This window comes from Culex pipiens, chromosome 2 (assembly GCF_016801865.2).
Source record: "Culex pipiens pallens isolate TS chromosome 2, TS_CPP_V2, whole genome shotgun sequence".
Lineage (NCBI taxonomy): Eukaryota > Metazoa > Arthropoda > Insecta > Diptera > Culicidae > Culex > Culex pipiens.
The window spans coordinates 22,877,881-22,929,997 of NC_068938.1; the positions used below are offsets into that span (position 1 = coordinate 22,877,881).

General features: G+C 39.6%; 8 protein-coding genes and 1 pseudogene across 9 annotated transcripts; 6 read left to right on the forward strand and 3 right to left on the reverse strand.

Moving 5' to 3' along the window:
* The first annotated feature begins 5,320 nt into the window (after nt 1-5,320).
* Nucleotides 5,321-7,265, forward strand: LOC120422427 (biotin--protein ligase). Of its 2 annotated transcripts, none has more exons than XM_039585844.2 (2): nt 5,321-5,462; nt 5,521-7,265. In XM_039585844.2, exon 2 carries the CDS (start codon nt 5,637-5,639, stop codon nt 7,200-7,202), a length of 1,566 nt encoding a protein of 521 aa, XP_039441778.1. In that variant the 5' UTR covers nt 5,321-5,462; nt 5,521-5,636; the 3' UTR covers nt 7,203-7,265. The 2 variants fall into 2 exon arrangements, with proteins under 2 accessions (XP_039441778.1, XP_039441777.1); XM_039585843.2 differs by having other exon boundaries at nt 5,324-5,457.
* A 4,251-nt stretch (nt 7,266-11,516) lies between these two features.
* On the reverse strand, nt 11,517-13,346 carry LOC120422414 (60S ribosomal protein L34). Its single transcript, XM_039585828.2, has 3 exons — nt 13,264-13,346; nt 12,842-12,919; nt 11,517-11,951 (listed from the first exon to the last, which is right to left on the reverse strand). The coding sequence occupies exons 2-3, from the start codon at nt 12,904-12,906 to the stop codon at nt 11,612-11,614; spliced, it is 405 nt and encodes a 134-aa protein (XP_039441762.1). The 5' UTR covers nt 12,907-12,919; nt 13,264-13,346; the 3' UTR covers nt 11,517-11,611.
* A 2,286-nt stretch (nt 13,347-15,632) lies between these two features.
* LOC120422402 (protein l(2)37Cc) lies at nt 15,633-17,297 on the reverse strand. The gene is made up of 3 exons (XM_039585819.2): nt 17,138-17,297; nt 16,861-16,968; nt 15,633-16,798 (listed from the first exon to the last, which is right to left on the reverse strand). Exons 2-3 carry the CDS (start codon nt 16,946-16,948, stop codon nt 16,068-16,070), a joined length of 819 nt encoding a protein of 272 aa, XP_039441753.1. The 5' UTR covers nt 16,949-16,968; nt 17,138-17,297; the 3' UTR covers nt 15,633-16,067.
* Nucleotide 17,298: 1 nt separating this feature from the next.
* Nucleotides 17,299-22,630, forward strand: LOC120422398 (nuclear pore complex protein Nup50-like; annotated as a pseudogene).
* A 1,660-nt stretch (nt 22,631-24,290) lies between these two features.
* LOC120422403 (leucine--tRNA ligase, cytoplasmic) lies at nt 24,291-28,216 on the forward strand. Its single transcript, XM_039585820.1, has 3 exons — nt 24,291-24,449; nt 24,517-27,850; nt 27,908-28,216. Exons 1-3 carry the CDS (start codon nt 24,447-24,449, stop codon nt 28,114-28,116), a joined length of 3,546 nt encoding a protein of 1,181 aa, XP_039441754.1. The 5' UTR covers nt 24,291-24,446; the 3' UTR covers nt 28,117-28,216.
* Nucleotides 28,217-34,087: 5,871 nt separating this feature from the next.
* Nucleotides 34,088-35,072, forward strand: LOC120422406 (trypsin-7-like). Its single transcript, XM_039585824.2, has one exon. It carries the CDS (start codon nt 34,395-34,397, stop codon nt 35,070-35,072), a length of 678 nt encoding a protein of 225 aa, XP_039441758.1. The 5' UTR covers nt 34,088-34,394.
* An 18-nt stretch (nt 35,073-35,090) lies between these two features.
* Nucleotides 35,091-49,409, reverse strand: LOC120422399 (transmembrane protease serine 9-like). The gene is made up of 4 exons (XM_052709007.1): nt 48,844-49,409; nt 48,491-48,781; nt 36,379-36,557; nt 35,091-35,963 (listed from the first exon to the last, which is right to left on the reverse strand). Exons 1-4 carry the CDS (start codon nt 49,369-49,371, stop codon nt 35,120-35,122), a joined length of 1,842 nt encoding a protein of 613 aa, XP_052564967.1. The 5' UTR covers nt 49,372-49,409; the 3' UTR covers nt 35,091-35,119.
* LOC120422405 (trypsin-1-like) lies at nt 36,181-37,099 on the forward strand. Its single transcript, XM_039585823.2, has 2 exons — nt 36,181-36,693; nt 36,753-37,099. The coding sequence occupies exons 1-2, from the start codon at nt 36,196-36,198 to the stop codon at nt 37,047-37,049; spliced, it is 795 nt and encodes a 264-aa protein (XP_039441757.1). The 5' UTR covers nt 36,181-36,195; the 3' UTR covers nt 37,050-37,099.
* LOC120422404 (trypsin-1-like) lies at nt 37,404-38,301 on the forward strand. The gene has a single exon (XM_039585821.2). It carries the CDS (start codon nt 37,452-37,454, stop codon nt 38,259-38,261), a length of 810 nt encoding a protein of 269 aa, XP_039441755.1. The 5' UTR covers nt 37,404-37,451; the 3' UTR covers nt 38,262-38,301.
* Nucleotides 49,410-52,117: the final 2,708 nt, after the last annotated feature.

Sequence of the window (52,117 nt, forward strand, 5' to 3'; positions counted from 1 at the left end):
AAATGGCCATTATTATGTTCAGTATCAAAAACCATGAATTTTGATACCCATATTGCCACAACTCGTATGTTTCTGTAAATGTCCCCCCAGGCCCCGGAGGAACCTTCTTTGAGGGCACCGGCCACTCCAGGTTGTGGCCACTACTGTCGAAATGGCCATTATTATGTTCAGTATCAAAAACCATGAATTTTGATACCAATATTGCCACAACTCGTATGGTTCTGTAAAAAGTCCTCCGGGCCCCGGGGGAACCTGCTTAAAGGGTACTGGCCACTCCAGGTTGTGGCCACTACTGTCGAAATGGCCATTATTATGTTCAGTATCAAAAACCATGAATTTTGATACCCATATTGCCACAACTCGTATGTTTCTGTAAATGTCCCCCCAGGCCCCGGAGGAACCTTCTTTGAGGGCACCGGCCACTCCAGGTTGTGGCCACTACTGTCGAAATGGCCATTATCATGTTCAGTATCAAAAACCATGAATTTTGATACCCATATTGCCACTACTCGTATGGTTCTGTAAATGTCCCCCAGGCACCTGCTTCGAGGGCACCGGCCACTCCTGGTTTTGGCCACCACTGTCGAATTGGCCATTTTTCATGAGAACCGCCGCATCATAGCGACTTCCACGCCGTCCGCTTCGCTCGAATTTCCTCCTTCTGCTGCCGGTGTTCTTCCTTCTGGTTGCTGGTCCTCTTCTTCTATTGGCCGCTGCTGCTGCTGCTGCTCCGCGCCGGCCCGACGTGCACAGTTCGAGTGCTCGTTCCAAAGTGACTTGCTTTTGCGAAATTTTCTGCTTAAATAGCGGCACAGCCGGAGAACGGCACAAAAGGGGCGCGGTCTCGAATGCATACGCTCGCTCTGATTGGTCATCTGTCCGATTTGTACTGAAAAATTACTCATTTTGATTGCATGTTTTAAGTGCTTTAACTATGTTTAGTCAGACTATCTATGTAGTTAAACAATAGCTGAAGTCTTCCTCTTTCGATTGGTGGTCCAACCATCTGGATTGATTCACAGGGAAAAAAGATATAAGCGTTCAAAATGTCCCCTTTTTTAACGCTTAAAAGTGACGCTTTGGATCGAATTTCTGAACTGGCCCCCCAATATAGTAAGTAGAGACATAGTCCTATGTCAAAATGAAAATAAATGAGAAAATATGTATCTACTTAGTTTTTGTTTATTTGCAAAGAGGTCTTTCGATGTTTCATCCAACGATGGGTCGCATTGTGCATCCGAAAATTATTTTCATCTTATTACTCATAACTTTTGATAGGGTTATCAGATTTTTGATGTTTTAAGCTCATTTGAAAGGCCTTTCAGTTATCTAACTAATGATGGACCCGGACACTTTTTATCGTAATATCTGAGATCCGGCTAATTATCTAACTAATGATGGGTCTCATGCCAGACCCGGACACCGTTATGATAGAAATATCAGGGATCCGGTCTCCGAAAAGTGCATAAATTACACTTAAGTGCTAATAACTTTAGATAGGGTTATCAGATCTTCAATGTTTTGGGCTCATTAGAAAGATCTTTCAATTGTCCAACTAACGACGGGTCGCATGATGAACCTGGCCATTATTTTCATCGAAATATTTGAGATCCGGCCTCTAAAATGTGTACAAATGACACTTAAGTGCTCATAACTTTTGATAGGGTTATCAGATCTTCAATCTGGTGGGCTTGTTGGAAAGGTCTTTTGATTACCTATTTAACGGTGGGTCGCATGATAGATCCGGACAATTTTTTCATCAAAATATTTGAGATCCGGCCCCTGAAATGTGTAAAAATGACACTTAAGTGCGTATAACTTTTGATAGGGTTATCAGATCTTCAATGTTTTGGGCTCATTAGAAAGGTCTTTCAAATACCTTTCTAAAAATGTATGATCAGACGGGTTTTCTTACAAAAACCACCCTTTTTACAATCTTTCAAACTTTAGCCAGAATCGTTTTTTTAGCATAACTTTTGAAATACTTAACAAAACTTTATAATATTAACTAGGGTCTTGTGGGACCCCAAGACGGATCGAATGAGACCAGAACGGTCCAAATCGGTTCAGCCAGTCCGGAGATAATCGAGTGCATATTTTTCGGTGCACGGACTCACATCCAGACACACGCACAGACATTTGTTCAGAATTTGATTCTGAGTCGATAGGTATACATGAAGGTGGGTCTACGAGGTCGAATTAAGAAGTTCATTTTCCGAGTGATTTTAAAGCCTTTCCTCAGTAAGGTGAGGAAGGCAAAAATTATAAAAGATAAATTTTCTTTTAAAATGTTCAAATCTTTAATAAAAAATAAAACTTTTGCACTATTTTTTATTTCTTCAAAAAACATACAAAAATTAAATTATTTTAAATGTCAAATTATATTTCAGAAATAAATCTTTTTTTTGTATTTTTGAGCTGTTCCTTTTTTTTAAATATTAAATTATTATCTTTTTAAATTAAATTTAAAATTTCTAAATTATTGAAATTTCAAATTCATAAATGTTTAGTGGTAATTCGTCGATAGTCTATAGTTAATTTTTTGAATTTTAAAAAGATCTTGCAGACTTTAGAATTTTCAACTTTTTGATGTTTTTTAATTTTTGAATTTCAAATCTCAAATTTTTGAAATTCATTGAAATTTTAAAAGAAATTTAGAACTTTTGGTAATTTTTGGAGTTTTTTAAATTATTCAAAAAATAATAAAAAAAAACTTTAACCTTTCAAATCCTTAATTTAAAAAAATAAAACCTTTGGGTTTTTTTTATTTTTATTTTTTCAAAAAGATATAAAAATTAAATTACGTGAAATGTAAAATTATTGCAATTATTGTTCCTTTTTTTAAATATATCTTTTTATTTTTTGTATTGTTAGGCCGTTGCAAATATTTTTCAAAGTTTATGTCGCCCCCCCCCCCCCACTCCCCTTCAAATATCAGGGGGCAAAAAAAATATTTTTCCAAAAAACTTCAAAATTTTCATGAAAATAGAAGTCTAATCAACTGAAAACAAACTAAAATGCATTTTTCTGCATTGATAATCATATTTAGCATGTTTGGGCTTGTTTAAAAATGTTTTGAATTATTATGAAATTCCAATGTACAGCACCGCAAAAAAATTATTTTTCGCAAAAAATATTTTTTTCGTGAATACTTAGAAATATTGGAAACTAATGATGGCAAAACAACTGGACAGGTGTATAATGCATTTTAAAATACTTTTTTCATTAAAATGTTGAAACCATGGCTCGTAATTTCAATTTTTATCCTTTTTTTATTTTTTTGCCCCCCCCCCTCGACTTTGGTCAGAGTCGAGGGACATAAACTTCAAAAAATATTTGCAACGGCCTACTAAATTATAAATTTCAAAATTATAGAAATTTTGAATTTATAAATGTTTAGTAATTCGATAGTGTATAGTTAATTTTTTGAATTTTAAAAAGATCTTGAAAATTAAAAAAAAATCAAATTTTTGATTGTTTTATTTTTCAATTTCAAATTTTAGATTTTTTTAAATTCTTTAAAATTTGTTATTTTTTAAAGAAATTTTTAACTTTTTAAAGAAATTTAGAACTTTTGTAAATTTTCAGAGTTTTTAAAATTATTTTTTTTAAATATAGAAATTTAATATTTTTAAAAAAATTCAAATCCTTAATTCAAAAAAATATAACTTTTGGGTTCTTTTATTTTTATTAATTCCTTGAAGAAATATAAAAATTAAAATATTTGAAGGGTTAAATTATTGCAGGAAAAAAAATATTTTTTGTATTTTTGAGTTGTTCCTTTTTTAAATATTTGATCTTTTTATTTGTTGTACTGTCATCACATTTTCATTAAATTTCTAAATTATTGAATTTATAATTGTTCAGTCGAAATTCGTCGATAGTCTATAGCTACCCGCATAGCTTCAGTCAGTATGGTAGACTGCTTTTTTAATGTGTTAAGATGTCTTTGGTCTTCTTAGGACTCCCTGGAGTTAAGATATTTGGGTCACTGTAACAAGAAAAAGGTCGACGATTTTTAACCGCGCATCATAACCGCAAAGATTCAGTGAGTATGGCAGACTGTATTGCTGTTATGTTGGGATGTTCTGGACCATTCCAGGGAGTCCTTGTAACAGCCGTAGACCTACAGATCATAACTCCAGGGAGTCCTAGGATGACCAAAGACATCTTAACACATTAAAAAAGCAGTCTACCATACTGACTGAAGCTATGCGGGTATGTTCCGGGGTCAAAAACCGTCGACCTCTTGCTTGTTACGGCGGTAGACTCACCGGTCTTAACTCCAAGGAGTTCTCGGATGACTCAGACCATCCCAATAAGTTGTTACAACATTGCACTGAAGCCTTCCATACTCACTGAAGCAGTTTGGGTCGGATCCGGTTTCAAAACCTTGAAGTTTCGACTTGTTTCTATGGGATGCCTCTTGCACAAACGGTTCAAACGGATAAAAACAAGAGAAATCATGTTTCAATCATGCTAAGATATATCAGAATTCATAGTTTTTGCTGATACGCGTCGAATGAAGTCAAGAAAATCGAAATCCATAATGAAACAGAGATTTTATAAATGATTTTAGAAATAGCAAAAATACGATTTTTTGTATATTTTTACTCAAAATGCTCAAACTTCAACAGCATGTAACTTTTGAACCCCGGGGTTTAGAAAGTTGGTCCAGAAGACTTTTTTTCATGTCTCGGCGAGATCTTTCGAAAAAAGTTGGTCCCGTTCGTGTACATCCTTGGACCAAATTTGCCCATTCTCCTTTAAATAGAACTTAGTAAAATTTTGGATTTTTAACGTTTTTTTTAATTTTAAACGTTAGATTTTTTTGGAAATCTTTGCAATTTATATTTTTTAAAGAGATATTGAACCTGTGATTTTAAACTTGTGATGTTTTTAAAATTCTTATAAAAAAATTATAAAAAATAAAATTTCTGATTTTTTTCTTTTAATTTAAATTTTTGGATTTTTTTGCAAATAAATTTGATTTTTCATATTTTTGCATTATCAATATTTTTTTTTTCTAAATTATTAAATTTCTTGACTCACAATCGAGATTATTGCGATCGTACTTGTGTCGTAATTTGTCGAAAGTCGATAGTAAAATTTCTGATTTTTTGTAGTTTAAAACTTTAAATAAAATTTGCCTTATCCAAAGTGAAATTTGTCTGAGGCCTTCGGATAATCGAGTCTGCATTGTACCTACTTCGCAAACACCGCAACTCTCTCACACTTTGCTCTCTTTCATACATTTATGTTGACTGTCGTCGTTGTCGTTTTTCTGCTGATTTCTGTCCCTTTCTACCTAACACAAAGTCTTGGTCAGACACGTGTAATGTTTATGTCTGGCTGATTGACCCATTCCGTAGTCATTAGTGAACGCTCTATTTTGTTTGGTGCGACACAAGTCAACAAGCAAAAGTGCTCAAATTGATGGCCAAAACATGTTCAACTGTATGGTAATGTACGAGTTATGTAACTTGACCTCAAACTAAGTCTACATTCTCCCAACTAAAGCCGCCAGAAGCCTAGTGTCGGCAAACCTCCACCGGAAGCAGCTGTTCCAGTACCAACTCAACACGTTCCGATGCCAGCTGGGTCGCCGGATTGACCACAACAACTCCACAACCACCATGTCCAGCAAACCTCCCAACATTCTCGTCTACTCCGAGGTGGAGCCCGTACGCCTCGAACTGATAGCAACTCTTCAGCGCTCTCTGGAACCGGATCGCTACACGGTGTACCCGTTGAGTGCGGAGCAGGTCCGCGGTCGAGCCTGGCCCGATAGTACGGCGGCGCTGATTGTCCACGGCAGGTTGGAGACGTCGCTGGCGGAGGTGTTTGCGGATTACTTTTTGAACGGGGGCAAGTTGCTGGGCGTTTGTTCGGATGTTGTGGGGATGTTTGATTGTGGTGAGGTTGGGGGCGTAACACGGGTCACGAAGCATTTAAGAGATCTGAGGGGTGAGGATCATGAAGTTCAGGTTGAGGTGATTGCTCGTGAAGACACGAGTCGGACTGTGAGTATAATTGCGGTAGATGAACTGAAGACCTGCGGAAGAGCGATCTCAACACAGATCGAGTTTGTCCCATTCGAAGACAACAAGCAGAACCTGGAGATCCTTAAGCACGTCTTATGTACGGAACTTGGAATAAACTTCAGGACATCACACAATGAAGAAGCTCTCTGCTATCAAAGTGCCTTCCTAATTGGTTCAAAAGAGGTTAATCGTAAATTCCTAAGTGGACTCAGCATTCCCAACAAGCTCAAAGTCAGCGATCTCTCTTTGCATTTCTGCTCCAAGTCCGACCTCATCCCAGCAGCGTCCGAATCTCAACTTCCAGTCCTCACAGACCAACCCCCGGAAGACTTCTCCACCCAACTTTTCCACGATTACCTCAAAACCACCAAAATCGGCCGTCTAACCCTGTACCTCCCCCTCGTCACCAGCTCCATGATCATCGTATCGAACGCGACCCTGCCGCACGGCTTCGTCGCGATCCCACGCCGTCAAACGCGCGGAACCGGCCGAAACCGCAACCAGTGGCTCAGCCCGGACGGTTGTGCCATGTTCTCCCTCCAACTGCACGTCCCGCTGGACAGTTCCCTTGGTCAACGACTTCCAATGGTTCAGCACCTGATCGCACTGGGCATCGTGCTGGGGATTCGGAACCAACCCGGGTACGGCGAGCTGGACGTGCGGCTCAAGTGGCCTAACGATGTGTACGCCAACGGGAGGAGCAAGCTGGGCGGGATCATCGTCAACTCGCAGTTGGAGGGAACGCGGGCCGTCGTGAACGTTGGTTGCGGGGTAAATTTGAGTAACTCGACGCCGACGACTTGCGTGAACGATGTGATTGAGGAGTTTAATCGGGAGAGAGGGGAGCGATTGGAAGCGTTGGGGTACGAGCAGCTGTTGGCGCAGATATTCAACGAGATTGAGCGGATATTTGAAGAGGTTCAGCGGGGGAAGGTTGAGGTGCTGTACGATTTGTACAGGAGGTATTGGTTGCACGAAGGACAGAGTGTAACGATTCGGGATAGAGATGGGCTGGACGTTACCGGAACGGTTGCCGGTATCGACGAGTACGGATATTTGCTGGTGAAGGTGGATGGAGCTGGGGAGCCGATTTGTGTCCATCCGGACGGGAATAGTTTCGACATGATGAAGGGATTGATCATTCCAAAGTACTGCTAGGTTAAGTGTTGACTATTTTTATGATGTTTTGTTTGACATTTTCTAATAAAGACATATATTTCATAACTTCTCTTATACTTTTAAAAAAAGAACTTAGCTCATAAGCCGATATTGTTGGTCACAGCAAATATATGAAAAAAAAAAACAGGAATTTAAAATTTTATGGTTTTTTTAATTGTCGAAATTTGTTATTGGATTGTTTATTTGTAAGTCTGTAACTTTGGCAAAATTAAATTTCAAAACTCTAAATGCATCTGAAAGAGCTGAAAATGCAACAAAATGAGAGGTGAAGCATCCCAATATTGGTTAAATCTAAATCATTTTATGAGTTAAACTGCCTTACCCAATGCGGAATTAGGTTTAACGCCGTGATGTCATTTGATAGATCGTGTGCACTGTTTACATGGTCCATGTCCATGTCCATGTTAACAGTGCACTCCTTTCTAACCTCTAAATCGAGTCGGCGTAAAACCTAATGGAACTCCTTTATTTTTATTTTTTTTACTAAAATGCAAATAATTTCTTTTCGATTTAACCAATTGGGAAGCTTTACCCTTCATTTTGTTGCATTTTTTAAGCACGTTCAGATGCATTTTGAATTTTGAAATTTGATTGAATTTTGCGTCATTTTTAAACCTGATTTTCCCCACTTTCCGTTGACCTAGAATGCTCTTAATGGCCCAGATGTTAATTTTATTATTTTGTTAAATATTTTTGATTTCTATGTATTTAATTGGAATTTATAACCTTTTTTTGGTATTTTTTGAGATTTTTTTTTGTGTCCATGTGTAAAAATGGAAGCTTCAGCAATATACCTACTGAAAACTTCGATTTTAATTCCACACCGGATCAAATCATACTCCTTGACAAAACAAGCATCAAACCTATGATATTATGACGAAGCCTATTTTCTGTTTGATTTATTTACTTTTAAATTTGTAGAATTCTTTGAAATTTTTATTTCTTTTTTAATTTTTTGAGACGATTGTTTATTTTTGGATTTTTTTTTTGTTGTCTGTTAGATTTTTCTTTTATTTTAGATTTTTTTTTATTTACTTTTCTTTTTGTTACTTTGATTTTTGTAATATTTTAAAATTATTGCTTTCTTTTAGAGCTGTTTTTGAAATTTCCTTTTTTTTATTTTCTCTTAATTTTTATGATTTTTTTTTTACGTTTATTTTTTGTATTTGTATCATAATTTTGTTTTGCCTTCCTCAATGAGATAAGGCTATAATCCTGCTCTAAAATTGAACTATTTATTTAAAGCTCGAAAACCCACCTTGATGTATACATATCGACTCAGAATCGAAAACTGAACAAATGTCTGTGTGTATGTGTGTGTGTATGTGGGTGTGTATGTGTGTGGGTATTTGTGTGTGTATGTGACCAATAATGTCACTCAGTTTTCTCAGCACTGGCAGAACCGATTTTGACCAAACCAGTCGCTTTCGACTTGGTTTAGGGTCCCATACGGTGCTATTGAATTGTTTGAAGTTTTGATAAGTAGTTCAAAAGTTATGTATAAAAATGTGTTTTCGCATATTTTAGGAAGTTGAATAAATAGCAGTTAACTGAACCAAACATCATCATGTTATACATCGTTAGTTAGGTAATTGAAAGACCTTTCCAACGAGTCCAAAACATTGGTAATCTGGTAACCCTGTCTCGAGTTCTGACCACTTAAGTAATATTTATGTACTTTTTTGTAGCTGGATCTCACTTAAATGTATGTAAACAATGTCCGGATCCATCATCCGACCCACCGATGGTTAGGTTATCTAAAGACCTTTCCAACGAATCTAAAACATTGAGGATCTGGCAACCCTGTCTCGAGTTCTGACCACTGAAGTGATGGGATTGCCTCAAAAGGCCGAAACTCAAAAGGCAGAATCTCGGAAGGCCGAAATTCAAAAGGCCGAATGTCTGGAAAGGCAGAATGAAATTCAGAATTTTGTTCATATTTTCACGATTTTCATTGATTATGATGTTCGAAAATACAGTAAGCTAAAGAACTGTGTTCTTTTTTTGTAATTTTAAGCAAAATAAGTACATAATGAGTTCATTCTGTTTATCTTTACCGATCATATTGGTACCATGCATACAAGTGAGTAGAGTAGAAGGATTAAAGCATTTCAAAAGTGTTTCAATCTTGTTGTTTATTGAATTACCGGAATTTGACCATTCGTCACCAAGTACTTAAATAAATTCAAATAATTACAATCATTTTTTTGCGCAAAATAAATAGAAACTTTAAAAATTTAGCTAGCAGCAATGCTAGAAAGTTATGCCTTCTTTATTTCGAAACCAATTTTTGTTACATAACTAAGTTTTATAAAAATAATAATCGCAAACCGCGCCCGAAAAGGCGGAAACGCATTACAAACGAAGTAAAAAAGTATAAAAATTGAAATTACGAGCCATGTTTTCAACATTTCAATGAAAAAAGTGTTTTAAATTGCATTATACACCTGTCCAGTTGTTTTGCCATCATTAGTTTCCAAAATATCACCTATTCACGAAAATTTTATTTTTTGCGAAAATTTTTTTTTTTGCGGTGCTGTACATTGGAATTTCATATAAAATCAAAACATGTTTAAACAAACCCCAACATGCTTAATATGATTATCAATGCAGAAAAATGCATTTTAGATTGTTTTCAGTTTGACTTCTATTTTCATGGAAATTTTGAAGTTTTTTGGAAAAAATTTTTTTTTGCCCCCTGATCTTCAGACCAATTTTGAAGGGGGGAGGGCGACATAAACTTTGAAAAATATTTGCAACGGCCTTACTGAGATAAGGCTATAAAATCATTCAATAAATGAACTTTTTATTTAGACCTCCTAGCCCTACCTTTATTTGTACATATCGACTCAGAATCACCATCTGAGCAAATGTCTGTGTGTTTGGCTGTATGTAGACATGTGTACAATGTGAATCAATGTCACTGGAATATCTCGTCACTGGCTGAGCCGATTTTGACCGTATCATTCGTTTCGTCTTGGGGTCCCATAAGTCCCTAATGAAATTTATAAGATTTAGTAAAGCACATCAAAAGTTATGCTTAAAAAACTGCTGCATATAAATTTCACAATTTGCAAAAAAGGGTGGTTTTTAAATGAAAATTTGCCATATTATATATTTTCAGAAAGGTTCTGAAATGACCTTTCTTGTGGATTAAGAATTTTTCAGATCTGACTTACCTATCTAAAATTACAAGCAGTTTAAAAAATTGGTCTGAATTGACATAACCTCAATCTATTTCCCAACAGGTTTTTTCAATTTTTTTTGTTTAATAAAATTCGATTGTGGTTCAGTTCAATATATGAAAAATGACAGTCGATGATCGACCAACAGGGTGAGGAAGGCATCAACCACCTGAAGGTGGATTAAGCAACTTTTTTTTCTAATGTTATTTTTTTTCTTTTTTACACAGAGTATGTTTTTTTTTTAATTTGACATAAAATTTGCAATGGCCTTGATGTTTTGAATTGTTTTAATTTTTGTTTTCTTTTATTTTTCGTTTCTTCAAATACTTTGGATTTAAAATTTGTGATGTATTTATTTTATTATTTATTTATTAATTTTAAACTTTCTGAATTGTTCAATTTGTAATTTTTAAATTTGTTGGTGTTTTTCAACTTTTTTATTTAATTGTTTTTTTTTAGTTTCTAAATTCATGAACTCTCGGATAATTTGCAATGCAGTCCAGGCTCGTTTTTCCGCAGGTTTGTTTTGGACTTCCGATAATCGAATCATGAAGAAAACAAATGTTTTGTTTTTTTTTCTTACTCTTAACATAAAATCCTAATTCTGCGACCCATTTTGACCGCTATCTTGAATTTAAAAATTCTAAACCACTTTAGAGTAGGACCAGTCAACTCAATCGGAATTCTGTAACGGAATTCAATTTAAATCGTTTACGAATTTCGTTTCAAACGCAACAACCGATTCCTTGTGCGTTCTACTATTAAAAATAAGAAAAAAAAATCGTTATTCGATTATCCGAAGTGAAATTTTGCCGAGGCCTTCGGATAATCGAGCCTGGACTGTACGTAACAGTCATCGGGAATTTGGCACTCTTTTGATTTTTTCTCTGAAACAAATAAAATTTTCAATGTTTTTCAATAAAAAGCAGGACAAGCAGATTGATCGAAAAACGGCTTTGTTTACAACTGACGCTAAGAATCTTTTGAAAACTAACAAATCAGAGAAATAAATCAAGATAAACTGGAATTGCTACGGCGTCAATCCAGATTTTGATCTCTGCAGGATTTCGGACAATCGAAAACAGCGCGCCGACTTACCATCGATAGATCCAGCTTTTAAACTTCCAGTTTATTGATTTTGTTTTGTAGCAGTTTGGAGTGTTCTTATAAATTAAACATCAGCTTCCCCCAATCCCGGCGCGTTTACTTGCTCTTGGCGGCGGCGGCCTCGGCCTTGGCCGGTGCCTTCGGGATCTTCGGCGGCTTGCTGACGGGCTTGCCGAGCTGCTGGGCCTTCAGCACCTTGACGACCTTCTGCTCGTCGATCAGGAAGGCGCGGATGATGCGCTCGCGCAGACAGCGGTGGCACAGGACTCCGCCGAAGGTGCGCGTCACCGTCTTGAGGCGGCGGCACATGCGCGGACGCTCGCTCGGGCGGGACGGCTTAATGCCGCTCAGCTTCTCCTTGCACTGGCCACATTTCGGCACGGTGCGCTGCTTCTTCACGTACAGGTAGACCAGCCGGCCGCCGGGCGTGCGGACACTGGAAGAGGAGGGAGGGGAGGGGCGAATTACAATGTGAATTTTTTGGAAGGGATTCCTTAAGTAGGTTTGAAAATTGAAAGCAAGTGTGACACTCGATGGAAGTATCGAATCTTTACGGGGTACGAAAGAATCAATAGGCAAAAGAATGTCCTGATTTGCTCTAGCACAATTTGTAGCACTGTAAATCGAGGGATTCGTTGAACAATGGTAGCAAAAATTGTGCAGCTTCAAGAAGTTAACAAGTGGTTTCAAAGAGAATTCGGCTGTAACACTCGATGGAAGTATCGAATCTTCACGGTTCAACGAAGAATCAATAGGCAAAAGAGTGCTCTTGGCGAGTTGTTCTAGCGCAATTTGTAGCATTGTAAAACTAGCGAGAATCGTTGAACAATGGTAGCAAAAATTGCGCGTAAATTAGATTCGAAGATCAATCGTAGGCAAGTCACAGATTTTGTTCTTCTTTTAATGTTTAAATACTTTTTCATGAATATTTATCATTATCTAAATCAAGATTATTAAGCTAGTTTCCAAGAAATTTTACTTTTTTCTGTTTTATTATAGTAATAGTAGCTTGTTTACGATTAACTTTCAAATCTTTCTAAATTTCCACTTAATTCTCATAAGATTCAGTAAAACAGCTATAATCTACAAGGTAATCTAAACCAGCCACGACAAATCTGCTTCACAATTTTTCTGTAATATCCGATGGAAGTGCTGGCACCCGATGGCCACTGCGTGTGGCCCAGGTCCAACAGGCAAAGGGATATCACTGGCGGGTTTTCTCTTGCACAAATAGTAGCATCACAAAGTCACTTTTGCGAACTTTCCAATGGTAGCAAACATTGTGCGTAATTCGTGGAAATGTTCCGGAACCAGTAAGATACTTACACACGTCGCTTGTTGGACTTGGTGTTGTACGACAGGCGTCGTCGCAGGGTCAATCGCTGGACCATCTTGGTGAATTAGCTAAAACGAAAAGTTAGAGTCATTAACTATTTCAAGCAATCATTCCTGCTGGTGAAATTTCGCGCAATCGTATCGCTGGGCCCCGCGGGAAACCTAAACCGATTCCCTCCCTCCAAACCGGAAACACAAACATCAACGATCAAAACATTGTTGACCGCGGTCGGAACGCGAGGTTAGGCGGAACGTCAACAAAATCTTCCAACCGCTCAAAAAGCACTAATTTCTTAGTTTCTCGTCGAAATTCCTTCTGCAAGCGATTCCCCGGGACGTCAGCGATACATTTGCGAGATATTCCGCCACTTTCAGGCACAAAAACACCGGTTTTTACGCGAAATTTTGCGCACCTTTGACAAAATGTGTCTACTTTATCGAAACTAAAGTGACGGAAAGAACTTCTTGTTTTTCTTCGCCGTATGCTTTTTCTTTTTTGCCCGGAAACACAAACTGTCAAAATGGTTTTGGCGTCGCCTGGTGGTCAAACCGAAAAGCTCCCGTCGAAAAACTGCCCGCATGTAGGCAACCCGGCACTGCAAGGTGGTATCTTTTGAAGAAGTTTATTCGGCTATTTTGCCGTGCAGTGCAGGTTGTCTACATGCGGGCTTTTTGGGGAGCAGCTTCCCACGGAGTTGACTTGCAGAGACCCATGTGGTGTATTGAGAAATCTCTGTAAACAAACCAAATAAATATCTGTATACAGACTTTTCATAATTTTATGTGAAAACCCCGTTTTGACGTAGAATAACGTGCCACCACCCAGTCAAATCAATCCGAATTCTGAAACGGAATCTATTAGAATCGTAAACAAATTCCGCTTCAAACGCAACAACCGGTTCGAACACGGAATCGGTTGTTGCGTTTGAAACGGAATTTGTATACGATTCTAATTAGATTCCGTTTCAGAATTCGGATTGAGTTAACTGGGCAGGAACGAATTTCTCGAGCATTTACTGCCGTTCTACGCATAATTGTCCCATGTTCAAAAAAGAGCAACTCTCGATTAAATTTTCAAAAGGCCCTATCTGCATAGGAAACCCATGAGGGATAGGTTGTTTTGAAAATTTAATCTAGAACTGAGAAAAACGCGATTGAAATTTTTCGACCGTTTTTTATGTTTCTACGCATAATTGTCCCGTGGGTTCCTATCCGCCCAATATGTCCCTATTTGGCCCAGTTAGTAGTTTATCACTTCTACTTTTGATCCTCTTGCTATACAATAGGTTAACAGGACATAATGCTTCGATAAACCAATGATTCTATAGATACAGTAGTTGTTCGGTAACTGGGCTGAACGAAAAATAACGAGGGGACTAGCGATGCATAATATTTATTTGATGAAATATAAAAATGAAAGTTACTCAAATTTGTTTACAATGATTACTTTTCATATTTCTTTAATTGTGTCTTGAAATTACATAAAAGTTTGAAAACAGTTTTTTTTTTGTTGACCATGATTTTTGCATCCATTAACCCCTCGGTGATTTCGGTTTGTTTTGGTTTTTTGACGTTTGTCTGCTTTTTAACTGGGCTACAGCCCAGTTATCGAGCGCCCAGTTAAAAAGCAGCCCAGTTAAACAACGCCCAGTTACCGAACAACTACTGTATATGAAAGAAAATACTTGGTGGGATAATTATGCGTAGAAGTTTAACAATGGAACAAACAGACTTGGTGTTGTTTTTAATGAGTTTCCGAACAAAGTACCAGATTTTATGTGTTTTTCTTAAAGTACCCATCAGACTAAACTTAAAAATGTCATAAAGTCAAAATCGAGGTCAAAATCGTCCATAACTGACATGGGACAATTATGCGTAGAACGGCAGTTTATGACGGCATTATTTATTTTTTATTTTTGAGTGAATTTTAATATTCGAAGTTAAAACTCATTTAAAGTGGCGACTGGGACGACTGCCATCATTACTGCCATCAACTATAAATAAAATTTGTACAAGCGTTAAGAAAAATATTTTAAAAATCTAAAATTAAAAAATCAAGTGTTCAAAAATTTTAAAGTTTAAATAGGTATTTTGAAAATTTCGAAGGAATTTCAACTGAAAAAAATATAAAATTATTTAAATTTAGATATTTTATAACTAAAAAAATAAAGCTCAATAATAATAAATTTCAAAATCAGAAATCTAAGAATTTGAATTTTTTTAAAACAGTTCGTCAAAATTTCTATTTCATATGAGAATTTCTAGAGTTTTTTTAGGTCCTATAAATATAAAAAAATGGTAGCTTATAGGACCTTTAAAAAAACTTGATTTAATACTTTTAATTTAAATTTGAGTTTCTAACCAAAAATATAACTCCAAAAATATCTATCTTTTGTAATTTGAGGTGGCGCCGAAAAGGTGGCATTTAATTTTTTTTCAAATTAAGAATTAAAAAATGTAAGTATTAAAGAATTTAAGAGTTTGAGGATTTCATGATTTAATTCCAGAATTGTTGTATTTAAGAATTTTTTGTTCTTGTTTTGAATTTATGAATCTAAACATTTATGAGTTTAAAAATTGGAGATTTTTTGAAAATTGGAATTTAGAGATCTGAGAATTTAGAAAAAAAAATATTTAATAAATAATACGCAGCTCAAAAGGAAAGAGGTCAAGAAACAGCATTACGAACAGCATCCTTCACCATCTCTTGCATTTAAAAATTTCTTTTATATGTTTTAAGTTGTTAAGAACCGTGATATTATTTTCTAAAATTTTACAACACTTCTTTACGATTTTCATCCTTTTCGTTTATTTTCTCCACCCAAACTCGCATTGTACAACAATGCAAGTTGAGTGATGATAACTCTAACTTAGAAAAACAGAATGCCTGGTATAAAATAAATGGTTTCACTCCGGTCCCTTTTGTTAACCGTCTCCATATCGTGCCAAATTGTTGGTTAATGCTTCCGGAAAATGCAATTTTTGTTCAACTGTTTTTAGTGAGAGGGGATATTATTGTAACAAAACTGCGCGTCAAATAATAACAACAGTCGCGTGTGTGTGTTTTTGGGTTTTTCCTCAAAACGCTTCCAGATAATGGACCAAATGGAATCGTCCGCTTTTCTTTTCCCCCAAACTGACTAAAACAAATTCAAACTCTCTGCTGTCTACGATCTACTTAAAGAAATGCTTTTGTCCACCGACACGAATCCCGAATCTACTGTGGCAGGCTGAGCAGCGTCGTCTGGCCGGCCGGCAGGTACGACACGCCCCGGGATCGGCTCATCTGGTACGCGATATCTTCAGCGGCCTCAATTCTTCGCAGCTCAACCAGACCGTCTCCGCTGTCGCCGAACGACTTGGCCAACAGCGCGGCAGCTTCGGCGTCACCCTCGGCCGAAACGATCGCGGCCTGCTTCATCTGTTCCGCCTTCTCGACCATGAAGCGAGCCTTTTCCGCCTCCTGCTGCGCGACCTGCTTCATTTCGACGGCCTGCGTGAACTCCTTGCCGAAGGTCAGATGCGTGATCGAGATATCGTCCAGGATGACGCCGAACTGGGCCGCACGTTCGGTCAGATCGTCCGACACCTTCTGCGAAACCATCTCACGCTGCGTGATCAACTCACCGGCGTCGAACTGGGCCACCACGGCCTTCAACACCTCCGTCGTAATCGACGGCAGCACACGCTCGTCGTAATCCTGACCCAGGATGGTGTAAATCTTCGGCAGCTGGTCCGGCACCGGTCGGAACAGAATACGCAGCGTGATGTTCACGTTCTGCAAATCCTTACTGCCGGTCACCACCGGAACGTTTCTCGGCTGCGACCGGATGTCGAAGATGACTGGCCGCTGAACCCACGGCACGAAGAAGTGCGTGCCCTCGCCGGAGACCGTCTGCTTGACGCCGGTAAAGCGATCGAAGATGACCGCCCGGTGGCCACCGTCGACTAAAACAAGAACATTCATTTTAGTAATTTATACAAGCACCCGGAACATGGCAACAACAAACCATTATATAACGCCGAGTTGACGACTCCGCCGACGATTGCGACGCCCAGACCGAGCTGGCCGATTCGGTTCAGGAACTGGGTGGCCATTGCTGCTGATGTGGTTTAGTCTGCGGGAAAAAAAATCGACCGATTTCACCGTATTTACATCGGTTTACAACAATATTTCGTCAGAATTTGCAAGAGTGAGGTTAGGTTTAAAAAATTACAACAAGATTCGTCGAACCTCGATAAAAACACGACAACTCGCCTGTTTTATCCAATTAAACCGATACTCACCTTGCAAGGATTGAAGTAAACGTGTTTTAATGCAATAAATGCAACGAAATTGTGCCGGCTTCTTGTAAATCTTTGCGTAACACCGAAAAGGTGTGTAAACCGTGCTTGTGGCTGATCTTTTCTGATTAAAACTTTGACGTTTTGTGGGGCAATTTTGACACATGCGAGATTTTTCGGTGAGTTCCCAATATTTACATGATTGAGTTCTCAAATTGCAGGGTTGTTTTGGGGAGGTACTAGAATGGAAAGTTTTGTTGAAAATCGAAAAGCTGAGTACGAAGCTAGGTCGCGGCCAAGAAAATTCTAAAATTCTAAAATTCTAAAATTCTAAAATTCTAAAATACTCAAATACATTCCATTACTAAAATACTAAAATACGAAAATACTAAAATACTAAAATACGAAAATACTAAATTACAAAAATACTAAAATAGGGACTTTTATATATTTTTACAAACAGTTGTATGCCAGAGAACCATTTCTGATCACCGTTTTTTTCAAACGAAAAAAATAATTAATGAAATACTACAAATCGACATTTTGCGATGGACCAACTATAGCCCCCTTATTGAGCTGTCAAACAAGATACTTTCCGATAGCTGGGATCAAAACATTCGCAAATTAATTTAAAAATCAATTTTAAACTTTTTGTTTGTGTACAACGAGACATTGTGCTCAGAAAAATATGCCTAATTGGGTACTAAAGCCCTATGTCAATTTTTATGTACAACGGTAAAAAAACACGATTAAAAACCATTTCTGATCACTTTTTTTCATTTTAATGCAAAAAAAAAAATTGACAAGACAACATTTTTTCGATGGATCAACTATGGTCCCCTTGGAACGAGCTGTCAAGTAGGAACTTTTCTGTCAAGAAGGACCGCGAGGATAATTTTTCAAAATTGATTTAAAAATCCATTTTAAACCTCGTTTTAAACTCTTTGTAGTCGTACAAAGGGTCATTGTACTCAGAAAAATAAGCTTTATCGCTGTAAACAATAATATCAGCAATCTAAGCTTAATTTTAGGACCCAATTTGGGCGCATAACTAGGCGCATTAGCATTTTGACAGCCAGAACTTTTTTTTAGCAAATTTCAAGCCAACAGGTAACTATTTAACAAAACCCGCAGTGTTACAAAGTTGCTGGGAAGGCCAGCTATTGTTGAGGATCTCGAGTTTTTTTTGAAAATAATACTTGTTTTCTCGGAATTTACAAAATAGTTCCAGCTGTCAAAATGCTTATCCGCCTTTTTCTCGTATTGCTCCAGAAATTCATTCGTTTATACAAAATTGGATTATTCGAAGGTTTCTTTAGAGACTTCAGATAATCATATAATTAAAAATATATAATTTTTTTTAAGTGAAATTTATGTTCAGCGACCCTAAATTAGGCCGTTGCAAATGTTTTTTGAAGTTTATGTCCCTCGACTCTGATCGGGATCGAAGGGGGTTGATTAAACCCAGGAAAATGCATTTCTAATTGTTTTCAGTTGGTTAAATTTCTATTTCCTTTAAAATTTTGATGTTTTTGAAAAAAAATTGCCCCCTGATTTTTCGAACCGATTTTGAAGGGGGGGCGGGCGACATAAACTTTAAAAAATATTTGCAACGGCCTCAATTCAACGAAAACTTAGTGAAATTCACCCAGATCTGAGTTAAGTTCACTCATATAAAAGGGGCATACACATATCTGAGTAGGTTCAGTTTTGACGAATATGCGATATTTTAGGTTTAAGACCTCGGTAGAGACCAAAAATCTCTTGATTTGATTATCCAATGTGGAATAATTTTGGTGAGGATTAAAAAAAACAAGTACACTGAAATAAATATCATGATAAAATTTAAATGCAAGCTGCACATACTCGAGTCACACATGCGTCTTATAATAACCATGACGTATCAATATATGCTCCGTATGAGGGAACAATAAAATTAAATTGAAAGCCTAATATATATTATATGCATGTTGCACATAACCGATTTTGATTTATGTGTGATGATTCTTATGTGCCTTACAAGTGCGTTTTGTGAGCATCGCATATAAACTGCATGTGTTGACTATCATGGATTTTTGCAGTATGCTTTAACACATGGAAAGTATATGCAATGCTCATAAGGCTTTCTAGTCAGAAATTTACCAACACATTCAAAGTATGTTTACATTACAGCTGGACGTTTGTTTGCATCAGGTTTCCTATCTCTTTCTGGTTTTTTTGACTGGCCGCCAGATATGTCAGCAAACATATACGAGCCTTGGTAAGGGCTGCATTCAAAAATGTTAATCCTTGCGTTTTAAGTATTATTTTATTATTATTTTTAAATTCAATTAAACAATTTAACAGAGTGTTACATATCGACGGTAACATCTCAAAAGGCATCATGTACATTTTGACACTTTCTGGGTTATTGCATACAGGCCTGCAAAAAGTTTCCAACCCAGCGTACACATGAAGCAAACCAAAATGTCTGTTCACTGCTAGCATGTGACTGAAAGCCTACTGTGTCTATTCAACCACTGCCGCCTGACTTGTGCCGGTCGGCTGCTGGAGAATGAGAGACGTGAAAAAATGAGCTACACTCACTCAATTCGTGTCATCTGACTGACTCGTAAAATCCTCTTTAAACACTATTTTGACAATTTTCAAAACGTTGAATGGTTGTAGACTGTGCAAAACACTTAAAACAACCATAACTTATATTCAAAATTACATTTCCACGCATAAATACGAACTTTTTGTGTAAAAACTTGTTTCTTTATGTGTGTGCGTGCAACGTCGAATGAGCGTTGGTCGACTACTGCCTCGCATTGCAGCTGCTCAATGAGCTAGGGCACTCACGACTGCGCCGGGTTTGTTTATGTCACGGTTTTGCGGTTCATTGAATGGATCTCAAAAATTCGTGTCAGCGTCGCCGATTTTCGAGTCATGACCCCTGACCGAGGGGCGAGACACAAGCCCTAATTGATTAAAAATAATCGTTTAGTTGATTAGAATTTTCAATTAGTTGATTAGGATTATCGCTAATCAATTAGCGTATTCCTACCCTTCAATTTTTTTCTTGGGCTGACGGTCAAACGTCAAAACATCAAAACAAAACAAACGTAAAGCAAACGTTTGGAAATTGAAGTGGCCAACCTGGTTCGGAACGAAGTCTACGTGTGGTCTTCTTCCGGCCGACCGCAGTCACGGCTTCGAGAACTCAGAGGATACTTGCCCCGTCAGGAACTGGAACGAGTCGCCGGCATAGATTCCGCAGGCAGCAGTGTATCGTCGTTGGTGTTTGGTGCGTTCAAGGGATTCGCCGGGGTGACGTAGACACCGGCGTTTTAACCGGCCGAGGGAGGAGCCAGTCCATTTTCGCTTTCGCGGTGGCCACGACGTCCGCGCTGGGAGCCAGCATCTAGCAAGTCTTTTTCGGAAGCCCGCCGAAGGAGGACACACAGGCTCCGCCGGCAAGGGCAACCGGGATGAGGAGTATGCTGCCAACGTGAAGGCGCTCAATCTGGTCGTGGCCACTTGGATTTCGGAGATGGTCAGGGAGAATCCGAGGTGTAAGCTGACGCCGATCTTCAAAATCACGAAAAGTATCTAGATGAGATCAAGGTAAAGAAGGGTAACAGCTAGGTGGACACAAAGGAGTCAACGGCCGCAAAGCCACCCACTAGCAGATTCACGTTTGGAAGCGACGCACCAGTGACAAACGACAAACGACAAACAAGGCCGCGGCACCGACTCCAGCGGCAGCCAAACCATTCAACTTTGGGTTTGGCTCGACAAGTTCCACGACCGGAACCATCCTCAGCTTCCCCAACGTGGCCAAACCCACCGCAGACAATAAGCCGGACAAAGGCCACCGCCAATAACGACTGGGACGAACCGACCAAGGTGGAGTTCACGCCGGTCAAGGAAAAGGACAGCATCTTCCCTAAGCGGTGCAAACTGTTCGTCAAAGCCGGACCGTGGCATCGGAACGCTGCACATCCAAGAGGTGGGCCCTGGTGCGGGCTGACACCAGCATCGGCCAGATTTTACTTAACATCATTCTTAAACAGGCGGTACCGGTGCAGGGGATGGGCAAGAACAACGTCATGATGGTGTGCATTCCGGAGATGAAACCACCGCCGACGTCGGTGCTGCTGCGGGTCAAGACCGGCGAGGAGGCCGACGAGCTGTATGAAACGCTGATCAAGCAAAACAACTAAGGGTTGAAAATTTGTTTAATGTTTCACTAAATAGGAATTAATCTTAATTTGAAATAAATAAATAAATAGAAAAATGTTCCCATGTAAAAGACATTATTCGGACGTGGAGCCCACGGTCATGCTACTGTGTCATGTGATCCCACATTCACTTCTACGACGGTCATCACAACCGCAGAACCTTCTCCACCAAACCTTCACAGAAAAACGATCTACGTGCAGATCCGCTTTCATCCGGCGCGTCAACGCCTGGACGATTTCTAGAAGAAATCCATCGAAACGCAAACAATGACCTTGCAGACGAGTCACCTCCACCACACCAGCACCACGCTGCGGTACATCCACCGGCCTTTTGATCAAGGGCGAGATCAAAAAGTCGGTTGTCACCGGAACAGAATCGCAGCAGTAGAACTTGCCATTCGGGCTGATGAGGACGATGAGACGCCGAAGACAAACCGACATCGGTGGCTTGGAGAATGCCAAACAGGTCTCCCGACGACAATAAAGGCGTCCATTTCGGAGCCGGAGTCCTTATTGCCCCTTCAATTAAGACCTTCTTGGACAAGGCAGCGCTTGAGGAAGAGAGACAGGCGGGAGTTTGGCAGCGGTAGTACACGCACGGAAATTATGTTAGTTTGAATCAACAAACCTGTTTGTTAGAAACACATATCTTGGTTTATGAAAGCAACAAACCAATTTAATAAATTTAACAATCGCATATTATTGATTCCACAAACATTTTGTCAGTTTGGCAAACATGTTTGTTGCCTTTGATTTGATTTTTCTCAACGTGTACTGAAAATTTTGAGTGTATATTTTTCACCCTCACTGAATTATAAAGATGGCCGAAGTGAAAAAGGACGCGAAATGTTTTCTTTGTACGGCTTTAAAAAAATAATGCCGAAGAATGTGGCAAGGTCGTAAGTATTTATTATCTTCAGCATTGAATATTGACAATAATGTGTTTTTCTTGTTTAACCAATTTGTGATTGTCGCGAATCAAATATAGGATTACTGGTCCAGTTCCGGCGAAGCTTCCTGGTTTCCTGCTGTTATCAGGTTAGAGGTCTTTTTTTATTTTAACAAAATGTTACTTTGATCAAATAATGCCACATTGAACTATGCTCAAGGATGTTTATTCTAAAATATTTGCATATTTTTTCATTATTTTTCTCACATTAGATGACGTGACACCATGGAGTGAGTGGAGGATTTTCTTGGCTGCAGGTGCTGGACAACAGTGTTATTAGTGGAATATCGAGTGATTATTTTCTTTAAATTTTAATGTAAAATGCATACTGTGCAAAAAATAAATAAATAGAACATAAACAAACAACACTGTCTTTAAAATAAAGAATAAGACAAGAAGAAGAAAAACGTGTTAAACCAGATTATCAGTTTAATAAAATAGTTTATTCATTCGATAAACATGTTTGTTGAACCATCCCTCATGATAGTTGATAGATTGAAAATGTCATTTTGGGCCATAACAAACATGTTTGTTGGATCGACAAAAATTGTTGGTTTGATTTGGACAAACATGTTTGCAGGCCCTGAGATGACTATCATGTTTGTGGAGTACACCCAACATTTTGCTAGGTTTACAATCAGATTTTTCTGCGTGTAGATGTTGCAAACTTGCTCTGTTTGTCCTAGGTCAGCATATTTGGTCCCTAAAACATCCGTGTCCTGCCTATCGATCGCATCGTCTAGCTGGAAGGCCTGCTGCATCTTTCCGCGCTCCTCCTGCTCTCGTTTGGCCAAAATCTTCCGACCTTTCGCTGACAGCTGCTTGTCCTTGGTCTCCTTCTTGTGCAGCACCAAGTTTGCCGGATTTAGCAGGCCTCCAACGATAGTTTGCTGCTCTCAACCACGCCGAAATCGAAAGTTTAGTGTTTTCCTGCGGTTCAAATCAAAGATAGAGACATTTTCAAGCTATCAAAATGACTTTTCTCAACGTCAAGATAACTCAATATGAGATGGGAATGGAATGTCAAATCAGCGCTAATCAATTAGCTAGTTGACGAAAATCAGCTCTAATTAATTAGTGTAAACATGATTGATTAACTGTGTCCTGCCCCTCGCCCCTGACATTTTCAGCACTGATTGCATATTCTGAAAGTACTCCTAATAAGCTACCTCTCCACCAAAAATGAGCAAAAGTTACTTCAGTAAAGTCTATTTAATCATGATTTTAAATAAAGTAACATAAACAAAATCTCTGCCATCAGCAGTCCCTGTTTATATAGCCCTGTCAACCTGTCAAATAAAAGACTACATGAACCTCGTGACGAAAAAAAAGCATCATGAAAAAAGCGCCATGTACATTCGGCGAAGAAAAACGAATCAAAACAAAGTGTCTCCATCAATGACAGCAGGGTGATATAGACGTTGGTGATTTCAAAAAAAAGTTATTTTTGTTTTTTTCTCAAATAAAATTACGGAAATAATGTTTTATTGAATTTGGATGATCAAGTATCAATAAAAGCAACGTTTTTCATCGTTTGTTATTATTAGAACATCATATTTTGCTTTTATATTAAAATGGGAATTGAAAATGGATGCTCTACATTCAAATGCGTTTTTCTCAAAAAGGATGGTGTGTACATGATGCTTTTTGAAATATTGGCATCGATATTTCTAAGTTAAGACTTTGATAGCTGAGTACAATTTTGAGATAAAACCAAGGATAAAACCCTAGATCTATATTTAAGAAATTTTAAATGATTAAATTTGAGAGTTTTTCTTTTAAAATTTAAGATAAGTTCTTTTTAATTTTTAAGTCGCTAAATTTTTGATTTTCATATTTCGGATTTAAATTCTAGAAAAATTAACTCAATTATTGTGTCATTTCAGATGAGTGTGTAGAATCGCAAAATAAACTTATTCTAGTACTACATCAAGTAGCTCAAAATTCAGAGCGATGTCATCTGCATGTCTGTCAAAACAGTTCGCGTGCGACGTGTTGCGGTCGCAGTGGAACCATTTTTCGCGATTCGCCGGTCGATCGTTCCATGTGGATGCGGAATTTTCGGGCTTTTCGGCAGGAAATAAATACAATAGTTTCATTTTATTGATAACTAGGTGATCCGTTAGCTCAAGCCGACAAAATGGTAAGTTTGTTTGGGCTTTTCTCCGCGAATGACGCAATGACTGTTGACGCTTTCTCATCTCCGCCAGGCCACGGAACGCAAGGGAACCTTCAAGGTGGAGTACCTGCAGAAGATCGAGCGGGAGATGCAGGAGCGGTGGGAGCGCGAGAAGCTGCACGAGGGTGACGCCGCGGCCGGTCCGCGCAAGAGCCCGGACGAGAAGTTTCTGGTGACGTTCCCGTTTCCGTACATGAACGGGCGGCTGCACCTGGGGCATGCGTTTTCGCTGTCGAAGGCCGAGTTTGCCGTGCGGTACGAGCGGCTCAAGGGCAAGCAGGTGCTGTTCCCGTTCGGGTTCCACTGCACGGGAATGCCGATTAAGGCGTGCGCGGATAAGCTGAAGCGGGAGATGGAGGCGTACGGGTGTCCGCCGGTGTTTCCGAAGGAGGAGGAGGTAACGATTGTGCAGGAGGAGCGGGATGTGGTGCCGAAGGATAAGAGCAAGGGGAAGAAGAGTAAGGCGGTGGCGAAGACGGGGTCGGCCAAGTTTCAGTGGCAGATTATGCAGAGTTTGGGGTTGAAGGATGAGGAGATTAAGGAGTTTGCTGATACGGGACATTGGTTGGAGTATTTTCCGCCGTTGGCTATTCAGGATTTGAAGAGCGTCGGGTGTCACATTGATTGGCGGCGTACGTTTATTACGACGGATGCGAATCCGTTCTTTGATTCGTTTGTGAGGTGGCAGTTTAATCATTTGAAGGCGAGGGGGAAGATTATGTACGGGAAGAGGCACACGATCTACTCGCCGAAGGATGGTCAACCTTGTATGGATCACGATCGTTCTTCGGGGGAGGGAGTTGGTCCGCAGGAGTACACGCTGATTAAGATGAAGGTCACGGGGAAGTTGCCGGCGAAGTTGGCTTCGGTTAAGGCTCCCGTTTATTTGGTTTGTGGAACGCTGCGACCGGAGACGATGTACGGACAAACGAACTGCTGGGTCCATCCGGATATCAAGTACATTGCGTTTGAGACTACACGCAAAGGTGAGGTTTGGATTTGTACGCGTCGAGCTGCTAGGAACATGTCCTACCAGGGATTCACGGCGGTTGAGGGCGAGGTGAAGGAAATTGCCGAACTCGTCGGTCAGGACATTATGGGGATGGCGCTGTCGGCGCCGTTGACCCCGAACAAGGTCATCTACACGCTGCCGATGCTGTCGATCAAGGAGGACAAGGGAACGGGCATCGTTACGTCCGTGCCGTCCGACTCTCCGGACGATTACGCCGCGCTGGTTGATCTCCAGAAGAAGCAGCCCTTCCGCGAGAAGTACTCGATAACCGATGAGATGGTGATGCCGTTCGAGCCGATTCCGATTATCGAGGTGCCCGGGTTGGGAAATCTTTGCGCCGTCACCGCGTACGAGCAGTTCAAGATCCAGAGCCAGAACGATCGCGAGAAGCTGACCGAGGCGAAGGAGTTGGTTTATCTGAAGGGCTTCTACGACGGAGTCATGCTGGTTGGTGAACATAAGGGGAAGAAGGTTCAGGACGTGAAGAAGGACTTGAAGAACTATTTGGTGGGTAGAAATGAAGCGGACGTTTACTACGAGCCGGAGAAGACGATCATGTCCCGGTCCGGGGATGTGTGCGTGGTTGCGCTGTGCAATCAGTGGTACTTGAATTACGGAGAGCCGGGCTGGCAGAAGGTCACCACGGATCATCTGCACACGATGGAGCTGTACCACGAGGAGGTCGAGCGGAACTTTGAAAAGTGCCTCGACTGGCTGCACGAGTACGCGTGTTCGCGAACTTATGGGCTGGGGACGAAACTGCCCTGGGACGAGCAGTGGCTGATCGAGTCGCTGTCGGATTCCACGATTTATATGGCATTTTACACGGTCGTGCACCTGCTGCAGGGTGGATCGTTCCGCGGCGAGAAGCCGAGTCCGCTCGGGATCAAGGCTTCGGATATGACCGCTGAAGTGTGGGACTACATCTTCTTCAACGGAACTAAGCCGCCTGCGAAGACCAACATCAAGAAGGAGCATCTGGAGCGGATGAAGCGCGAGTTCAACTATTGGTACCCGGTTGATCTGCGCGTGTCCGGCAAGGATCTGATCCAGAACCATCTGACGTTCTTCCTGTACAACCACGCGGCGATTTGGCCCCAGGATTCGTCCAAGTGGCCGCGCGGAATTCGCTGCAACGGCCACCTGCTGCTGAACTCGGCCAAGATGTCCAAGTCGGAGGGCAACTTCCTGACGCTGTACGAGGCGATCGCCAAGTTCAGTGCGGACGGAACGCGTCTCTGCCTGGCGGATGCCGGCGATAGCATTGAGGATGCGAACTTTGTCGTGAACAACGCGGACGCCGGAATTCTGCGCCTGTACACGTTCATCGAGTGGGTCAAGGAGACGCTGGCCTCGAAGCCGCTGCTGCGGAAGGGACCGAAGGACGGGTTCAACGACGCGGTGTTCATGAGCGAGATGAACCTCAAGACCAAGGAGACGGACGAGAACTTCAAGCGGATGCTGTACAAGGAAGCGCTTCGGACCGGGTTCTTCGAGTTCCAGTCATCGCGTGACAAGTACCGCGAACTCTGCGGATCCGAAGGCATGCACGTTGACCTGGTCATGGAGTTCATCCGCCGGCAAGCTCTGCTGATCGCCCCCATCTGCCCGCACATGGCCGAACACGTCTGGCAACTGCTCGGAAACAAGACCAGCATCCTGAAGGCCACCTGGCCCCAGGTCGGAACCATCGACGAGCAGAAGATCAAGTGCTCCGCCTACCTCATGGACGCCGCCCACTCGTTCCGCATCAACCTTAAAGCGGCCTTGCAAACGAAAACAAAAGCCGGCAAAGCAGCCCCTCCCCCCGCAATCAAACCAACCGAGGGCACCATCTGGGTCGCCAAGTCCTTCCCGCCGTGGCAATCCTGCGTGCTCGACACCATGCGAGCTCTCTTCGAAGCGTCCGGCAACGCCTTCCCCGACAACAAGCTCATCGCCGTCGAACTCGGCAAAAAGGACATCCTCAAAAAGTACATGAAACGCGTCATGCCCTTCGCCCAGATGATCCGCGAACGCGTCGAATCCGGCCCCGGCAAAAGCGCCATGGACGTCACCCTCGACTTCGACGAGCACGAAGTGCTCCTCAAAAACCTGGAGTACCTCCGCGGCACCCTCGAACTCGAAACCCTGCACATCCGCTACACCGACCAGCCGGACGCCCCCGAAAAGATGCGCGAGGAAGTCCGCCCGGGCGTCCCGTACGCCGTGTTCTCCGTGAAACCGTTCGTCGCGGTCACGCTCGAGAACCCCATCGAGCGGTCGGGCCTCTTCACGGTGAACCTGAACCTGTCCGACGGCGATACCAGTAGAAGCGTGCGCGAGAAGCTCGCCAAGCAGATCGGGTTCAAAGGTGGGTAGTTACAAAACCCCCTTAAAAAATCAAACTAAGGTTTCTAAATTTTTCCAGCGGATCTAACCGCCCTGGAGGTGCTACGCTTCGAAGATCCGGTCCTGGGGCCGCGCCGGCTGCCCGCCTTCCAGGACTACCGCAGTGGTAAGTTGACGCTGGAGGAGGGCACGTTCAGCATCGATGTGGAGCGCAAGCAGGTCTTTTTGAGCTGTGGTGCGGCGCAGAAGGTGAACGTTGGCACGTATTTGAACTATGTTATTAATTAGAGGGCGGGAGCGCTGCTTTGAAAGTGGTCCTCGTGTACTGGCTCTGCCTGGCGGAGAATTTCCGGAATGTTTCTTATTTAAAAATTGAACTTAATGGCAATTTTGTGGTTTTACTGAAAAAGTTGGATATCACAATCTCCTTTAAAGCAAGTGAGAAATTCTACTCAAACAGTAGAGTACGAACTTGGTGAGGAACGCGGTTACAAATTGACAGTTTCGGGCAAAAAAATTCAAGAAAATCAAAAAGATCTATTTTTTTTATTACAAAAATACTAAAAAAAAATTTAAATTTAAGAGTTATATAATTCAAAAAGCTATAAATTGATAATTTAAAAAAAAGAGTGTTTAAAATGTAGAATACACACAAATTAATAAAAAAAAAACAAAGCAAAAATTTAGCGATTTAAAAAAATCAAAAAAGAATAAATTCAATAATTTCAAGATTTTTAATATTTTTTTCATATTTTTATTTCTATTTTTTTATTATTTTTTGTTTTTATTTCTTTTTTTAAATACCGTAAACTGGGGTCAATCGGGACACATGGGGCAAATTGGGACAGCAGTTTTAACCATGTTGGAGCACAATATTTTGATTTTTCTGGTTGGTTTCGATTAGAAAAGATTCAGACCAACAAAATGTGTACATCCATTTCCAAATTTAGAAGTTTTAAGTGCTCTAAAAACTGCTGTCCCTATTCAGACTGTAGTTCCAATTCGCCCCAGATTACGGTATTTTTCTAATCGGCTCCTCGAAATTTTTGCATGGAGCTCGAAAGAAACGCAAAACTCCATATAAGAAATCGCTCAAGAAACGGTCAAGGAAAGGGTCACATTAAGTTTGTTTTCTTAAGCGGTATGCAGCTGAAACAGAACAGAAACGGAAAAAAACTTAAATTTAAAAATTCTAGACCCGAAAATTAAAAAAAAAATGAGTTATGTCAAAATACACAAAAATTTGAAAAACAAAAATCTAAGGATTCAAAAAAATAAACGCAGAGAATACAAGAATTTCAAGAATTTACGGAACTAAAAAAAACAAGAATTTCAAGAATTACAAATATTTCTGAATTTCAAGAATTCTAAGAATTTAAAGAATTTGACGAATTTCAAAAATTCTAAGAATAATAAGATTTTCTAAAATCGCAAAAATTTCAAAAGTTTAAAGATTTTTAAGCATTAAAAAATACATATTTTAAAAATTTCAAGAATTTTGAGAATTTTTAAATTCTCAAAATTCTTAAAATTTTCAAACTAGGGGAACTATACCCTTTCTCAGCCTATTTCTATTATCGGCCTATCAGCACTTTGATCATGAATTATAGCTTTCATAAAGTATTTTTGACTGTTTCAACGTTATAAATAGCTCAAACAAAAGTGAGCAAGCAACTCTCAATTGTTGATATATTTGAAAATGTTGATTTCATAGCGGAAAAAGGCAAAAGTGATGAGAATTGGTCGAACGGCTTAGAGTGATTAAAATGGGCATATTTCCCCTATATATTTTTTTAATTCAAAAATAAAATTTTAACGGTGCATATAAGCCAGAGCTTTTGCACCCAGATTTGTGTTACAGACATTTTAGTATCTTCAAACTACGGGAACTATCGATATAATTTTTGATTAATCCCCTAAAGTACAGTCTACCAAATAATTTATAACAAAGTTTGACTAAGTTTGTCCGTAAGTTTGACTATTTTGGTAAAAGAAGACAACAACTTCCTTGGTTTCTGTGCACCCTTAATTCGAAAATTAATTTAAAAAATTTAAGAATTTTAAAAATTAAAAAAAAAATTAAAAAAGAATTTTAAGAATTTCAGAGTTTAAAAAATTTCAAGAATTTCAAAAACATTTTTTTTTGAATTTCAAGAATTTCTAGAATTTTACGTGTTTTAAAAATTTCCAAAAATCCTAGAATTAAATAAACAACAAGAATTTTTATTTTTTTAAACAATTGTTAATATTTTAAGAATATAAAAAAATTAAACAATTTCAATGAAACCAAGAATTTTAAAAATTTCAAGAATTTAAAATTTTCGAAAATTATAAAAACTTCAAGAGTTGAGTATCAAGAAATTTAGAAATTTTAAAAGTTTTAAGAATTCTAAAAATGCTAAAAGTTTAAAGAATTTTAAGGGTTTCAATTTTTTTAATTTTTTAATAGAATTTCAAGAGTTTTAAGAGTTTCAAGAATCCAAGATTTTCAGGTATTTTAAGAAGTTTAAAAATTTCAAGAATTTCAAAAATTTCAAGAATGTCAATAATGTCAAGAATTATTTTTTTTTTAAGAATTTCAAGAATTTCTAGAATTTTACGTGTTTTAAAAATTTCCAAAAATCCTAGAATTAAAAAACAATAAGAATTTTAAGAATTTTTATTTTTTTAAACAATTGTTAATATTTTAAGAATATTATACAATTCAACAATTTTAATGAAATCAAAAATTTTAAAAAATTTAAGAATTTAAAAATTTTGAAAATTATAAAAATTTCAAGAGTTGAGTATCAAGAAATTCAAAAATTTTAAAAGTTTTAAGAATTCTAAAAATGCTAAAAGTTTAAAGAATTTTAAGAGTTTCAAAATTTTTAATTTTTTCTTAGAATTTCAAGAATTTTAAGAGTTTTAAGAATTCAAGAATTTTAGAAATTTTAAGAAGTTCATTTCAAGAATTTGAAAAATTTAAAAAAAATATGATTTTTTTAAAAAAATATGATTTTTTTAAAAAAAATATGAAATTTATCGACAAAAACCTAGAATTATAAAAAATAAGAATTTAAAGAATTTTATTTTTTAAGAATTTTAAATATTTTAAGAATATTAAAAATTTCAGCAATTTTAATGAAATCAAGAATTTTAAAAATTTCAAGAATTTAAAAATCTCGAAAATTATAAAAATTTCAAGAGTTGAGTATCAAGAAATTAAGGAATTTTAAAAGTTTTAAGAATTCAAAAAAAAAGCTAAAAGTTTAAAGAATTTTGAGAGCTTCAAAAATTTTAATTTTTTAATGGAATTTCAAGAATTTTAAGAGTTTAAAGAATTCAAGAATTTCAGGAATTTTAAAAAGTTTAAAAAATTTCAAGAATTCAAAAAAAAAAAATTTTTTATGAATTTTAAAAATTTCATGAAATTCATCCACAAAGACCTAGAATTTAAAAAAATAAGAATTTTATTTTTTTAAGAATTTTAAATATTATAAGAATTTTAAAAATTTTAACAATTTTAATGAAATCAAGAATTTAAAAAAAAACAAGAATTTCAATAATTTAAAAATTCCAAAATTATAAAAATTTCAAGAATTGTGTTCCAAGAATTTGAGAAATTTTAAAAGTTGAAAGAATTCTGAAAAATTTAAAGGTTTAAAGATTTTTTTTTGTAAATTTTGAAAATTTTGAGATTTTTTAGAATTCTTAGAATTTCAAAATTTTAAGTATTTCAAGAATTTTAAGAATGATACTTTAAAAACTGAAAAAGATATGGAATTCAAATAATATAAGAATTTTAAAAATATTTTGAACATCAAAAATTTCGAGAATTTAAATTTGCTCAAGTATTCTAAGAAATTCACGTATTTCAAAAAATCAAAAAATCGTAGAATTGTTTTTTTTTATTTTTTAAGAATTTAAATATTTCCGGAATTTTAAAAATTTTAACAATTTAAAATTTTTTAACAATTTAAAAAAATTCAAGAATTTAAAAAAATTCAAGAATTTTAAGAATTTCAAGAATTTGAAGAATTTAAAAAGTTTGAAAATTATAAAAAAAAATCAGGAACATAGTTCCAAGAATTTTAGGACTTTTAAGAGTTTTAAGAATTATAAGAATTCTAAAAATTTCAAAGGTTTCAAGGATTTTAAGAATTTTGAAAGTTTTAAGAATCAAGAATTTCAAAATTTCAAGATTGGAGTGGAGCTTAAGAGTGGAACTCCAAAAATTTCCAAAATATAGAAATAAAAAAAAGAATTTAAAATACTTCAAGAATATCAAAAATGTTAACAGTTTTAAAAGTTTCAATGAATTTAAAGAATTTCACGAATTTTAAGAACTTTATGAATTCTACACCCAAAATTCAGAGTCGAGATAATCGTTCTCTCAAAATTTATTGAGGGCTCAGTGCCAAAATCGATAGAATAATGGTACCAACTCACACCATCATAACAAATGAGTTCATTCGTTAGTTGAATCAATAAATCTCCAACAAGTGCCATACATCGACTTCTGACTTCTCCTTGGTCACCAAGCTGTGGTGGCCGAGGCAGCTAAGTCATTGGATTGATTTGTCAAAGGTCTCTGGTTCGATTCCCGTTGTCGACACTTTTGGTTTTTTGTTTGACGCATGAACTTTTTTTTGCAAATGAACCTCGAGAGAATAGTTCTATCGCCCATCTCGAGCTGTGTTCTCTGCGTCCGTGAATGGTACCACTTTTCTCTCGACTCGAGACCATCATTCTCTCGGACTAGCGCTGCCAGTTTTGGGTGTAAGAATTTCAAAAGATTAGGTCATACCAATTTCAGCATATCAGGGGTGAAATTGGGTCTGGAGTGAAATTGGGTCATACAAATTTCAGCATTTTTTGATGACGGAATTTCATGAATTTCAAAAATTTTAAAATTTTCAAGAATTTTAAGAGCTCTAAGAATTTTAAGAATTTCAAGAGTATTAAGAATTCTAAAAATTTCAAGAGTTTTGAGAATTTTAGGAATTTTAACAATTTGAAGATGTTTATGAATTTCAAGAGTTCCAAGAATTTCAAGAATTTAAAAAAGTTCAAAAAAATATGAAATTTTAAAATTTTGAGGAATTTTAAAAATTTTAAATCTTTTAAGAACTTTAATTTTTTTAACAGTTTTAAAAATTTCAAGAATTTTAAAAATTTTAAATCTATCAAGAATTTTAATTTTTTTTACACTTTTAAAAATTTCAAGAATTTTAATCTAATCTAATCTAATTAGATTAGATTAGTTTTAAAAATTTCAAGTATTTTAAAAATTTTAAGAATTTTAAAAATTTCTAGAATTGACCGCGTTTTTTCCGAGTTCCATATTTAACTTACTTAGCTGACAAAATTGTATAGAGTAATCTACGTGCGTATGTATTGCGTGTACGTACACGAAAATAAGGTGAGGTTAAATTTTGTCAGGCAGCAAAACCTAATGATGCACTAGAGTGCGTACGCGAAACGTCATAAAGCTCTATTGTCGAACCAATACAATATAATTTTCTCAGCTGTGTGTGTGTATTTGATCCATCCCAATCATCCAAATATACAAAAAAAATATCATTGTAGACCTTAAAATGACGATCAAACTTTTAAGATAAGCATTTAAAAAAAATGAAACCAGGAAATTCGTCGTGTGCTTTTCTTTGCAGTTCCCACATTTGACGCGTGACCTTTGTTCTTAAAATACTAAATTGTAGCTGGTTGCTTTGCCGGTTGCTGACTTGTGGCAAAACATCTCAAAATGTGCATTTCAATTAACCTGTGAAAATCGATTTTACATGCTAAATTTTCGTAGTAATTGAGTTGAAGTGTTTCAGCACGGTATTCTTGTCAAAGAAAGTGATCGCACTTTAGTTCAAGATCTTCGCTCGCAGACCATGCCGAACATTATTAACCCTCTAATTTTCACAATCATATTGCTTATTTGCTTCCCGAATCCAGTGCGATCCGATCCCGACACCTTCCTGGAGTGTCGCTCAGCATCACCAAGGTCACTTTTGCGACGGTTCCCTCGTCACGACCTGGTGGGTACTGACGGCGGCCCACTGCGTTCGGAGCTTTGACGCGGCGGACATTGAGGTTAGGGCCGGATCTGTGCATCCGCATAAGGGAGGTTGGACTAGGTTGGTGGAGCGGATGGTCGTTCATCCCGACTGGAACGATGTGAATTTCAAAGCTGGTTGGGCAGAATGAGCGGTACGCGATAACTGATCAGCAGTGCGTCGGTTCGGGGATTGATGCAGGGGTGGCACGGGGTGATTATACCGTTGGTTGATCCGGGCGTTTGTAAGGCGCCCTGTTCGAGGTGTGAGACGGCGAATATCCTGTGCGCCGGAGGGAATGGGTTGCGGACATGCCAGGGAGACTCCGGTGGACCGTTGGTTTGCTCTGGGAGATTGGCTGGGATTGCTTCCAGTGGACGCAGTTGTGGTGGGCAGTACGGGTTGTTTGCGCAAGTGACTGGAATTTAAAGGTGTGAAATTAACTTTGGGAAGTAGAAGGAATTACACGGTTAGTTAGTGTAACTTGAAGGTAGCTTGAGTCTTTCAGTACGAATCACAATGTCGGTATGTCCATTCCCTTACTTGGTAGCTCTCGTGGCTCAGAAAAGCTTCATCTGTGGAGGATCGATCATAGCTCCAAGCTGGATTCTGACGGCAGCTCACTGTATCGACAGGTATGGTTCTACGGACTTGATCGTTCGAGCTGGATCACCAAAACGGACACAATCTGGTACGATCAGTTCTGTAAAGCGGTTGTTCCTGCATCCGAACTACAAGCGTCCCTCGTTCGACTTTGATGTAGGACTTCTACTGATCAGTCCTTTGAAGATCACACCCTGCATTCGGTGTATTGCGTTAGCTCCGGCTTCGTTCAAACCTAAAACCGGATCGCTTGGTCGGATCAGCGGCTGGGGTCGTTCGGACCTCTTCGAAAATCTCTACCCGGAGTACGTCCGTGCTACGATCGTACCGATCGTTGATCAGAAAGAGTGTCGCTTCAGGTACGGGAAGCTCCATGTTACGCGGAACATGTTCTGCGCCGAGGATCACCAAGGTTTGCGGGATGCGTGCCAAGGGGATTCGGGGGGACCTTTCGTGCAGGACGGTCGCTTGGTGGGGATCGTGTCGTGGGGGTTGGGATGTGCCAGCTATGGAGATCCTGGGGTTTATACGAACGTCGGTAGGATGCGCAAGTGGATTGATCTTGTAGTTGAGAATGATCGTATGAACTGTTGATGAATAAAAGCCGTTAGCAAGTTTTTGATTCTTTATTGATCACTGCCTCAGAAGTATGCCTTACACTTTAGACCACGCGACGATCCCTGTATTTTGAACATGGTAGTCTCGATCCAGTTCCGGTACATGCCGACGTCCGTAAATACTCCAGGTTGTCTGGGCTTTGCACAGGACAGTCCCCACGATACGATCCCAACCTGCTGTCTACCGACGACGTACGGTCCACCGGAGTCTCCAACGCAGGCATCCCGCTTCCCTTCCGGATATCCAGCGCAGAACTGCGTATCCTGGTACAAGGTGTAGTTGTTGTACCAACGGTTGCACGTCTTGAAGCCCAACACCGGCAGCTTCACCCCGAGCAGTTCCTTCGGATAGTTAGACGCCTTAGTCCTGTCGTGATCCGCGTTCGTCAATCCCCAACCCGCAACGAACCCATCGTCCATTGCCCGTGGCATGTAATCCTGCGGCGGTATTCGGATGCACTTGATATTGTCCCCAAACACCATCGGGTGATTCAGGAACAAAAGTGCGATATCGTGATGCAGGTGCACGCGATCATATTTCGGGTGCAGCGTTGACCACTTTACGGTCCGAACCTCGCCACCGTGCAGTCGATTCTTCGATCCGGCTCGAACCTCCAGCAGATGTTCGTACCCGCGGATGTCCCACAGGCAGTGCGAGGCCAGCAGGATCCAGGAGGGCGCGATCATCGATCCTCCACACACGACCATGTCCCCAAGTTGTATGATCACCTGGTAGGGGACTTTGCCGATGTCGATCTTGTCTCCGCCCACGATGAGCCGCTTGCGCACGGAGAAGCGATCATTGCAGGAGGCTATTGCCGTAAGACAGAGGATCGCAAGAAAGATGGGGAGATTCATTTTTAAGTAGGGTTAGGAGCGTACTAAGCTTGGAGGTCGATCACCATGCTATTAAACAGCGATGACGGTTTGTAAAAGCACCTATCAGTTGAGACTAATTGGATTAGCTGTTGCTGGTATCACGATAAATAAACAAAAATTTCAAAGAGCTGATATCAGCAAGAACCAATCGATATTACTGCTTGTTACGAAGGTATCGAGCTGATCGTTCTATTTCCTTACATCGAAGCACTTTTGTTGCGATGTTCAACCTACTTCTACTGTTCAGCATAGCTTCAGGTTTGTCGAATGGCGAGATACCCCTCCAAAAACCCCCTACACGACCCCTGCATGGGTCGGCTTCAGCGAACCGCATCGTCGGAGGTGTCCCGATCAGCATCGCCGATGCGCCGTACCAGGTTTCGTTGCAGTTTTCAAAATCTCACATCTGCGGTGGGTCCATCATCTCGCGGAGATGGATTCTGACTGCGGCACACTGTATCCTAACGTCTTCCGCGTCGAGCTTCCACGTCCGAGCGAGATCTTCCAAGCACGCTTCCGGAGGATCGTTGATTCCGGTTAGGCGGGTCGTGGTGCATCCCTTGTACCGGGACTCCGGAGTGGACTACGATTACGCGCTGGTGGAGCTGAGGAGAGGGATTTTGTTGGGGAAATATGCGAAGGCCGTGGCGTTGCCGGAGCAGGGTGAGTCCGTTGCGGACGGAACGATCTGTACGGTTTCGGGATGGGGTAACACACAGGTATGCTTGTGAGACCGGCTGTTTGGGGGGAAGTCATAACGGTCCTATTTACTCCATAGAGCGCCTCAGAGTCCGGGGAAATCTTACGGGCGGCAAAAGTTCCAATCTTCAACCAAATGCAGTGCAACGATGCGTATGCAATCTTCGGGGGCGTCACCGATCGTATGATCTGTGCCGGATACCCGGAAGGAGGTAAGGACTCCTGCCAGGGAGATTCGGGTGGTCCGTTGGTTGCCAATGGTAAGCTCGTCGGGGTCATATCGTGGGGTGTCGAGTGCGCTATGCCCGAAATGCCTGGAGTTTACGCCCGAGTAGCTGCCGTACGTGATTGGATCCGAAGTAGCAGTGGAGTTTGAGAAAACTGTTAATCTTTGAAGTGTAATATAAACGATTTAAATTGATTCCTAAGCTTAGTCTTAATCAATTGTTCAAGCTAATCCCAACCAATAGACAGGGAATTCCCAAGTTGGCAACGCGCCAGAAAAAAATACCCACTCTCTTTCAACAACAAAAATTACGACTTCCACGAGAGCTAAGTGTATACCTATTTGCGGAAGGATTACATTGTGACACCACTTCAGGACGTCGCGCCAACGCGCGTCACACATCTTGGTCCTCGTGCCGTACAAGTTGGTTTGAAGGGTGATAAGAATCCCTCAAGCGCACGTGTGATCCATTGTGATTGATATAAAAGGTATCGGACCGCGGGATGAGGGATTCATACTTTCGAATCCCAGTGAGAAAACACCTTCGCCATAATGTTCAACTCGTTGGTTCTGTGCAGTGTTCTGCTAGTTGGAGCCGTTCTAGGCGGCGAAAGCGACCTCCTACCTCGACCGCACTACGGAACCGACTTCGGATCGATACTGCCAAGAGGAAGCCGCATCGTGGGAGGTTTCGAGATCAGCATCGCCGACGCTCCCCATCAGGTTTCCCTCCAATCCCGCGGATCCCACATCTGCGGTGGATCCATCATCTCGCCCAAGTGGATCCTTACGGCCGCCCACTGCACCGACGGAGCTTCCGTGTCGAACCTCCGCATCCGGGCGGGATCCTCCAAGCACGCCTCCGGTGGCTCGGTCATCTCCATCAACCGGATCGTGCAGCACTCGTCGTACAACCGCAACACGATCGACTACGACTACTCGCTGCTGGAGCTGAAGAGTGCCATCTCGGTGGGAGCCAACGCAGCGGTTATTCCGTTGCCAGCGCAGAACGAAACGGTCCAGGACGGAACGCTGTGTGAGGTGACCGGATGGGGTAACACGCAGAGCGTCAGCGAGTCACGGGCGAATCTGCGGGCCGCGTACGTTCCGGCGTACAACCAGAACCAGTGTAACTCTGCGTATTCTCGGTATGGAGGGGTAACCGGTCGGATGATCTGCGCTGGATATCAAGCTGGAGGTAAGGACGCCTGCCAGGGTGATTCCGGAGGTCCGTTGGTTGCCAATGGGAAGCTCGTTGGAGTCGTTTCGTGGGGATTGGGATGTGCTCAGGCCAACTATCCTGGTGTGTACTCGAGGGTGGCTGCGGCACGTGACTGGATTCGCAGCAATAGTGGAGTTTAAGGAATACCCGGAAAATTATGACATTCTGATAACACATGTACCTGCGACAAAAAGTATGAGCCATATATCGAATAAATAATCAAAAGTTTAACTGACAATAATTCGTTTATTTATTATTTATGTTTTGATTTGATCACACAGGGCATCTGAATATTTGAAAAAATGCAACTTGAGATCGAAACTTCTGATCGATTTTTTTCGTCTAAGTACAATATTTACCAACAAAATAGTTCTTGTCTAAACTCGATTATCACTAGCCTCGGTTGTCAGAAATTTGATTAAAGTTCGATTAACCTGATCGCTGCAATATATATGAAGATAAACTTTGAAAAAGATTTTGCAGCGGCCTAAACACAAAAACATAGTACCTTCATCAGGGGTGACATTGGGTCTGGGGGGTTAGATTGGGTCATACAAATTTCAATATTTTTGTATGACCCAATCTCATCCCCCAGACCCAATGTCACCCCTGATGACGGTAGCACAAAACAACAATCTTGGAGCATTTTTATAAATGTTTTGGATGACCAAAAATGCATGACCGTGGATGGTAATAGTTCAGATGGTAGTAGGGGAGTTTGGGGTAATATGGACAGTGGGGGTAATTTGGACACCCCTTTAAAAATCGCTTTTTCTTCGGATATAAAGTGAAAACGGCAATGTGATAAGGCTAGTACTAGTCTAAGAGTCATTCTGCGTGTATCCTCCAGAGCAAGCAGCAGTTAAGTGCTCAGTGCTCTAGAAGTTTTTTCGAATTTTCCGCCGCAATCGACCGTGATTACCCGCGAGTTTGCTCCACCAGCATGCCGAAGGCCGGCCGTGGCCGTGGCAGTTCGAGTGCGGCCTCGAAAAACCCGCGAAGTTCGTCTACCGGCCGAGTGCAAAAAGGTAAACAAAACAACGCCGCCGCGTCGTCCGCCATCGCGCAGGGGAGCGTGTGCGCTGATGGTTTCAATCCGGAGTTATTGCACGCTAATTACCGTGTCCAGGATCGCAGCCCTATAAGAAGCAGACTCCGCTCAGGTACTTCCGGCAATCTGTCGACCGGTGGCGCATCAACATCCGCCAACATTCCCACCAGTAACAAGTTCGCGAGGCTGAGTGACGAGGAAACCAACAACAACAACACCGACGGTACACTGAGGAAAAAGAATGTAAGATTTTCATAAGTACACATCTTATGTGCTGCCTGATTTGAGTATCCATTAGCCTCTCGCGATTTTCATAGACAATCTTATGACCGTCACTATAAAATCATATGGTTATAACTAAACTTTACTTATGTATTTGGTCCACTGTTGATAGACCATGGACTTCATAAGAAATTCTTATGGAATTCATCTGTAATTTGTCGATAGTTTTCGCGTAAGATGCTTGTGTGAAATTTTTTGACATTTCAAGATGGCGAAAGGACGGATCTTGCAGACCGGTTCCGGTAACAACTACACAAAGCTGTTGCCGCCGCTATGAGTTTCTGATCGGACGAATCAATTTTCTTGTTTACCGCGACCTCCAAGACTCAGGTAAGTTCTGTGGCGGGTGTTTCGTGGGTTTTGGTTCGAAGTGGAATATTTTATTTGAGTATTTTCAGGTAACATTAACGACCGTTGGTTCCGACGGCGGCCCTCCTCAGCATCCTCCAGATGGATCCGGAGAAAAGCATCGATGAGGACAGTTCCGTGCAGCGACTGGTCGAAGGTCGGAGAAAACATCTCCTCGAAGCAAAAAAGGAAATTAAGTTTTGGGTATAATACGATAGTTTAAAAATATATACGTTTAAAATTGAAATAAATTTTTGTTTTCATTCAACAAAAAATAAGAAAAAATGGTTATGAAAAACGATGTTTGTTAATATGATCTCCATGAGCATTGCCATATATTCTGTACACATTTCCATCTATGAATGTCATAAGATAACTCATTGGAAATCTTAATTGACGGCTTTGTCAAATTTCCCCTCCCAGCCATAAGAAAATCTTATGACATCCGAATAAAATCCTGATGTCGAAAGGTCATAAGACGTTCTTATGGATTTTGCCAGTAATTTTTTCTGAGTGTAGCAGCACTACCGACGACGACGACGATGATAGACGTGCACGCAAAAAAGGTAGTACGACAAAAAAAGATAATTCTCCGAAGGAACGAAGACCACCTCCAATTTTTGTTTTGGATACGTTGGCGGACGATGTTGACGAGTTGCTGGAAGGCCTCCAATATAGTCTGAAAATTGGAAAATCGAAAGTACAAGTGATTACTTTCAACAAAAAGAATTTCGACCTGGTGGTGAAAGAACTGAAGTGTAGCAACTTCAAGTTCTACACATTCGATCCAGTTGAGAAGACCGCGGTTAAGGTAGTCCTGCAGGGCTACCAAGACCGCCCAATCGCCGACCTGAAGGAACACCTCTCGGGTGCCGGAATAACGCCACGGGAGATAAAAGTGCTCTCGCGCAAGACAACAGTCACAGGTACGCACACTCTGTACCTGTTGTACTTCGACCGCGGCACCGTCAAAATCCAAGACCTGAGACGGACTAAGGCGTTGGACGGTTTTTGGGTAAACTGGCGGTTTTACTCCAAAAACCCAATGGACGTAGCGCAATGCCACCGTTGCCAGAAGTTCGGCCACGGCTCGCGGAACTGCAACCTTCCGCCCCGCTGCGTGAAGTGCGGTGAAACACACCTCTCGGAGAAGTGTGCACTGCCGTGCAAGGCGGACTTGGGGGACAAGGCAGAGCACACCAAGGCGCGCATCAAGTGCGCCAACTGTGACGGCAACCATACCGGTAATTACCGCGGATGCGTCGCGCGCAAGGCGTACCTCGAGGAGCAGGAAAAGAGGAAGAAGAAAGCAGCAGCATCCCACCCTTCTCAGCGGAATTCGAGCGCAACCGTTCCTGCAGCTGGACAGCGTACGGTTCCAGCGGACAACTCAGCGTTCCCTCCTGGATGGGGGCGATCGTTCGCCAGCGTGGTCGCTGCCGGTAGCGGCGATGCGGCCCAGCAAGAGGTTACCGGAGAAGATCTCTTCACCTTGCCGGAGTTTTTTGCTCTAGCGGGTGAGATGATGACGCGGTTCCGGACCTGCCGTAACAAGGCGGAGCAATTTCTGGCCCTCGGGGAGCTAATGATTAAGCACATCTACAATAGATAAAAAATACTGTGATCTATTTTAAGCTTTTTCTATTTCTATCCCCTTTCTTTTGCAATTTCAGTAAGTTTTTTCTAAATTTTTTCTTACTTTTGGTAATCTCTTAGTCATAAGCAATAATCGTTCCAAAATGGATTGAGATTTAACATACAGCTGAAAGGAACTCCAAAACTCTGTTATGTACTGCGAATGAACTAATTGTAACATGATTATTCACTAATAAAACCGAATGGAATTGAATTGAAAAAAAAAAAAATACTAGTCTAAGAGTATGGACAAACCGAAAAAGCTGGAATAAGTTAAGTAGATTTTGGTATAATATGCAAAAGTTTCCAAAGGCCGGTTGGCACTGCCTTAAGTTCTAATATTTGAGGGTTGGGAAATAAGGTTTTGCATGGATTATATGGCAAAAAAGTGGACAATTTTTGTTTAAGGGGATTGCTTTGACGATGCCTGAGATATGTACGTATAAATATTGTGCATTTTATCCATTTTTATCATCAAAAATTGCAATTTTTGATAGCACATGCTATGGGGGTAATTTGGACATACCTGAAAGTCTGCCTGTCAGGTAAAAAAAGTAACTTTCATGGTTGGTTGAGTTTTGAAAGGGATTTAGATAGATTTAGAGAGATTTTAAATGTCAAAACACTCAAAAAAGGAATGTGAGTACTGAGAACTTTCACAAAACCCCAATTGTTTTTTAATTAGGGTAAATGTATTTCAATATTCGAATGGATGAAAATCTGATTACTGCACTTTTTTCGTTCAACTAGAATCTAATGTTGATTGTTTTAAATTTATTTCTTTGACATTTAAAATTTCTATGCTGGTTTACAATAATATTTAAATTTGAAGGGCTATGGAATGTAAAATAAAAAAATAGATAGTTTCAGGATAATTAGTTCTATATAAAGATTGGTTTAGATAAATCTAAACGATGCCTTAATCACTAAAAATTAAACTTGTACCTAATCCAGAATCAATGTTTAAATCATTTCAGAATGAATGATTAAATTATGTATACTACACTGAACTATTTGTTATCTTCCTATTGAATAATAGTTCTATCAAAAAATCATGTTGAAGGATAAAAAACATGCTCAAAAAATCAAATGTTAAACTTATTCTTCAACATGTGTCCAAATTACCCCACCAAAGGTGTCCATATTACCCCACAAGGTATGTCCAAATTACCCCACAAGGCATGTCCAAATTACCCCACAAGGCATGTTCAAATTACCCCATAGGGGTGTTCATATTACCCCCACACAAAAATCTGGGGGTAATTTGGACACCTTTTAATTTTTGCGATTAAAACGGGTTTTTCATCAAAATTTATCGAAATTAATTACATTTTTCCATTAAATATGGTCTCTTTTATCCTCTGGTGTCATCCACATTCCTTTAAAATATTTCCTTAGGGTGTCCAAATTACCCCACACTCCCCTACGCCATTTATTTGAAAAAAACATGATTTTCTGAAAAACGTCTAATATTTTTTTAAAGATTTTTTAGATTTAAAATACAAATCTAAAGTTTTTTTTTAAAGGTCCTATAAACATATGAAACACAATACCCAAGTAACCACAAGCACTATATCAAAACTCTAAATTCACTCTAACTTAACACTCCCGATGCTATGACACTTTAAATAGTCTTTCCAAATGTTTCGAAACATTTGTAGCTTGAACCATTATAAACTACTGTATAATGACATATAGAACAGCCAATTAAAGTTTCAAAGCATTTAGCCCAATAATGTTTCGAAGCAATAATGGTAAGCTTTATATATCACTGTAAAGTAAGCCTTTAATGTTATATCACATTTTGACATTTCTTAAAATGTTTCAAAACACTAACTCAACACTAGTGAGGGTAATAAATGTTTGGCAGTTTCGTGGTATTTTTTGTGATTGCTGCAGGAAAAAATGTTCGGCGGCTATAAAAATGTGAGTAAATTATGCTTAGTTAGTTGAGCTCAGTATTAAATTATTCTCTTTTTCATTAACAGCTCTTTCTCGTCCCATGAGACAAATTTCTAACTGCGATGGCTTCCTGCAAAAACAAAACTGAAAAGGAGGAGGTCCAGATTTTGCTCTACGCCAGCTCTAACGGCACTTTCGTTCACGTCACGGATCTTTCAGGCAAGCAAACGATCTCGCGCGTAACCGGCGGCATGAAGGCCATAGGGGGATGGCGTCGCTATTTTTAGACCACGTTTTCCACTTTTTCTCATCGAAATCGACTACTTTATCGACTTCATTTTGCTGGGCGAGATAGGACGCCGTCTATTTTTAGACGATGACTCAGCACTTTTCCACTCTTGCACTTAAAAAAACCAGATGGCAGCACGATGTAACGCCACGTCTCTATGGCGGATCGTGACTAGGCCTCGACCTACTCCGCTATCTTTGCCGCGCAGGACGTCGCCGAAAATTAAGCTGCGTGCCATCGGCGGAAACTGCACCAATACCCCGGTATCGGCGCTCCGTGCCCTGAGCTGTTTGTCGATGATTATTGTGAATTTTGTGAATATTTGGTAGTGTTTTGTAGTGTAATAGTTAATAAATGTTGTGTTTTAACCTGACAAGTTTTCTCGTTTTTTTCTGCATAAAATGAAGTGGTTCCTCAAGGAAGACTTAGTCGACAAAAATCATCTAATTAAATATATTTCAGGACGGACGAGACGGCTAGCGCAGGGCATCTAGGTGAAACATCTCAGTACATCATTCCCAACACACAGCTTAGAATCTCAAAAGTAGAGAAACACAGCAAATAAACCAACAAACTTTCAAAATCGTCATCCCAGCATGAAAATCACTCTCCCAAGAGAGAGAGAGAGAGAGAGAGCTGCGCGCAATGTTTTTTTTTATTTTTCTATTTTAAATACTGTCGGTAAAGTAGTACTTTGACGTTTTACCACGGTATAACTTTATATCAACTCTAGACTTCGCCACTCAATTTTACCTCCATGCGTATAAAGTGAATATAAAGTTTCGAGACTCTATAGGCAAACATTATATGTTGATATAGAGGGGATTAAATGTTACCTTATACAGTCCCGCGGTTACTTGGGTAGCTTATACTTTTGCGTTCAGATCCTTGTGATTTTCGAAGAGATCTCAAATTTTTCTATAAATTTGCTTCTGATCAATTCTCTGCGAAATCGGCCGGGATTGATAAGGACTACTCAAAAAAAAATAAATAAAAAAATGATACGCGGAAAACAATTGCCGATTTTATAATTAACTTTTTTTTACCAAAATTTAATTTTCCAAAATCCATATTTTTAAATTTGTGGTTATGTTTTAGAGGGCAAAATCTCAACTGTTAAGCCATGGAATAGTTAGGAAATAATTTAGCCGTGCTATGATTCTTTGATTTTTTTTCGAAAAAAAAAAACATTTTACTCGATTTTTTTTGACTTCAGTATTTAATGTTAAATCAAGTTTGCAATCGAAAAGTCCTTAAGAGATTTTTTGATAAAAAGCAACGTTTTCAAGAAACAGCCAATTTTTTCGAAAATGAGAAAATTTCGAATAAAATTGACTAAGAGACATTGAGATTAGACCTCTGGTTGTTGAAATACAGTGAATAAAGGAAAAATAAACAAGAAATTGAAGTTTTTTCAAGCCTCATCCAAACAGCTTTTTATTTTCTAGTACCAATAAACTAATGGTCCTATTTTCAATTCTAAAGCGGTATGCACACTTGGTAAGGAACCGGTCAAGGGCAATTTCAAATGGGCAGTAGCGGCAGCGAAAGAGAGGGTGAAGAAAAGCCCCAAGATTGTTTTCCCTCTCCTTTGTTCTGCTGTTCGTAAAGCCATTTCTTGACCCCTTTTCTCGGGAGGTGCGTATTGACCCTAAAAAATGAATCATTTGTGAAATTTTCTAATCTTTTCGAAAAAAAATATTTTCAAAATTTTGGAATCATCTAAAACATGTTTTTTTTTGTTTGTAAATATGTTTTTGAATATTTACTAATCTAAAAAAAAATTTGGGTATGTCTTCTGCAGGTAAAAGAATCACGAATTTATCAAAAAAATATTTAAAGTGGCTATATCCGAAAACGATGCACAATATAAAAAAATATGTACTATTCAATTGCATATTTGACATCTATAAATAAAGTAAAAAAATCGGCTTTTTCCTCACTATTCGAAAATCTTTTTCTTTTGTAAGACTGGCAACACTGCCAAATGAAATTTAACCAAACTGTGCCACTGCTCAAAACACGCTTTGATTTGAGTGCAGTCGAAAAAATGGGTAATTTTTTAAGGGTATAACTTTGTTCTATGAATTCCCAAGTAATACCTACAACTTTGCCGAAGACACCAAATCGATAAAAAATCCGTTCTTAAGATAAAGATTTTTGAATATTTGAATAGCATTTTTTGTATGGACAGCTGTGTAAATTGCATAGATACTCGTATGGATGAACTTATGGTGCAGATTCATGATGTAATAATTGGACATAGAAAATGTAAACGTTTCATCCTGATTAAAAGTGACGATTGACTTCTCTAGGATTAAAAACACACACAAAATCGTTGTCCGAAATCGCAGAGAACTGTTTAGAGAAGTTTTTTTTCTGTTTAAGTAAATTCATTTTCAGTATTTAAAAAGCCTAAGTTTTTAATTATTTGAATTGTCTGTTTTTTGCTCATCTAGGGTAACAGCATCTAATTCCAGCGTGCCTCTAATGTTGGTAGGTCCGAACTTTGACATTCAACTGAAAACGAGTGATAAATAGCTCAATATGAAGTGATCAAGCAAGTTTCTATCAAAAGTTTTGCAAAATTAGTTGTTTAAATAGTGAAAATCAGCATATTGGATGGAGTTAGGATCGAGTGCTTAACCTGCCAAACATACGAGAATTTCCCCTACTATCGTCACATCGGGCGAACCTGAGCAGCAGTTTAAGCAATAAATTTGATCATATTAGCGATCAAAATTCAGTGCAGGTCTAACTTTTCTCTCGCGGTTCCAAAGACTGCCATTTTGCATCTTTATGAGCATCATTTGCAAATTTATTATGAGAAAAAATGCCAATTATTTCCATCATCCTCTCCATTCCAAGTCGTAAACTTCTACAAAATCCACTCTAATTGACTACAGTGCGATTCATTCACAGTGTTAATGTAAGAAATTAGTGCACAACAACCATAATTTTCTTTTCATCCCCTCTTGCCACAAGGTCGTCCACCCGGGTGCCAACGTGAGTTAGGACCAGTGTTGCGTTCCTCACGCGCTCACGCGCTCGTGAGCGCTCACTTTTCGCTCATTCGTGAGGAGGAGCGCTGCGCGAGCTAGCTCACGTTTGCCCGCGCTCACGTTTGCTCCGATTTTTTTCAGCTCGCGTTTGCTCCACGCTCGCGCTCATGCTCATATTTCGCTCACGGAGCGCTCATTTTGGACGTGTCGCTAATCATTTAACGTTTATGAGAAAGTTTATTTTCAATTCTTGATGGAATTTTTGCGTAAGGTGCAGTAGGGCTGTGGAAATATGACTTTGTGAACAAATTTTATGATATATGAATTGGAATAGCTTATTTTCATCAATCATGTTTTTACATAAAAGGTTGGATTCACAAGGTAATTTTTTAGACATACAGTTGAATGTATAAATATTTTAGAATTTAAAGGCCTTATTGTAGCAGAGAGGAGGGGTATAGACGCCAAAATAAAAAGGGCCTGTAAACCTTAAAAAAACTTTCAAAACAATGAATTGATTCAAGAGGATTTATGCTTTGGTAAGTTCGATTCAAGGTTAAATGCTTGGTTGATTAAAATATAACATTAAACTGTTTTATGTACCTAATCAGTGTTTTGACTACATTTCCAGATTGCGGGTCAGAATGAGCTACCATTAAAAAAAGTTATTCCGTTTATTAAATCTTTCAGTGATTAGAAACGGCTAATCATTTCTATAAGGTTAGTCTTTATTTAGCAAACATTCTAGAAAATAGGGTAACATTTTTGAAACAGTTCTATTTTAAATATATGCCTCAAAATTCCTAAGGGTTGAAATAGCCCTTTTGACTCAATTCAAATAAATTGTCAATATTTTTCACCACGAAAAGGTTGGCTCTTCTTCCAACAAGTGGATTTTATTCAACATTTTCGCAACCAAACCTCTGAAAATATTCAATTACGAGTTATATATGATTTTTTGAACATGGATGATTGTATCTGTTTAAAAGATTATTTAAAAATAAATAAAATATACATAAATTGTCAATATTTGTGTACATAACAACAATACAATATGGTCCAATATGGATTTGATTTGTGAACACGCATTGCATCTCTTCACGTCAATGAATGTTTACATTATGAATTTAGTTTTTTGTTCCTTGTTCGAAAAATGTCTAGATTTTAAATAGAACGTAAATTTCGGTTCGCTGATCAAATCCATTTTATTGCCTACTTTTGTTTGTTCGATCACTTTCTTGATTGTTTTTGCTGCCTGTGCTAAGATAGTTCTAGAAACTTCGTTTCAAACAGGCAGATGCTTCAACAGGAAAAAACAACTACCTACTTTGGCTCACCAGCTCACGTGAGCGCAAAACGCTCCGGTGAGCGTGAGCGAGCACGAGCTACCTGATAAAAACTCACGCTCCAGCTGGAGCGAGCAAGCCTTCCGTGAGCGCTCGCTCATTCGCAACCCTGGTTAGGACCCTACCTGTTGCACGAACTTCTGCCATAAATTTAAAACGTGCCCCATGCGAACCATTCACAAGCGCTTTGGATATGTACTTTTTCGATGTGGTACTACTACAGTGAACTTCCAGATCAAGTGGATTGGGACCTTATTGAAAAGAGACTGCCTTTTGAGAACCGCCCAGACTGCTTGCTTCGGTAATTACTGGAACTTGATCATCACGCGTGTATATTTCACCCAGGTTTGACTTGCGTGTCACGAATCTAAACCTGAGAGGCAGTCTCCCTTAATGTGTTACTAAATTGAAAACATTATATTTAACAGTAGCAGTGATTTATGGATGTTTTATTGGCGATTAGTTCATGCTTCGTGTGTGCGAGCGTGGTCTTTTTAATTGATTCCCCTTAGACTCCACTGTTGGTCCGGATCCAGTCACGTGCGGCGGCGACCCGTGCGTACACACCAGGGTAGTTGGCCTGGGCACAACCGATGCCCCACGATACGACTCCGATGAGCTTACCGTTGGCGACCAACGGACCGCCGGAATCTCCCTGGCAGGCGTCTCTACCGCCAGCCGCGAATCCGGCGCAGATCATACGATCGGTGACGCCTCCGTACACGGAATAAGCGGAGTTGCAGCCGTCCTGGTTGAAGGTTGGGACGTACGCCGCTCGCAGGAGCACTTGGGACTCGGAGGTACTCTTTGAACAAGTTGAAGAATCGTTAGAACTTCATTACTGATTACGAATCATCGTCCACTTACCTGAGTGTTACCCCATCCGGTAACCAGCGAAAGAGTCCCATCCGGAACGGACTCATCCCGATCAGGCAACGGCACAACCGCGGCGTTCTTTCCAAGCCAGATCGCCCTCTGCAGTTCCAACAACGAGTAGTCGTAATCAATACTAACGCTGTCATACAACGGATGTTGAACAATCCGTTTGACCGGAATCACGGCACCCCCAAGGGCATGCCTCGCCGATCCCACCCGAACCCGCAGCTGTTTTGGCGAAGAAGCAAGCTCCGTACAGTGCGCCGCCGTAAGAACCCACTTCGACGAGATGATGGATCCGCCGCAAATGTGTCGCAGTCGGAACTGGAGCGACACCTGGTGGGGCGCATCGGCGATATTGATCACGAAGCCACCCACGATGCGGTGTCCGCTGCCGTTGGTGGATGATCCGGATTCGGTTGCGTTGAAGCGTGGACGTGGGCGAAGTTCTGGAAGACTGTCATCTCCAAGAACTGCACCGACTAGCAGAACACTGCACAAGAATAATTGACGGAACATGATGGCGAAAGTGTCTCCAGCCTAAGAAGTTAGAGCTACATTGAACTTCTATCACTCCAATACCTTTTATACCGATCGGAACCATTCCCACACCGACTGATAATCTTATCGGGTGCTAACGGGAAGTAACCCACTCTCGATGTGGTTTAGAATTTTTATAATTTTATGATTCTAATGAATGTGCAATTAATTGAACTTTACCGCCTCAAATTTTTAGAGCCCTGATTTGGTCTAGGTGCGATGCGAACCCCTTTTTTCAAGGAAAGGGCACCGATTGAATAAGCTGAAGAGTTCAAGGTGTGTTAACACCTAAACTCCCAAGCTCGAGAAAAAAGGGAAATTTCCGTACAAATTCCCCCTTTTCTCGAGCTTGGGAGTTTAGGTGTTGATCATAACTTTGATTTTGGAAAACAGAAAAAATATAAAAACAGAAAAAATAACTGAGAAAAACTGAAAAAAACATGTTATAGCCAAAAAAGATTATTTCATGGGGATTTTGCAATTTTTTTAAGTTGGTTTTTTCATAACGTGGCGCAATAAAATTTGTTTTTCACTTCGTAACAAAATTTCCATACAAATTAAAAAAAAAATATATGTAGCGTAACACGGCCTCACAGAAACATTTCTCAAAAGAGAAATCATCAAAACAATGATTGCAATATGAAAGCCATTGCGGCTTTGGAAAAGATGGTGCGCAATTCTAACAGAAAATTTCACAAATTTACAATAAAATATTATAAAATCAAAAAAAAAAAATAATAAAAAAAATCAAATAACAAGCCATGGTCTCCACATTTATTGAAGAGATTTTTTGCGCCGAAAAAAAACCTTTTTGTGGTGCTGTACATTGGAATTCCACAAAAATTGACGATATCTAGGAAATTATTGATTCGATTTCCAATGTAATGAATTGAAACCATTGTAAACATTGAATTTACGAGCCATGGTGTCAACATTTGAATGAACAAAGTGTTTAAAAATGCATTTTACACCTGCCCAGTTGTTTTGCAATCATTAGTTTCCAAAATACCTAAGTATCGACGAAAAATTTTTTTAATTTTTTTTGCAAAAAAAAAGTTTTTGTGGTGCTGTACATTGAAATTTCATAAAAAATCAAAATAATTTTAATCCAGCCCAAACATGCTAAATATGTTTATAAATGCAGAAAAATGCGTATTAGATTGTTTTCAGCTGATTTGACTTCTATTTTCATTAATGTTTTGAAGATTTTTGAAAAAAAAATTTCCTCCTTATTTTTTGACCAATTTTTAAAGGTCTAAATTAAAATGATAATCTTACTTTTCGGAATATTTGGAAGGAAGTAGCACACCGTGCAGACCAAGCAGTAAGACGATTGAGTTTTTCATACATTTTTTCGGTTTTTTCTATTGAAATTTCACTTTCGAGTATCAATGGGTAAACGATTTCGTTCATGGGGATCGAAGTAAACCATGCGCGTGTGCGGTTCGATTTTTTTGCTGTCAATTTGGTTCTTCAATTTTTCGACCTAAAAATAAAATAAATATTTAATTTTGTACATTCGTGGCAATATTCGGTGGAAAACTTGGTGGTCAAGGACAAGCGGTTCAGCCGTGGTATCCAGTGGAGCAATTGGAACACAACCTGGATTTCGAAAAGGGGTTTGGTGTCAAAACGGCCAAAAAAAGTAGAGCCCGAGCCTGTTGCAGATATCGGAGCTGCTTTCCTGATTCCAACGCGAAGAATCATCATATCAAGATCAAGATTAGTCAAGATTTTCCAGCAGCAACAAATTCATCCGGTACACTTTCATGGACAACGGAGGAGTCCATCGGCAACGTCACCAATCCCAGCTGAAAGTTGTCGAAGGGAGTTCATCCGGTCGCAAGTTTATCAAATCGACAAACTCCTGGAACTCAAATGAAGCTGGTCTCGAAGATTACATTATTTGGTGAGCCCGTTCCTTTTCTAAAACAAAAAACTCTCTCACTAATACTCTTACATTCTCACATTTCACTAAAGTCAACCTACCCTATATACATGGCAGGGTATTCCCTTGGTCGTTCGCTGTGAGTTGTGGAACGCCTGCTTCTCTAATGAAGGTTCGACTGGGGGGGCATGCTTATTAATTTCTCGTCGCTTCATAACCTCAGTGACGTGATGGGAGCAAGGGCGTCTATGCGAAGTGTCCCTACATCCGCTAAAAAATTCCGGCGCTTGGGGAGGGAAGCGGGAAACTATTTTGATCTATGCACCGGTATTTGTAGCATTAACATTCGTGCAAAAAACCTTATGCACGTGGGTGTACAGATTACGGAGTAAAAGATGATCGAATTGTTCACCTAGCGCTCACATGTGTTTCGGGACCAAGTTGCCTGCGGGTATGGGGATCATACATACATACATACATACATACATACATACATACATACATACATACATACATACATACATACATACATACATACATACATACATACATACATACATACATACATACAATGGGTAAACGATTTTGTTCATATTTGGCCCAGAGTCCTAAAATAGCTCAAAGAACAATATTTAGCTTGTGGTGCAAGGTTTCCAATAAAAAGGGTCCGGGTCTTGTAAAATAGTTAACGGTTGTCTTATGATAATGATTCCAGCTGTCTTAATGCTTATTCGCCCTTTTCTCGTGTTGCTCTATATGCATGCATGATTTGCTTACCTTTTTGAATTTTCTTACACATGAAAAGCCATGCGTCTCCATAAATGTAATCAATTATTT

Bases quoted from the DNA above. Each gene is read 5' to 3' on its own strand.
- LOC120422414 (XM_039585828.2), bottom strand. From the start codon at position 12,906: ATGGTCCAGCGATTGACCCTGCGACGACGCCTGTCGTACAACACCAAG. The intron at 11,952-12,841 runs GTAAGTATCTTA...CTCCTCTTCCAG, and splicing joins AAGTCCAACAAGCGACGTGT to TGTCCGCACGCCCGGCGGCC.
- LOC120422402 (XM_039585819.2), bottom strand. From the start codon at position 16,948: ATGGCCACCCAGTTCCTGAACCGAATCGGCCAGCTCGGTCTGGGCGTC. The intron at 16,799-16,860 runs GTTTGTTGTTGC...TTCTTGTTTTAG, and splicing joins CAACTCGGCGTTATATAATG to TCGACGGTGGCCACCGGGCG.
- LOC120422403 (XM_039585820.1), top strand. The intron at 27,851-27,907 runs GTGGGTAGTTAC...AAATTTTTCCAG, and splicing joins CAAGCAGATCGGGTTCAAAG to CGGATCTAACCGCCCTGGAG.
- LOC120422406 (XM_039585824.2), top strand. From the start codon at position 34,395: ATGTCGGTATGTCCATTCCCTTACTTGGTAGCTCTCGTGGCTCAGAAA.
- LOC120422405 (XM_039585823.2), top strand. From the start codon at position 36,196: ATGTTCAACCTACTTCTACTGTTCAGCATAGCTTCAGGTTTGTCGAAT. The intron at 36,694-36,752 runs GTATGCTTGTGA...TTTACTCCATAG, and splicing joins CGGGATGGGGTAACACACAG to AGCGCCTCAGAGTCCGGGGA.
- LOC120422404 (XM_039585821.2), top strand. From the start codon at position 37,452: ATGTTCAACTCGTTGGTTCTGTGCAGTGTTCTGCTAGTTGGAGCCGTT.
- LOC120422399 (XM_052709007.1), bottom strand. From the start codon at position 49,371: ATGTTCCGTCAATTATTCTTGTGCAGTGTTCTGCTAGTCGGTGCAGTT. The intron at 48,782-48,843 runs GTAAGTGGACGA...ACTTGTTCAAAG, and splicing joins CCGGATGGGGTAACACTCAG to AGTACCTCCGAGTCCCAAGT. The intron at 35,964-36,378 runs GTGAGATTTTGA...ACGCTCCTAACC, and splicing joins ATGATGGACCCACCGCAGAT to CTACTTAAAAATGAATCTCC.